This window comes from Prionailurus viverrinus, chromosome D4 (genome assembly GCF_022837055.1).
Source record: "Prionailurus viverrinus isolate Anna chromosome D4, UM_Priviv_1.0, whole genome shotgun sequence".
Lineage (NCBI taxonomy): Eukaryota > Metazoa > Chordata > Mammalia > Carnivora > Felidae > Prionailurus > Prionailurus viverrinus.
Genome location: NC_062573.1, coordinates 56,137,777 through 56,209,865, shown reverse-complemented (window position 1 = coordinate 56,209,865; position 72,089 = coordinate 56,137,777). Strand labels below are relative to the sequence as shown.

Here is a 72,089-nt window from a genome sequence, read left to right as displayed (position 1 = left end):
TTAATATATGTTTTGTAAATTTAGGGCAAAAAGTTCCATATCTCCTTAATCTTTAGGTGATAATTCATTACAATATTTTCAAAGAAGAATTCTAATAAGGGTATTCACATTTATGATCTTTAGTAGATTGAATTAGTGACTTAAATTCTTGATTTTTTTCTGTATCCATGCCTTTGCCACTTAACTTTGCAATTCTTCCCTCTAAAACCGGATTTCTCAACTAAAACACTATTGATATTTTGGGATGAGTAATTCTTTGCTGTGGGGTGATCTTGTGCATTGGAAGATGTTTAGCAGCATCCCTGGCCTCTACCTACAAGATGCCAGTATCACTTCCCACTCCCTGCCATTCTGAAAAACAAATATGCCTCCAGACACTGTCAATATCCTCCCCTAGAGGCAAAATTGCCCCAGTTGAGAGGCATCCCTCTAAAGGTGAATAGCTCTCCCACTGACTTTGGGAGTCAATGTGATTTTCTTTGGTTAAGGAGGAGATTGAAATATATAGGAAGTTCGATCTTTTGTTCATTTTCCATTGCCACAAGAAAAATGTCTCCAGGTTAACTGCTCACTCTCTAACCTAGGCTCTAGAATGAGACACACAAAGAACAACTTCAGCTGATCTGAAGAAGTATGAGAGATGCCCCATCTACCACAGACTCATCCAGCTTCAGCTATTTGGGAAATAAATGCCATGCATATTATATGCCACTGAGATTTTGTGGTTATCAAACAGCAAAAGATGACTGATACAGACTCATTAGCTGAAGTAAAGTGTGTCCAACTCAGTTATAATGACCTGGATTTTCCAGTTACTTACTATGTCTTGAGATGATCCCTCACTCCTTGTTTCCTTTCCTTTTTTTTTTTTTAATGTTTATTTATTTTTAGGAGAGAGAGAGACAGAGTGTGAACAGGGGAGGGGCAGAGAGAGAGACACACACAGAATCTGAAGCAGACTCCAGGTTCTGAGCTGTCAGCACAGAGCCTGATGCGGGGCTTGAACTCATGAACTGTGAGATGATGACCTGAGTTGAAGTCAGATGCTCAACCAACTGAGCCACTCAGGCGCCCCATCCTTTCCTTGATTGTACATCTTCTAGGGAAAGAATGTTTGTGCTTCATACCAAACAAATCCATTCAGCTCTCTTCTAAGAGCTACCTGTAACCACCTGGCCACCTATTTAAAATGAACTTAAGCGATGAAACTGTTTTGTCTTTTTCATGTTAAATTTTATGAGGGGTTCTTTATAAATTTAGGATACAAACCCTTTTTCAGACATATGAATTGCAAATATTTTCTCCAAATTTATGGTTTGTTTTTATTTTCTTAACAGCATCTCTTGATGAGCAAAAAATTTTAATTTTGTAAAATAAACCCTCATTTTGTTCTTTGTATTTGAGTCTTTTATGGTTTGCCCCCCTATCTGTTTTTATGTTATTTTTACTTCTCTTCCCCTATGTTCATCTGTTTGATTTCTTAAATTCCACATGTGAGTGAAATAATATGATATTTATCTTTCTCTGACTGACTTATTTCACTTAGCATAATACACTCTAGCTCTATCCACGTTGTTGCAAATGGTAAGATTTCATTCTTTTTGATCACCGAGTAATATTCCATTGTGTGTGTGTGTGTGTGTGTGTGTGTGTGTGAAGTGATATATATATCCATTCATCAATCGATGCACATGTGGGCTCTTTCCATACTTTGCCTATTGTCGATAGTGCTACTATAAACACTGGGGTGCATGTGCCCCTTTGAATCAGCATTTTTGTATCCTTTGGATAAATAGCAGTGCAATTGCTGGGTAAAGGGTAGTTCTATTTTTAATTTTTTGAGGAACCTCCATAGATTTTTCCAGAGTGGCTGCACCAGTTTGCATTCCCAACAGTCGTGCAGAAGGGTTCCTCTTTCTCTGCATCCTTGCCAACATCTGTTGTTGCTTGAGTTGTTAATTTTAGCCATTCTGACAGGTGTGAGGTGGTATCTCATGTGGTTTTGATTTGTATTTCCCTGATGATGAGTGATGTTGAGCATCTTTGCATGTGTCTGTTAGCCATCTGGATGTCTTCTTTGGAAAAGTGTCTATTCATGTCTTTTGCCCATTTCTTCACTGGATCATTTATTTTTTGGATTTGATAAGTTCTTTGCAGATTTTGGATACTAACCTTTTATCCAATAAGTCATTTGCAAATATCTTCTCCCATTCCATCGGTTGTCTTTTAGTTTTGCTGATTGTTTTCTTTGCTGTGCAGAAGCTTTTTATCTTGATGAGGTCCCAATACTTTATTTTTGTTTCTGTTTCCCTTGCCTCCAGAGACATGTCAAGTGAGAAGTTTCTGTGGCTGAGGTTGAAGATTGTTGCCCATTTTCTCCTCTAGGATTTTGATGGCTTCACATCTTATGTTTAGGTCTTTCTCTTTGATTTTATTTTTGTGTATGTGTAAGAAAGTGATCTAGGTTCCTTCTCCTGCATGTTGCTGTCCAGTTTTCCCAGCACTACTTGCTGAAGAGAATGTATTTTTTTCCATTGGGTATTCTTTCATGCTTTATCAAAGATTAGTTGGCCATACATTTGTGGGTCCATTTCTGGATCCTCTATTTTGTTTCATAGATCTAGGTGTCTGTTTTTGTGGCAGTGCCATACTGTCTTGATGATTACAGCTTTGTCATACAGCTTGACATCCAGAAATGTGATGCCTCCAGCTTTGGTTTTCTTTTTCAAGATTACTTTGGGTTTTGGGGGTCTTTTCTAGTTCCATACAAATTTTAGAATTGTTTGTTCTAGCTCTGTAAAGAATGTTGGTACTGTTTTGATAGGGATTGCTTTAAATACATAGATTGCTTTGGGTAGTATCAACATTTTAACAATTTTTGTTCTTCCAATTGACGAGCATGGAATGTTTTTCCATTTCTTTGTGTCTTCTTCAGTTTCTTTCATAAGCTTTCTATAGTTTTCAGTGATAGATTTTTTACCTCTTTAGTTAGTTTTTTCCTAGGTATTTTATGGTTTTTGGTGCAATTATAAATGGTATCGATTCCTTGATTTCTCTTTTTGCTGATTCATTATTGGTGTATAGAAATGCAACCAATTTCTGTACATTGATTTTATATCCTGCAACTTTGCTGAATTAATGGATCAGTTCTAACAGTTTTTTGGTGGAGTTTTTTGGGTTTTTCACATAGAGAATCATGTCTGTAAAGAGTGAAAGTTTGACTTCCTCCTTACCAATTTGGAAACATTTTATTTTTGTTATCTGATTGGTGAGGCTAGGACTTCCAACACTATGTTGAGTAACAGTGGTAATAATGGACATATGACTTAAGGGGAAAACTCTCAGCTTTTCCCTGTTGAGGATGATATTAGCTGTGGGTCTTTTGTATATGACCTTTATGATCTTGAGGTACGTTCCTTCTATCCCTACTTTCTTGAGGGTTTTTATCAAGAAACAATGCTGTATTTTGTCAAATGCTTTCTCTGCATCTATTGAGAGGATCACGGGGTTCTTATCCTTTCTTTTATTAATGTGATATATCACATTGATTGATTTGCAGATATTGAACCAACCCTGCTTCCAAGGAATAAATCCCACGTGATCGTGATGAATAATACTTTTAATATATTTTTGGACCTGGTTGGCTAGTATCTTATTGAGAACTTTTGCATCTATGTTCATCAGGAAAATTGGTCTGTGGTTCTCCTTTTTAGTGGGGTCTTTTTTTTTTGGTTTGGAATCAAGGTAATACTGACCTCATAGAGTGAGTTTGGAAGTTTTCCTTCCCTTTCTATTTTTTGGAACAATTTCAAAAGGATAGACGTTAACTCTTCTTTAAATGTTTGGTAGAATTCCCCTGGAAAGCCACCCAGCCCTGGAATCTTGTTTGTTGGGAGATTTTTTTTTTTTTTATGATTCAGTTTCTTTACTGGTTATGGGTCTGTTCAAATTTTCTATTTCTTCCTGTTTTAGTCTTGGTAGTTTTTACATTTCTAAGAATTTGTCAATTACTTCCCAATTGCCCAATTTATTGGCATATAATTGTTCATAGTATTCTCTTATTATTGTCTCTTATAATATTTCTGCAGTGATGGTTATGATCTCTTCCCTTTCATTTGTAATTTTATTTATTTGGGTCCATTCTTTTTTCTTTTGAATCAATCTTGAATCAATCTGGCTAAGGGTTTATCAATTTTGTTAATTCTTTGAAAGAAACAACTCTTGGGTTTCATTGGTCTGTTCTACTGTTTGTTTTGTTTGTTCTGTTTTTTTGTATCACTGATTTCTGCTCTTATCTTCATTATAGCTCTTCAGCTTGTTCTGGGCTTTATTTGCTGTTCTTTCCCCAGCTATTTTAGCTTTAGGTTAGGTTGTGTGTTTGAGACCTTTCTTCCTTCTTTAGGATTGCTATTTACTTCCCTCTTATGACCGCCTTTGCTGCACCTCAGAGGTTTTGGACTGTCGTGTTTCATTTTCATTGGCTTCCACGTATTTTTTAATTTCCTCTTTAATGTTTTGATTAACCCATTCATTCTTGAGTAGGATGTTTTTTAATCTTCAAGTATTCATGGTCTCTTGAAAAAAAATTTTTTGTGGTTGATTTTGAATTTCATAGCCTTGTGATCTGAAACGTGCAAGGTATGATCTTGATCTTTTTGCACTTGAGGAATGTTTTGTGTCCCAGTATGTGGTCTATTCTAGAGAATGTTCCATGTGCACTCGAGAAGAATGTGTATTCTGCTGCTTTAGGATGAAATGTTCTGAATGTATCTGTTAAGTCTATCCAGTCCAGTGTGTCATTCAAAGCCATTGCTTCCTTGTTGATTTTCTGCTTACACAATCACATTGCTGTAAGTGGGGTGTTGAAGTACCCTACTATTACAGTATTTTTGTCAATGATTTTCTTTATGTTTGTGATTAATTGATTTATATATTTGGGTGTTCTACTTTGGGGGCATAAATATTTACAATTGTTTGATCTTCTTGGTGGAAAGACCCCTGAATTATGATATAATGTCCTTCTTCATCTCTTCTTATAGTCTTTATTTTGAAATCTAGTTTGTCTGATATAAGAATGGCTGCACCAGCTTTCTTTTGACGACCATTAGCATGATATATTGTTCTCCAACTCCTTACTTTCAATCTGCTGGTGTCATTAGGTCTAAAATGAATCTCTTCCAAACAGCATATAGATTGGTTGTGTTTTCGTATCCATTCTGATACCCTATGTCTTTTGACTGGAGCATTTAGACCATTTACATTTAGAGTGAATACTGAATGATATGAATTTATTGCAATTATGTTGCCTGCAGAGTTGGTGTTTCTGGTGATGTTCTCTGGTCCTTTTTAGTCTTTATTGATTTGGGTCTTTTTTGTTTGGTTTTGTCTTTCCTCCATTCAAAGAGTCTCCCTTAAAATTTCTTGCCAGATGGTTTAGTGGTCATGAGCTCCTTTAGTTTTTGTTTTTCTGGGAAACTCTTTATCTCTCCTTCTATCCTGAATGACAGCTTTGCTGGATAAAGGATTCGTGGCTACACATTTTTCTGATTTAGCATATTGAATATATCCTGCCACTCATGCCTGGCCTGCCAAGTTTCTGTGATTAGGTCTACTGTGAACCTGATATGTCTTCCCTTATAGGTTAAGGACTTTCATAATTCTTTCCTTGTCTGCATATTTTTTGAATTTGACTATGATATGCCTTGGTGATGGTTGGGTTTTTTTAATCTCATGGGAGGTCTCTGTGCTTCTTGGATATTGATGTGTATTTCCTTCCCCAGTTCAGGAAAGTTTTCCACTATAATCTGCTCACATAAGCCTTCTGCCCCCTTTTCTCTCTCTTCATCTTCTAGGACTCTCATGATTCAGATGTTATTCCTTTTTAATAAGTCATTGAGTTCTCTAAATCTTGTATCATGATCTTTTGCCTTTGTTTCCCTCTTTTTTTCTGCTTCATTATTTTCCATAATGTTATCTTCTATATCACTGATTCCCTCCTCTGTTTCATCCATCCTTGCTGTCATAGCATCCATTCGAAATTGCAACTCAGTTATAGCATTTTTAATTTCAGCCTGCCTAGATTTTCTTTTATCTCTGCAAAAAGAGGATTCTCTGGTGTCTTCTATGCTTTTTTCAACCCCAACTAGTATTCTTATTATCATGATTTTAAATTTTAGGTCAGACATCTTACTTATTTCTGTGTTAAGTCCTTGGCTGTTATTTCTTCCTATTTTTTCTTTTGGGATGAATTCCTTCATTTTGCCATTTTGGAGGAAGATAAAAATTAATAGAGTAAAAACTGAAAAACAAAACAAAAAATCAAATAAAGGAAGATGTGTTTCCATTTTTTTGTTGAAAGAAGCTTGATATAATAGAGGGAAAAAAAGGAAGAAAAAGGGGGAAAAAGTAAAAAATTTAAAAATTAAAAAAATTATATAATAGAATAGAATAAAGAAAGTGAAATCGAATAAAAATAAAAATATAACTAAAGTAAAAAAAAAATAAAATTAATTTCCTTCTTTCTTTATCCAAGAAATAGAAAGAAAAGAAAGAAAAACAAAAACAATTTAAGCAAAAGCAGAAGGTAAGAAAATTAACAAATGAATGAACCAGTAAAAAGAATGAAACACAAATGAAGTTACATCCAGTTTCCCCTAGAACTCAAACTATGAAGCACTTAGTCAGTACACTAAGCAGGTGGAGTGACTTTTGATGGTCTTCTGGGGTATGTTCTTGGAGGTCGCAGTTGGGTGGGGCTTATTATAATGACTTGTTCTCCATCAGGTGGTGCTGCTTAGCTCACTGGGGTGGATCAGTAGCTGCACTTGCCTGTGCCTACATGCTATTGTGTAGGAGAGGTGGAAATGACTTCACCCAGCTCCCTAGTGTTGGCACAGGAACTTCAGGCTCTCACTGACCTGCGATCTAACACCCCTCCCTTGTCTCGGTCTTCCATCCATTCCCTATCTCTACTTTGTGTCCAAACTGTCTGCCTACCAAGCAACACTCCCCCCAGAGTTTTATCTAAATGGGGTTGTGTTTCAAAACCCCACACTTCATAAAGCCCCATGGCTTGGATCTGTGCTGACTCTCTGGGAGAGGGTCTCACTGAGCAATGGCTGGGTGCCAGCTTGCCTCAGAAAACATTCATGCAATTGTATAGTGGCAGAGGCTCAGAGGTTATGGTAAATCACAACACACAGCCAGCACCAGCTTTCACTGCACTCTGGCATCTTTGTTCCAATACCATCAAACATGGCTGTTCTCCAAGGTCCACTGGGACCTTTGCCTGTGAGGAAGCCATATGACTTCTACCAAATTCACTCCAAGCAGGAGATCCACTTCTCTCCGTGTGGTACACGAACCCTTCAGACCACACTGCCTGCTCCTGGGGATTTAACCTACTTCATCACCAGAGCACTGCCAGGTACTGAGCTCCAGAACTTCAGATTCTGTGCTCTACTCTTTATAGAATCCTATTCTATGTTATTGAAACCCTTTCCTTTCTCATCATCAATGGTTTTGGGGAACAGATTTCTTGTTCAGTCCCCTATGAGTATTTTCTCTCTTTCCAACTATTTTTGGGGGGAATGCTTTTCCTTCACAATCCCCATGTGCTGCACTCTCCCCATTTCTCTTTCTCTCTCTGTACTCAGTGAAGATGGCTCCCTACCCTCTGAAGTTTTTCTCTCCCCCAGTTCACCTTTATGCACCATTCTGTGCTCAGTTTGTGGCTCAAGTTATGCAGATTGTTTTGTTAATTCTCAGATCAATTTCCTGGGTGTTCAAAATGGTTTGGTGCTGATCTAGCTGTGTTTCAGGGATGAGACAAGCTCAAGGGGTTCCATGCTGCTCCACAATCTTGACACCTCTAGGATAGAAAGTGAATATATTTCTGTCTTATAATTTTTGTAACTGTGGTTGCTCTTAGAAATGTCTGACACATGATAGGTTTTTACTAAATATTTATTGAATGAATGAGAGGTATTTTACCCAAGGTTACAACTCAACATTTTTTTGCCAAATGCTTGGTTAGTATTGCCAAATGCTTGGTTTTGAATCATGCAGGTTTATAATTTTCTTTCTTTTATTCTTATTTGTGTTTATTTTCTCTTTCCCCTTGCTAGAATGTAAAATCCATGATGGCAAGGATCTTCACCTGTTTTAATCACTGATGATATAAAACTTACAGAAAAGAACCAGACATAGGAGGCACTCAATAAATATTTGTTGAATGAATAAACTCCTTTCTCTAGAAATAATATGCAGTAATGTTTTCTTCTCGACTTTATTGAGGTGTTTTACATACAGTGAAACGTATCTATTCTAAGTACAGTTCCATGAGTTTTGACAAATCATTATTCCCCATGTAACTACCACTATAACCAAAATATAGAACAATTTCATCACTTCAAAAGGTTCCCTGTACTCTTTCTCAGTCAACCCAGGCCCAGAAAACCACTAATGTACTATTAGTATAGATTAGATTTGCCTTTTCTAAAGTTTCATATAAGTGAGATCATACAATATGTACTTAATTTTGAGTCTGAGTTTTTTTTGTTTGTTTTTGCTCTACTAATGTTTTAGAGATAATGATTTATAGTAAGTTTCTTGTTTTATGTAAGTTTTTTTGTCTTTATGTCATGGTGTGACTTGTGAGTATTCTCCCCACATTTTAAGCCTGTATTGGGTGTTCCTATGCTCAGTGTTCTGGTTCACAATGTTCCTGTAGTGTTATTGTAGGAACTGGATGGTGGCACCAGCCCACTGCACAGAACCCACTTCAGAGTTCTGAGTTCACATCTCACCATCTTAGGTGGTGTATTGCTGATAGAGGGGCTGAATATGTTTTTTTCACTAAATGGTTAATTGTGGCAGTGTTGTTCCTTGGCAAGTTTTCTTTATTCTTATAACTCTTTATGTAAGAAAAGACATTTGATAACTTTAGATTTAGTACCACACTTTTGAGAAATAAAATGTATGGGTCCTGGAACTAGACTTAAGAATTCAAATTCTGGCTATATCACTAACTGTGTGACCCTGGGCAACTTAATTAGTCTATACAATAGAGATGCTTTCTAGGGTCACCATGAGGATCAGATGTGTTAAGTTGTGTTATGTACTTAGAAAAGTCCCCAGCATATGGTAACCTCTCAGTAAGTTTTTATTGATGTTGTTATGTTGTTGAAGGTATATTTTGCAATATATAAATACAAATATATTTATTCTTCCAAACCTGACTATGTACACTGAAGTCCTCAAAACTTTCTGGCAGAATCATTTCCTTTTGAAACTTCACTTTGATATGTTCTGAGTGCTTTGATTTGTCTATTTTTGAGAAACCTCCATATTTTTATTATGCAATTCAAATCCTGCTCACGTCCCTCTGGGAAAAAAAATATCTCTCCCAAACCTTATGATGAAGGAACAACCCCTTAGGCATTATATTTACTTTCCTTGAGGAAACATTTCCTAATAAGTGAATATATTTTCTCAATAAATGAAGATTTAATTTCCACATGGAAAGATGATAACTGACAAACTGAATTCTTATATCAGTCAGAAGTAACTTTTAAAAAGTATAATTACAAAATATAACTTAAAATTATAAATTATTTATTTAAAAGAAAAGGTATTTCTGGAAAACAGAAGTGGAAAACCCTAACATTTAAGATAATGTGTGTGTGGATTATTAAGCTAATATCACTTAGCATCAAACCCATCCTTCTCTTTCGCCTTTATAATGTTGGGGCTGGGATTCTACAAACCCCATTACTCCTTTGCCAGCCTGTCCCCTGTTAAACCCAGTCAATAGCGAGTGCTGGAGGGAGATTGGAGAACTGGAGGAGCAGAAAAGCCTGGCTCCTTGTCGGATTCTCATTCCTCTCTCATCACACTAGCAAAGACTCTTCACTTTGAGTGTAGCAACTTCCATGAGCCACAGTTGATTCTAGTTTGTAATTATCCCCAAACTCCTTGAACCAGTTCTGTTACATCCTTCCAGGGACATCAGCCCCAGCTAGCTCATGTGCCTTCCTCAGAGGTATGTCTTTCTATCTGGTTCCTTCTCAAAACACCTAGAGCTCCACTAACTGCTGAGCAGCAGCCACTACTCAGGGGTCTGAGTCTTATCCTGAAAAGTCTCCTTTAAGCTTCTTAGATTTAATTTACAAACTCTTCCTTTTTTTCTATAGCCCTAGCAATAGAATAGCTGCTTATGTCAATATCCATTTCCACAATAGCTTCATTGTTCCCTGTTTGCCTTTTCAGTTTTCCAATACCTGTTAATACTTTATATTAACTATCTGACCAGATGTCATGTAAGTCATCATCAGTAAACTTCCCATATCATCTGTTCACTTATTATCCATCTGTATTTCTGTTTATTTAAATATCTTTCTATTTAGCTCATCAATACATTTTTATCAAGAACTTCACATGTTTTGTGGAGACCACTTCTCAGTCTGACTTGGAGTAAACAATTCTCTTCATGGTGTGGCTTGAAATACATCTTCTGGCCCCAGCATATCTCCCTCATTAGCTTGTTGCCTACTAAAATTTCCAGCATCAGGGAATAATCCCTTTGGTGAGTGATGAGTTTTGCATCTCTGGAGATCTTCTTAAAATGCATATACTGCTTAAAGGATAGGGTATGGTGTCATTTATATTACAACATATATTAGTGGATCGTATTGGAACACTGGCCTATGAGACCTGTCCTCTGTGTCCTCTTGTATGCTCTGGACCCTCTTGGTGGCAATGCCCTCAATTAGTATGTGTCACATGCATGGAGAAATTGAGGTGGGGAAGACTTCATATGGGACAGAAAGCAATGTTTAATTGTGGTGACCTCATAGTAGGGAGGCAGCCTGAGAGCAATGGGTGCCTGAAAAAGAAGAAGCAGAGAAATAGCAGGAATGAATGTTGAGGATAAACTTGTTTATTTCAAAAATCTTGTCTTGTGCTAGATTCCTCAGGCAGAGATTGTGCTTAGGAAAAAATAAATTGGTAATAAAATAATCTTTTATGGGAAAAGTAATAAATTATTAATTGCATCATGGTATTACTCTATTCTATCCCATCTAAATTAGTGTAAAATTAGTCATAAAATCAAGCTTACAAAGAATCACTGACCTAGGCAAACTGAAGAGGTAGAATAAACAACAGATCAAAAAATTGAATTTCTTCTACAATCCATTTTATCCCCTCAGGCAAGAACAGTTTTCCTTATGCAGCTGTGGTGGTGGGGAACTGGCAGACTCATTCACTTAGCCTCTGTTATCTCCATCTCATTTCATTCTCATTTACAAGGTTTCTAGCATTGACAATTTTCACCAGCTTTTTTCTCCAAAAATGGTCAGAGAAATGTTTATTTTAATCAATATCTATATCCAAATCTATATTTCTTCTTTTTTCTTAATAGAGTCACGCTTACAGAGGGCAACTTTGTATGTTAAGCTGCACTGTAGAAGTGTTACAAGACCAAATGAGAAGATGGCTGAGAGAAACATCAGCATTATGGTAGAATAATGCTTTCTAAATGCTTTCAAAAACATTCCCTTGTTTTTGTCCCCCCACTCAATGACAATAATTTTGGCATTTATCCACAGACAAAAGTGCCTTTATTAAAACTGTGGGATCAAGCACCATATAACAAGAGACCCAGGAGGAGTCTCACCCACATGTGTATTGAGCAATAGGTATACAAACTTAAATCCTGGCTGTGGACTCTGCAGTGACCCATGGACCTGCTCCAGTCCTTCTTGGCCACAGTCTGGGACTCCGTGAAAAACATTGCCTTAGACAATCACCCACAGATGAGAGAGACTTTGTGGAAGTCCAGGTTTCCAGAGGAGAAGTTCCAGCACACTGCTGAAGAAAAAAAAATGAATTTGGACATACTGAAATGGGTAAGAGAAACAGCTTGATTTTACCAACATCACTTCACCCCAGGCAGCACAGTAAAGGGCCAGGAAAGATCTTCCTCAACCTTTGATTTATCCTGTGGGGGAAAGGAGAGCATGTGAGTGAGCACTGGCTTTCCCAGCTGTGCAGGACACTTAAAAAGAGACTCATTTCTCTCTGGCCCAGCCAGAGTACTGAATCATGAGATATAAAACTTAGGCATGGAAGAGGCAGATATGACTCTAAGAGTGCAGTAAAGGGGCACAGATCTTATTAACTGCATCATTCACCCCATCAAAAAGCCTACTATGGACCACTGGGAATGCCACACCTGTGGATGCCCCCAGCTGGCCCAGAGGCATCCTCAGCATTTCATGAGCCTTGCCCACTCCAGCCCATGACCAGAACCCCATGGTCACTCCTGATAGCAGTGGTGGGAGTGAGCTTTGGCAGAAGCATGTGAGCATGTGGGGAAAGGTGGCCTGAATCTGAGGGCCAGGCAGAGACCATAAATTTAGTGCCATCTTTGGGAAAACAAGGGTGGCTATTAGCACTCAGCCTACTGGAGAGAAGGCATATAAACTAAAAAATTCTGTCACAAGAGAGCAAGAAGCATGGAGAAGGTGTATCTATAGAAGGTTTAAGAAAGCTCCAGAAACACTAACAGGGTTAAAGGAATGTATTTCTCACTTCAAGGCAGTTAGTAAAGATGGAGAAGGTGACTGCTACTTCAAATGCAAAGACAACAATGCAACACTTCAAGTAACATGAAAAATCAAAGAAACATGACGTCACGAAAGGATCACAATAATTTTCCAGGGACATTTCCAAAGACATGAAGGTCTATAATTTAAAGAATTCAAAATAGCTATTTTAAGGAAATTCAAAGAGCTATGAGAAAACACAGAAAGACAATACAATGAAATAAAAAAATACACAAACAAGATGAGAAGTTTAATAAAGAGACAGAAACCCTAAAAATCTGATACTGGGAGAGGCCAATATGGCAGAGAATAGGGAGATCCATACTTCCCGTGTCTCTCAAAGAAGTGTAAAAGCCAAAGGACTTTGAACACCAGAGCCTGGGAGGAAAAGAGACTGAATCTACTAGGAAGAAAATGGGAAAGCTGGAAAAAAGATAGTTGGGTAACTGTGAACTGGGGGAGATAAAAAAAAAAAGGCTGCGTGGGCGTGGAGGGGAGGGACCCCCTGCTATGGAGAGACAAAGTGAAGAGAAAGAGTGTCTAGGGAAGTGTAGGATCACATCTGGACATGAGGAAGACCTCGGACTGACACTGAGAGGGATCCAATCTCTGCAGGGCTTTCTTCAGACTGGAGCCAGCTCCCTTGCACACCAGGGGAAGAGAGGAGCCAGGGGCCTGGGTGTGGTGGTAGGTCAGGGGCTGTCTGCAGTTGGAAAAAGCGGTTCCCTCCCTGGAGGGCTGTGTGAGAGTACAAACCTGCCTGTGTCCACCATCCCCGGGCTCAGTGTCTGGGCTGAGGGCACAGTCTGTAGGAGGAAAAGGCGGCCGTCTCCCTGGAGTGCTGTGGGAAAAGACAAAGCCTGCCTGCGTCTGCCACCCCTGGGGGTCGCGGCGAGGGCAGCGGCTCTCAGTCCACAGTAGGAGAAGGCTGTCCTCCCTGAAGTGTGGCAGCACAAAGCCAGCCAGGACCACATATCGGGCCACACTGAGAGGTGCTTCCCCAGTGCCAGAGCGCACGGAGTAGGACTTTGAATCCTAGCCAAGCACAGGGTCAGGGGAGTTGGCGGAGAGAGAAGGACCGCACCCTCTGTGCCTGCAGCACAGTGAGGACGACTGAAATGGAGTCCACTGGTCCAGCTCCACTCTGTGGAGGAGACTAGGGGACCACCATCCCCCCCCCCCCACACCACCACCACCAAGATGGGGCCTCAGGGATCACTCATGGGGCCCAGAGTGGAGGTGGGTCCAGATTACACCAAACCATGCCCCTTTGCACTGGGTAACTGCATATCCACCTAAGCGTCACAGACCTTGCAGACAGCTACTCCCAACAAGTGATGCAGCATTGCCTGGATTAACTCTAGGTCAATTCTGGATATATAGATATATTCTCCGCCCCCCCCCCCCCCCGCCATTTCTCCTCCTTATCTCTTCCATGCCCTAAGCTGGTTATTTTGGTTATTGATCTGTCTAAACAGACATATTTAATCCATTGTCTTGATACATGTTCTACACGCCTTCTTTACATTCTTTTCTCTCTCTCTGGAATAATCAAGCCATATAGTTTCTCTGTCTGGGTAACTTTATCTTCGTTTCATTTTCCCCACCTCCTACTTTATTTTCCTTTCTCTCTCTCTGGATTAAGCCTTTTAGTCTCTCTAACCAATGTTTATTTTTCCTCGCCACCCCCCAGCCCTCAACTCCTGTCATTTCTTTGTATGTGCTCTTCCATCAGCACCGCCTCCACCCTCTTCTTTACTTGTAGTCAGTGTCTTTGCGTGTTTTGTTTTTAGTCTTTAGTTTTCTGTTTTTGTTTGTTTGTTTGTGTTATTTGTTTGGGTGTTTGTGTGTTTTTGTCTCCTGTTTGTCTGTTTTCCTTTCCAGGGCTATGCCAAGGAACAAGTCAAAGCACACCTGGTGGAGGGACCAAAATGTCACTACAAGTAGGATAATAAAATAACCAAAGTCACAACAGAGAGCAAGCAACAATCTCTGAAAAAACACCTCCTGAAGGGCCAGGCCCTGGACAGTGTACGACCCTCCTTTAGTAGAGCCGTGCTCGCAGGTGCAGAACACACAACAAGCTTGCAGAACACACAGCAAGCTTTTAAAACACACAAGGTACAGAAAACTAACCAAAATGATGAAATGGAAGAATTCTCCTCAGAAGAAATTCCAGTAAGTAGTGACAGCTAATGAATTGATCAAAACTGATTTAAGCAATATAACTGAAAAAGAATTTAGAATAATAGTCATAAAATTAATTGCTGGGCTTGAAAAAAGCATACAGGACGGCAGAGAATCTATTGCTACAGAGATCAAGGGACTAAAAAATAGTCATGATGAATTTAAAATGCTATAAATGAGGTGCATAATAAAATGGAGGCAGCCACAGCGCAGATTGAAGAGGCAGAGGGGAGAATAGGTGAATTAAAAGATAAAATTATGGAAAAAAGAGGAAGCTGAGAAAAAGAGAGATAAAAAATCCAGGAGTAGGAGGGGAGAATTAGAGAACTAAGTGATGCAATCAAATAGAACAATATCCGTATCATAGGAATTCCAGAAGAGGAAGAAAGAGAAAGGGGCTGAAGGTGTACTTGAACAAATCATAGGTGAGAACTTCCCTGATCTGGGGAAGGAAAAAGGCATTGAAATCCAAGAGGCACTTGGAAAAGACTCCCTTCAGACGTAACTTGAATCTATCTTCTGTATGACATATCATAGTGAAACTGGCAAAATATAAGGATAAAGAGAGAATTCTGAAAACAGGTGGGGAGAAACGGGCCCTAACATACAAAGGTAGACACATAAGGGTAGTGGCAGACCTATCTACTGAAACTTGGCAGGTCAGAAAGGAATGGAAGGAAATTGTCAATGTGATGAACAGAAAAAATATGCCAAGAATCCTTTATCCACCAAGTCTGTCATTCAGAATAGAAGGAGAGATGAAGGTTTTCCCAAACAAACAAAAACTGAAGGAATTCATCACCACTAAACCATCCCTACAAGAGATCCTAAGGGGGACTACGTGAGTGAAATGTTGCAAGGACCACAAAGCACCAGAGACACCACTACAAGCATGAAACCTACAGACATAACAATGACTCTAAACCCATATCTTTCAATAATAACACTGAATATAAATGGACTAAATGCTCCAATCAAAATACATAGGGTATCAGCATGAATAAAAAACAAGACCCATCTACTTGCTGACTATAAGAGACTCATCTATTGACTCATCTGAGGACACCTTCAGATTGAAAGTGAGGGGATGGAGAACTATCTATCATGCTACTGGAAGTCAAAAGAAAGATGGAGTAGCCATACTTATATCAAACAAACTAGACTTTAAATTAAAGGCTGTAACAGAGATGAAGAAGGGCATTATATAATAATTACAGGGTCTATCCATCAGGAAAAGCTAACAAATACAAATGTCTATGCACCGAATTTGGAAGCACCCAAATATATAAAACAATTAATCACAGACATAAGCAACCTTATTGATAAGAATGTGGTAATTCCAGGGGACTTTAATACTCCACTTACAGCAATGGATAGATCATCTAGACACAGGATCAATAAAGAAACAAGGGCCCTGAATGATACATTGGATCAGATGGACGTGACAGATATATCCATAACTCTGCATCCTGAAACAACAGAATATACTTTCTTCTCGAGTGCACGTGGAACATTCTCCAAGATAGATCACATACTGAGTCACAAAATAGCCGTTTATAAGTATACAAGAATGGAGATCATACCATGCACACTTTCAGATCACAATGCTATGAAACTTGAAATCAACCACAGGAAAAAGTCTGGAAAACCTCCAAAAGCATGCAGGTTAAAGAACACCCTACTAAAGAATGAGTGGGTCAACCAGATAATTAGAGAAGAAATTAAAAAATGTATGGAAACAAATGAAAATGAAAAGACAACAATCCAAACGCTTTGGGATGCAGCGAAGGCAGTCCTAAGAGGAAAACACATTGCAGTCCAGGCCTATCTCAAGAAACAAGAAAAATCCCAAATACAAAATCTAACAGCATACCTAAAGGAACTAGAAGCAGAACAGCAAAGACTCTCCAAGCCCAGCAGAAAAAGATAAATAATAAAGATCAGGGCAGAAATAAACAATATAGAATCTAAAAAAACAGTACAGCAGATCAATGGAACCAAGGGTTGGTTTTTTAAAAACATGAACAAAATTGAGAGACACCTAGCCAGGTTTCTCAAAAAGAAAAGGGAGAGGGCCAGTCTGCGTGTGCGGGTGTTCGGAAGTCGGAGACGTGTGTGGTCGGTCAGTGACATGTCTGTCCCTCCGGTGGAGGCTTCAGTGTAAGCAGTTTGACTTAAAGGAGAGCCCAGGAGCCCTTGAAAACCACTGCTCAGAGCAGGTTGATTGATTGGGATGGCCTTTTTTTGGTACTTCAGACCTTGACCAGTCAGTTGAGATCAGGGGTCGGCGGCAAGATGGCGGCTTAGGAGGACGCTGGGCTCACCACACGTCCTGCTGATCACTTAGATTCCATCTACATCTGCCTAAATAACCCAGAAAACCGCCAGAGGATTAGCAGAACGGAGTCGCCGGAGCCAAACGCAGACGAGAGGCCCACGGAAGAGGGTAGGAAGGGCGGCGAGGCGGTGCGCGCTCCACGGACTGGCGGGAGGGAGCCGGGGCGGAGGGGCGGCTCGCCGGCCAAGCACAGCCACCGAGTCTGGCTTGCAAAAGCGGAGGGGCCTGACGGACTGTGTTCCCACAACAAGCGCGACTTAGCGTCTGGGAGGTCATAAGTTAACAGCTCTGCTCGGAAAGTGGGAAGGCTGGAGGACAAAGGGAGGGAGAGCTGCTGAGCCCCCTGACAACAGAGCTCAGTTTGGTGGGGAACAAAGGCGCTCGCCAGCGCCATCTCCCCCGCCCATCCCCCAGCCGAAATCCCAAAGAGAACCTGTTCCTGCCGGGGAACTTGCTCGCTCCGCGCAAACACCCAACTCTGCGCTTTGGCGGAGCCAAACCTCCGGCAGCGGATCTGACTCCCTCCCGCTGCCACAGGGGCCCTCCTGAAGTGGATCACCTAAGGAGAAGCGATCTAAGCCTGCCCCTCCTGCCCCCGAGCACCTTGCCTACCCACCCCAGCTAATACGCCAGATCCCCAGCATCACAAGCCTGGCACGGTGCAAGTAGCCCAGACGAGCCACACCACCCCACAGTGAATCCCGCCCCTAGGAGAGGGGAAGAGAAGGCACACACCAGTCTGACCGTGGCCCCAGCGGTGGGCTGGGGACAGACATCAGGTCTGACTGCGGCCCCGCCCACCAACTCCAGTTATACACTACAGCACAGGGGAAGTGCCCTGCAGGTCCGCACCACTCCAGGGACTATCCAAAATGACCAAGCGGAAGAACTCCCCTCAGAAGAATCTCCAGGAAATAACAACAGCTAATGAGCTGATCAAAAAGGATTTAAATAATATAACAGAAAGTGAATTTAGAATAATAGTCATAAAATTAATCGCTGGGCTTGAAAACAGTATACAGGACAGCAGAGAATCTCTTGCTACAGAGATCAAGGGACTAAGGAACAGTCACGAGGAGCTGAAAAACGCTTTAAACGAAATGCATAACAAAATGGAAACCACCACAGCTCGGCTTGAAGAGGCAGAGGAGAGAATAGGTGAACTAGAAGATAAAGTCATGGAAAAAGAGGAAGCTGAGAAAAAGAGAGATAAAAAAATCCAGGAGTATGAGGGGAAAATTAGAGAATTAAGTGATACACTAAAAAGAAATAATATACGCATAATTGGTATCCCAGAGGAGGAAGAGAGAGGGAAAGGTGCTGAAGGGGTACTTGAAGAAATAATAGCTGAGAACTTCCCTGAACTGGGGAAGGAAAAAGGCATTGAAATCCAAGAGGCACAGAGAACTCCCTTCAGACGTAACTTGAATCGATCTTCTGCACGACATATCATAGTGAAACTGGCAAAATACAAGGATAAAGAGAAAATTCTGAAAGCAGCAAGGGGTAAACGTGCCCTCACATATAAAGGGAGACCTATAAGACTCGTGATTGATCTCTCTTTTGAAACTTGGCAGGCCAGAAAGAATTGGCACGAGATTTTCAGGGCGCTAGACAGAAAAAATATGCAGCCGAGAATCCTTTATCCAGCAAGTCTGTCATTTAGAATAGAAGGAGAGATAAAGGTCTTCCCAAACAAACAAAAACTGAAGGAATTTGTCACCACTAAACCAGCCCTACAAGAGATCCTAAGGGGGACCCTGTGAGACAAAGTCCCAGAGACATCACTACAAGCATAAAACATACAGACATCACAATGACTCTAAACCCGTATCTTTCTATAATAACACTGAATGTAAATGGATTAAATGCGCCAACCAAAAGACATAGGGTATCAGAATGGATAAAAAAACAAGACCCATCTATTTGCTGTCTACAAGAGACTCATTTTAGACCTGAGGACACCTTTAGATTGAGAGTGAGGGGATGGAGAACTATTTATCATGCGACTGGAAGCCAAAAGAAAGCTGGAGTAGCCATACTTATATCAGACAAACTAGACTTTAAATTAAAGGCTGTAACAAGAGATGAAGAAGGACATTATATAATAGTTACAGGGTCTATCCATCAGGAAGAGCTAACAATTATAAATGTCTATGCACCGAATACCGGAGCCCCCAAATATATAAAACAATTACTCATAAACATAAGCAACCTTATTGAGAAGAATGTGGTAATTGCAGGGGACTTTAACACCCCACTTACAGAAATGGATAGATCATCTAGACACACGGTCAATAAAGAAACAAGGGCCCTGAATGAGACATTGGATCAGATGGACTTGACAGATATATTTAGAACTCTGCATCCCAAAGCAACAGAATATACTTTCTTCTCGAGTGCACATGGAACATTCTCCAAGATAGATCATATACTGGGTCACAAAACAGCCCTTCATAAGTTTACAAGAATTGAAATTATACCATGCTTACTTTCAGACCACAATGCTATGAAGCTTGAAATCAACCACAGAAAAAAGTCTGGAAAACCTCCAAAAGCATGGAGGTTAAAGAACACCCTACTAACGAATGAGTGGGTCAACCAGGCAATTAGAGAAGAAATTAAAAAATATATGGAAACAAATGAAAAGGAAAATACAACAATCCAAACGCTTTGGGACGCAGCAAAGGCAGTCCTGAGAGGAAAATACATTGCAATCCAGGCCTATCTCAAGAAACAAGAAAAATCCCAAATACAAAATCTAACAGCACACCTAAAGGAACTAGAAGCAGAACAGCAAAGGCAGCCTAAGCCCAGCAGAAGAAGAGAAATAATAAAGATCAGGGCAGAAATAAACAATATAGAATCTAAAAAAACTGTAGAGCAGATCAACGAAACCAAGAGTTGGTTTTTTGAAAAAATAAACAAAATTGACAAACCTCTAGCCAGGCTTCTCAAAAAGAAAAGGGAGATGACCCAAATAGATAAAATCATGAATGAAAATGGAATTATTACAACCAATCCCTCAGAGATACAAACAATTATCAGGGAATACTATGAACAATTATATGCCAACAAACTGGACAACCTGGAAGAAATGGACAAATTCCTGAACAACCACACTCTTCCAAAACTCAATCAGGAGGAAATAGAAAGCTTGAACAGACCCATAACCAGCGAAGAAATTGAATCGGTTATCAAAAATCTCCCAACAAATAAGAGTCCAGGACCAGATGGCTTCCCAGGGGAGTTCTACCAGACGTTTAAAGCAGAGATAATACCTATCCTTCTCAAGCTATTCCAAGAAATAGAAAGGGAAGGAAAACTTCCAGACTCATTCTATGAAGCCAGTATTACTTTGATTCCTAAACCAGACAGAGACCCAGTAAAAAAAGAGAACTACAGGCCAATATCCCTGATGAATATGGATGCAAAAATTCTCAATAAGGTACTAGCAAATCGAATTCAACGGCATATAAAAAGAATTATTCACCATGATCAAGTGGGATTCATTCCTGGGATGCAGGGCTGGTTCAACATTCGCAAATCAATCAACGTGATACATCACATTAACAAAAAAAGAGAGAAGAACCATATGATCCTGTCAATCGATGCAGAAAAGGCCTTCGACAAAATCCAGCACCCTTTCTTAATAAAAACCCTTGAGAAAGTCGGGATAGAAGGAACATACTTAAAGATCATAAAAGCCATTTATGAAAAGCCCACAGCTAACATCATCCTCAACGGGGAAAAACTGAGAGCTTTTTCCCTGAGATCAGGAACACGACAAGGATGCCCACTCTCACCGCTGCTGTTTAACATAGTGCTGGAAGTTCTAGCATCAGCAATCAGACAACAAAAGGAAATCAAAGGCATCAAAATTGGCAAAGATGAAGTCAAGCTTTCGCTTTTTGCAGATGACATGATATTATACATGGAAAATCCGATAGACTCCACCAAAAGTCTGCTAGAACTGATACAGGAATTCAGCAAAGTTGCAGGATACAAAATCAATGTACAGAAATCAGTTGCATTCTTATACACTAACAATGAAGCAACAGAAAGACAAATAAAGAAACTGATCCCATTCACAATTGCACCAAGAAGCATAAAATACCTAGGAATAAATCTAACCAAAGATGTAAAGGATCTGTATGCTGAAAATTATAGAAAGCTTATGAAGGAAATTGAAGAAGATTTAAAGAAATGGAAAGACATTCCCTGCTCATGGATTGGAAAAATAAATATTGTCAAAATGTCAATACTACCCAAAGCTATCTACACATTCAATGCAATCCCAATCAAAATTGCACCAGCATTCTTCTTGAAACTAGAACAAGCAATCCTAAAATTCATATGGAACCACAAAAGGCACCGAATAGCCAAAGGAATTTTGAAGAAGAAGACCAAAGCAGGAGGCATCACAATCCCAGACTTTAGCCTCTACTACAAAGCTGTCATCATCAAGACAGCATGGTATTGGCACCAAAACAGACACATAGACCAATGGAATAGAATAGAAACCCCAGAACTAGACCCACAAACGTATGGCCAACTCATCTTTGACAAAGCAGGAAAGAACATCCAATGGAAAAAAGACAGCCTCTTTAACAAATGGTGCTGGGAGAACTGGACAGCAACATGCAGAAGGTTGAAACTAGACCACTTTCTCACACCATTCACAAAAATAAACTCAAAATGGATAAAGGACCTGAATGTGAGACAGGAAACCATCAAAACCTTAGAGGAGAAAGCAGGAAAAGACCTCTCTGACCTCAGCCGTAGCAATCTCTTACTGGACACATCCCCAAAGGCAAGGGAATTAAAAGCAAAAGTGAATTACTGGGACCTTATGAAGATAAAAAGCTTCTGCACAGCCAAGGAAACAACCAACAAAACTAAAAGGCAACCAACGGAATGGGAAAAGATATTCGCAAATGACATATCGGACAAAGGGCTAGTATCCAAAATCTATAAAGAGCTCACCAAACTCCACACCCGAAAAACAAATAACCCAGTGAAGAAATGGGCAGAAAACATGAATAGACACTTCTCTAAAGAAGACATCCGGATGGCCAACAGGCACATGAAAAGATGTTCAGCGTCGCTCCTTATCAGGGAAATACAAATCAAAACCACACTCAGGTATCACCTCACGCCAGTCAGAGTGGCCAAAATGAACAAATCAGGAGACTATAGATGCTGGAGAGGATGTGGAGAAACGGGAACCCTCTTGCACTGTTGGTGGGAATGCAAATTGGTGCAGCCGCTCTGGAAAGCAGTGTGGAGGTTCCTCAGAAAATTAAAAATAGACCTACCCTATGACCCAGCAATAGCACTGCTAGGAATTTATCCAAGGGATACAGGAGCGCTGATGCATAGGGCCACTTGTACCCCAATGTTCATAGCAGCACTCTCAACAATAGCCAAATTATGGAAAGAGCCTAAATGTCCATCAACTGATGAATGGATAAAGAAATTGTGGTTTATATACACAATGGAATATTACGTGGCAATGAGAAAAAATGAAATATGGCTTTTCGTAGCAACGTGGATGGAACTGGAGAGTGTGATGCTAAGTGAAATAAGCCATACAGAGAAAGACAGATAACCATATGGTTTCACTCTTATGTGGATCCTGAGAAACTTCACAGGAACCCATGGGGGAGGGGAAGGAAAAAAAAAAAAAAAAGAGGTTAGAATGGGAGAGAGCCAAAGCATAAGAGACTTAAAAACTGAGAACAAACTGAGGGTTGATGGGGGGTGGGAGGGAGGAGAGGGTGGGTGATGGGTATTGAGGAGGGCACCTTTTGGGATGAGCACTGGGTGTTGTATGGAAACCAATTTGTCAATAAATTTCATAAAAAAAAAAATAAATAAAAAAATAAAAATAAAAAAAAAAAAAAAAAAAAAAAGAAAAGGGAGATGACCCAAATAGATAAAATCACGAATGAGAATGGAATTATTACAACCAATCCCTCAGATATACAAGCAATTATCAGGGAATACTATGAAAACTTACATGCCAACAAACTGGACAACCTTGAAGAAATGGACAAATTCCTAAGCACCCACACCTTTCCAAAACTCAAACAGAAAGAAATAAAAGCTTGAACAGACCCATAACCAGCAAATAAATTAAATCAGTTATCAAAAATCTCCCAACAAATAAGAGTCCAGGACCACATGGCTTCCCAGGGAATTCCACCAGACATTTAAAGCGGAGATAATACCTATCTTTCTCAAGCTGTTCCAAAAAATAGAAAGGGAAGAAAAACTTCCAGACTCATTCTATGAAGCCAGTATTACTTTGATTCCTAAACCAGATAGAGACCCAGACTTTAGCCTCTACTACAAAGCTGTAATCATCAAGACAGCATGGTATTGGCACAAAAACAAACACATAGACCAATGGAATAGAATAGAAACCCCAGAACTAGACCCACAAACGTATGGCCAACTCATCTTTGACAAATCAGGAAAGAATATCCAATGAAAAAAAGACAGTCTCTTTAACAAATGGTGCTGGGAGAACTGGACAGCAACATGCAGAAGATCGAAACTAGACCACTTTCTTACACCATTCACAATAATTAACTCAAAGTGGATAAAGGACTTGAATGTGAGACAGGAAACCATCAAAACACTAGAGGAGAAAGCAGAAAAAAACTTCTCTGACCTCAGCCGCAGCCATTTCTTACTTGACACATCTCCAAAGGCAAAGGAATTAAAAGCAAAAATGAACTATTGGGACCTCATGAAGATAAAAAGCTTCTGCACTGCAACGGAAACAATCAACAAAACTAAAAGGCAACCAATGGAATGGGAAAAGATATTTGCAAATGACATATTGGACAAAGGACTAGTATCCAAAATCTATAAAGAACTCACCAAACTCCACACCTGAAAAACAAATAATCCAGTGAAGAAATGGGAAGAAGACATGAATAGACACTTCTCTAAAGAAGACATCCAGGTGGCCAAGAGGCACATAAAAAGATGCTCAACGTCTCTCCTCATCAGGGAAATACAAATCAACACCACACTCAGATACCACCTCACGCCAGTGAGAGTCACAAAAATGAACAAATCAGGAGACTATAGATGCTGGAGAGGATGTGGAGAAACGGGAACCCTCTTGTACTGTTGGTGGGAATGTAAACTGGTGCAGCTGCTCTGGAAAACAGTGTGGAGGTTCCTCAAAAAATTAAAAATAGATCTATCCTATGATTCAGCAATAGCACTGCTAGGAATTTACCGAAGGGATATAGGAGTGCTGATGCATAGGGGCACTTGTACCTCAATGTTTATAGCAGCACTCTCAACAATAGCCAAATAATGGAAAGAGCCTAAATGTCCATCAACTGATGAATGGATAAATAAATTGTGGTTTATATACACAATGGAGTACTACATGGCAATGAGAAAGAACGAAATATGGCCTTTTGTAGCAACGTGGATGGAACTGGAGAGTGTTATGTTAAGTGAAATAAGTCATACAGAGAAAGACAGATACCATATGTTTTCACTCTTTAGTGGATTTTGAGAAATATAACAGAAGATTCCATGGGGGAGGGAAAGGGGGAAAAAAAGTTAGAGAGGGTGGGAGCCAAACCATGAGAAACTCTTTAAAAACTGAGAACAATCTGAGGGTTGATGGGGGTGTGAGAGGGAGGGAAGGGTGGGTGATGGGTATTGAGGAGGGCACCTGTTGGAATAAGCACTGGGTGTTATATGGAAACCAATTTGACAATAAATTTCATATTAAAATAAAAAAAAGAATGAATAGGCTAAAGAAGAAATTAAAAAGGAAGCTAAAAGTACATGGAAGCCAATGTAAATAATAACAGCACAGCCCAAAACCTCTGGGAAACAGCAAAGGGAAACCTCTTACTTCATAAGAGGGAAGTATATAGCAATCCTGGCCTTCCTAAACAAGGAAGAAAGGTCTCAGATACACAACCTACTTTACACCTTAAAGAGCTGGGAAAAGTACAGTAAATAAAACCCAAAACCAGCAGAAGACAGGAAATAATAGAGATTAGAGTAGAAATCAATGCTATAGAAATGAAAACAAAAACAAAGCAACAACAAAAAACAGTAGAACAGATTAATGAAACTGGGAGCTGGTTTTTCGAAAGAATTAACAAAATTGATAAACCCCTAGCCAGTTAGGCACAAAATAAAAAGGACCCAAATAAATAAAATCACGAATTAAAGAGGAGAGATCACAACCAACAGTGCAGAAATACAAACAGTATAAGATAATATTATGAGCAATTATATGCCAATAAATTGGGCAATCTGGGAGATATGAACAAATTCCTAGAAACATAGAAAACTATGAAAACTGAAATAAGAAGAAACAGAAAATTTGAACAGGCACAAAACCTGTAAAGAAATTGAATTAGTAATTAAAAAATCTCCCAAATAACAAGAGTCCAGGGCCAGATGGCTTTCCAGGGGCATCCTACGAAACATTTAATGAAGAATTAACGCCTATTCTTTTGAAGCTGTCCCAAAAAATAGAAATGGAAAGAAAATTTCCAAATTCATTCCATGAAGCCAACCGGATCCAACAATACATTAAAAGAATTATTCACCATGATCAAATGAGATTTATACCTAAGATACAGGACTTGATACCTGCAAAACAATCAATGTGATACATCACACCAATAAAAAAAAAAAAAGGACAAGAACCACATGACCCTCTCAATAGATGCAGAGAAAGCATTTGATGACATAGCTTGACAACAAGCAACCTTTCTTGATAAAAACCCTGAAGAAAGTAGGGATAAAAGGATCATACCTCAAGATCATAAAGGCTGTATATGAAAGACCCATCGCTAATATACATCCTGAATGGGGAAAACTGAGAGATTTCCCCCTAAGGTCAGGAACATGACAGGATGTTCACTCTCACCACTGTTTTTCAACACAGTGTTGGAAGTCTTAGCCTCGGCAATCAGACAACACAAAGGAATAAAAGCATCCAGATTGGCAAAGAGGAAGTCAAACTTTCACTCTTTGCAGATGACATGATATTCTATATGGAAAACCCAAAAGATTCCACCAAAGAACTGCTAGAAATGATCCATGAATTCAGTAAAGTCACAGGATATAAAATAAATACACAGAAATTGGTTGCAATTCTATACTCAAATAATGAAGCAACAGAAAGAGAAATCAAGGAATCGATCCCATTTACAATTGCACCAAAAACCATAAAATACCTAGGAATAAACCTAGCCAAAGAGGTGAAAAATCTATACACTGAAAATTATAGAAAGCTTATGAAAGAAATTGAAGAGGACACAAAAAAATGGAAAAACATTCCATGCTCCTGGATTGGAAAACAAAAATTGTTAAAATGTTGATACTACCCAAAGCAATCTACATATTCAAAGCAATCCCTATCAAAATAACATCAGAATTCTTCACAGAACTAGAAGAAACAATCATAAAATTTGTATGGAACCTGAAAATACCCCAATAGCCAAAGCAATCCTGAAAAAGAAGACAAACCTGGAGGTATCACAGTCCTGGACTTCAAGATGTATTACAAAGCTGTAATCAAGATTGTATGGTACTGGCCCCAAAACAGACACTTCGATCAATGAAACAGAGTAGAGAACCCAGAAGTGGACGCACAAATTTATGGCCATCTAATATTTGACAAAGCAGGAAAGAATATCCAATGGAATAAAAACAAGACTCTTCAGCAAATGGTTAAGGGAAAACTGGACAGAGACATGCAGAAAATGACCTTTCTTATACCATACACAAAAATAAACTCAAAATGGATGAAAGAAGTAAACGTAAGACAGGAAGCCATAAAAATTCTAGAGGAGAAAGCAGGCAAAACCTCTTTGACCTCCGCTGCAGCAACTTCTTACTCAACACGTCTCCAGAGGCAAGGGAAACAAAAGCAAAAATGAACCATTGGGATCTCATCAAGATAAGAAGCTGCGCAGTGAAGGAAACAATCAGCAAACCTAAAAGCAACTGATAGAATGAGAGAAGATATTTGCAAATGACATATCAGATAAAGAATTATTAGTATCCAAATCTATAAAGAACTTATAAAACTCAACACCCAAAAAACAAATAATCCAGTGAAGAAATGGGCAAAAGACATGAATAGACACTTCTCCAAAGAAGACATCCAGATGGCTAACAGACATATGAAAAAATGATCTACATCACTCATCATCAGGGAAATACAAATTAAAACCACAATGAGATACCCCCTCACACCAGTCATAATGGCTGAAACTAACAACTCAGGCAACAACAGATGTTGGCAAGGTTGTGGGAAAAGAGTATCTCTTTTGCACTGTTGGTGGGAATGCAAACTGGTACAGCCACTCTGGAAAACAGTATGGAGGTTCCTCAAAAAGTTAAAAATAGAAGTACCCTATGACCCAGAAATTGCACTACTAGGTATATACAGAAGTGATGCAAGTGTGCTGTTTCAAAGGGGCACATGCACCCCAATGTTTTTAGCAGTGCTATGAATACCAAAGTATGGAAACAGCCCAAATACCCATCAACAGATTAATGGATAAAGATGTGGTATATATACACAATATATATGTGGAGTATTACAATCAAAAAGAATGAAATCTTGCCATTTGCAACTATGTGGATGGAACTAAAGAGTATTATGCTAAGCGAAATTGGCCAGTCAGAGAAAGACAAATATCATGTAACTTCACTCACTCATATGAGGACTTTAAGATAGAAAACAGATGAATGTAAGGGAAGGAAAACAAAAAGAATATAAAAACAAGAAGTGGGGCAAAACAGAAGAGACTTAAATGCAGAGAACAAACCGAGGGTTGCTGGAGGGCCTGTGGGTGGGGTGATGGGCAAATTGGGTAAGGAGCATTAAGGAAGACACTTGTTGGGATGAGCACTGAGCATTATAAATAGGGAATGAATCACTGGAATCTACTCCTGAAAACATTATTGCACTGTATGCTAACTAACTTGAATGTAAATTAAAAACAAACAAACAAATACATAAATAAATAAATACATACATTTTTTAAAAAAGCTTCTGGGAAGTCTCACCAACCTCTAGCAAGGCCAAGGGGGTGTGCAAGGGTTTTGTATCCCTGCTTATATTCCCTGAAAGCACTCCTACCCTCTAGATGTGTGGGATACTAAAGCTTGTCCCTCAGGCTGAAGCTCCAGGCTAAGTAAGCCTTTTTCATAGGAAGATTGGGGTTTTTCTGTCTGTGCAGTGCCCAAGGCTAATGGCCTGCCAAGAACTGTCTTTCCAATTGTTACAGTCTTGGCCACCAGGGCCAGGCAATTAAAGTGTGTCCCCTGTGTGGATTGCACATGCCCATTGGTTTGGGCAAGGCAGCTAGAGAGTATAGGGGGTAGGCCACATTCACCAGCTTCAGAAATGCAGCGGGCAAATGTCTTCACTGCATGCCCCTACATACTTTAGGAATATAGTGCAAGAGTGCCTTGTCTGTGCACACACACCAGCTTTAAGCTGAAAGGTGGAATGTGGTAACTACTTGCTCTTGCTCACTCCAGCCAGGAAGTGGGGAATCACTACAACTGCCTGCGCTCTCTGGCCTAAGCAAGTGCTATAACCATTTTCCTCCTCCCTCCCACACAAGTTGGTGAGAGGGTGCTGTATCTGAGCTCACTGGCCTGTGCTTGCAGGCTATGTGGAGAATGCAACAACTGTATCCACCAGCGTCTCCATTTCCAGGAGGCACCTCAATTATCCCATCCCTCCAGCCAATACTTCCAGATCAGCAAATGGATGTCCTCACATAGAGTCTAGGTGCTTTTCAAACTGCTGTGTTTTGTTTTGTTTTGGTTTGGTTTTTTTTACTGAGTCTTGGGGCAAGTAAGGCCACATGTGAGTTCTCCAAGAAGAGAACCTGTTTCTTTTTGCATTTTGGGACTTGTAGATTTCCTGGGGCCTTGTATTTCCCATGTAGATCCCACAGGCTGGAGCACCCAATATTGGATTCTAACCCTTCACTCTTCTGATAACTCCACATTAATCTAGTGATATCCCTTCCTGTTCTGTGTTGCCATGCCAGGGGGTGGGGTTTTTGTGAGACTGTGTCTTTGCCTCTCCTACCCATCTTTATGTGGTCTTTTTATCTTTGCTGTATCCTTTTGTTGCTATTCTTTGTTTTGAAGAGCAGTTCATCTACTTTTCATATCTATTTCAGAAGAAAATGATCCATATATAGCTGTAGATTTGGTGTGTTCATGGGAGAAGAAGGTAAGTTCAGGAACTTATCATCACCTAAAACTTCTTCCAAAAATTTCAGTATGAACAGTGCTGGGGGTGAAGTTCAACTTTGAAGAGAGCCAAGTTGTAATGTGTGGGGGCAGAGGATTGTGAGTTGCAGATGGGAGTGGGGATTGCATGTGAGATAATTCTGATGTGAGTTGGAAATAAAAAACCACAAAACGTAAAATCCATAATTGTTTAATTAAATTTTAAGATGGAGATGAGGAGAAGGCAGAAAGTAGGGAATCTTGAATGTTAACAGGATTGTAATTCTATTGGCTCTTTACATGCAATTAAAACCTGCCAAAATCTCACCCACTCAGATCTCCCTCCTTTGGCGATTTGATTCTCTGCCAAACTTTGAGTAATAAATAGAATCTGCAAGCCCTCTGAACACAGAACTGCTGCTTTTCAGAGGAGAAATCAAAACAAGATTACACGGTAAGAATAAGACTAACATTCTGGTAGATTTTTTTCTCAGGTTTGGCAAAATAAGATCTTGGGAACTATTTTTTATTTCTGTAAAGTAAAGGATTAGGCTGAATTGTTGCTATTTATTGCCAATACTAGTAAAAGTTGATAATAATGATAGTTGCTACTAACTTATAATTCCACTTTGATTTCCTTTGGGTGATTTGGAAAATCATTAATAAATTGATAAAATTGATTATTAATAGTCTTTATAGTAAGTTTTTCTCCCCTACCACAAAACTTCATAAAACAAGTTGATAACTGTACTTCCAAGACAAACCTACTCCCAATTGTTTACCAGTGGTTTCAAAAAAGGAGGACAAATAGAAGAACCGAGAGGGGTCATCCCTTCAAAATCATCTACTCAAAAATAAACAATTTTTTGAAAAAATAAGTAATTTACATCCTAAATGACTAAATGGGTAAATTCAAAAGCTTATTAGTTTTGCTACTATTCTTCATTTAGACAATTTCATTTAAAGATTTTTTTTCTCTTTATTTGTTACTGTCTGCCTTGTGGCAATTTTTTTCTCCTTGCACTTTTCTCTGCCTTATCTTTCCACACATGAATACATACCTCCAGACTATTTTAATAAAGAAAATGACACAAATCCAAAAGTACTGTTGCTTCACAAAGTTGATTCTAGAAGGTCTTTGGAAGTTTGAGAGTTTAGGACTAAGTGTGGTTGGATCTTCCTGACTCTCACTCCCTCCTCAGCCCTGTGCTTCTTCAGCTTGAATCATCCCTGTATACTGTGGTCCTATGCTGTTCCCAATATCCCTACCCATTGCTTCTCACATTTGTCTTTAGAATACTTGATGCCCTTCTTTAAATTTTGCCCCAAAAGGGCATGGCTCTGTGTTCAGAAAACTTCAGAGTCCTCTATTTCCCAAAGTTTAGAGTGCTTGAGAAGAATCACATAATTGAGTAATATGCTTAAATAGTTAACTCTCTGAACAAGCATAACTCTGCAGCTCAAATTTCACATTTTCTCCATTCTTCTCTGAAAGGATCCTAGATTTCCCATGAAACCTTGGCTGGTAGCTACATAAAGCATTTTCTCAGCAATGACCTAGATATTTTTCGATTTCCCATCACTGTTTAGCTTACAATATATACAGCCAGAATGTGCCTCTTTCTTTTTCCCATTTATAGAGAGGGAAGAATTCTTAGGAGAATTTTTACTTAGGGTTTGAAACAGGGCTAAAAGTAAGGCAAGAGACTGAGAAATGGAAACTGCCACTCCTGGTTAGGGTCTGCAGAGGGTTAAAGAAACAGAACTTACAACTAACTTCTGGGAATGTGTGTGAGATTCAGTTGTAAAAGTTTCACTCATGGGGGAATTAAATCATTACAAGCAAATACTGTTGGGTGTGTGTATGTGAAGCACAGAAGGGAGAAAAAATAAACACCAAGGAATATTTATGTGAGTATTTGACAGAACAAGGCCTTTTTTGGAGATACTTATGCAGAATTAAATCTTTACAGGGAAGGGGCGCCTGGGTGGCTCAGTTGGTTAAGTGTCCGACTTCAGCCCAGGTCACGATCTCGTGGTCAGTGAGTTCGAGCCCCGCGTGGGGCTCTGGGCTGATGGCTCAGAGCCTGGAGCCTGCTTCCAATTCTGTGTCTCCCTCCCTCTCTGCCCCTCCCCCGTTCATCCTCTGTCTCTCTCTGTCTCAAAAATAAATAAATGTTAAAAAAAATTAAAAAAAAAATCTTTACAGGGAAGTACTGCAGAAGGGACAGCATTGGGAGGAAGAAAATTCAGGGAATTTTTATGCCAGTAAATCTGATAGCATGAGGTCATTTTTGGAGATGTGAGTGTGACTGTGCCAAAATCTATGTATCTTTCATTCAACAAGTTGAAATTTTGGCAGACATGGTAAGAATCAAGAGCGTCTGTCAGAATCTTTCTTATTTATATCACAGCTTATAGCAGGGACATTTAGAAACAAGACCAAAAATAATCTCCTTGAAGAGCAGAAAGAAATCTTAATTCCTTCAAAAAAAAAAATGATGCTTGGTTCAAGGACTTCAGGAAATCATGGTAAAAACCTCTAATATTTTTTTCAGTTTCCCTCTGGGTTCTCTGGTGTTGACATCTGCATGCAAAAGAAAGCTTGAAGAGGAAACCAGCCTCACAGGGCAGGCAAAGTTCATTATTGTAGGATAGTTATGGGCAAATAAGGAGTTTGGAGCACTTCCTCCCTGTAACAGACTCCTGGCAGATACTCGCATGCTAGCCTTGTTACTATTGGTAGATCATGCTATATCTGTGAACACTTTTGTTTTTGTTTTTGCTTTAAGAGTGCAATATAGCGTAATAGTAAAAATACACATATTTTTTGAGCCAGACAGGCCTTAAATCCATCATCTATCATTGACTACCTGCGTGATTTTGGATCTTAACTTTCGTGACCCTGAATTTTTTTCCTCTGGTGCAAGATATAAAAATAAACAAACCAATAATAATAACAACAAAAAATCCTACCTTAGAGAGGTGTTCTGATACCTATAAAGATAAAGCAAGCCAGAAGTAGTCATTAAAGGTAACTTTATTAATCACTGAACATGTACTAAATGAGTTATTTTCCCCCCATTATCCCATTTAATCCTCAGCACTTGTGTAAGATAATAACATTCTCCATTTATAAAGTTAAACAAGTAAGATTTGGAAAGATTGTACTAACCCAAGATAACGCAGTCAGCAAATTTCAAACCAGAGGTTAAAATCCAGAGTTAAGTCCCATGAAGGAAAAGGACCAAGAAGGAAGATGGATTCCAAACAACTTCATTTAGTATGACCTTAATCTTTTTGTAAAGCGATTTTCAATTCAGTTTCCATGATTTCCAAATACAGAAACATTAGTGAGATGACATTAAAACTTTCCACCTATTTTTTTAGGTCTACATTCATTGCCATCTGAAGAAGTTTCCCTGCCAGCCACCATTTTCTTACGTAACTTTCTTTTGCCATTCCCGTTGGTATTGCCAGAACCCACAAACTTGGCTGATTGCTTTCACTTTTAATTAGCACAACAGTCTACATCTAATTCCTCTTCACTCTGAACACCTCAAAAATTAGATGATTGCCCACAATTTTCCCTCACAATACTAGTGCATCTGAGACATTTAGCAATCATGTTTTGCTCATTACTTCTCTTAAATTTCCTAGCAAAGATTCAATGCTTTCTTAAAGAGTTTGACAGAGGTTCATTGTTTTGCATCTCTGCTGTGTTCAATATCAACCACTCTAACTTCTTAGCCTGTTGCTCTATCAGTGGCAGTAAGAAATGCTATCAAGCAGTTTATATATTTTTTTTTCTTAAAGAGAGTAAGTGATTTTTAAAAGTTTCAAATGTAATGTAATTTGAAAGAAAGAAAGAAAAAAAGAAAGACAGGAAGGCAGGAAGAAAGGAAGAAGGAAGGAAGGAAAGAAGGAAGGAAGGAAGGAAGGAAGAAGGAAGGAAGGGAAAGAAAGGAAAGAAAGCTACCATACTGTTAATTTTTAAATTTCTCTTAATAATCAAATTTAATATCATCCAATATATGATACAGTTTATTACTAGGTGGCTATTTGGTTGTGAAAAATATCTCTTGATTTATCCACGGGTGATGATGTTCATGTATGTTCTGATGTTCTGGTATGGCATAAGCAGAAATAAATAAAAGAACCAGCCACATGGAGCATATTCAGCATGCCCGCTGAATATCAGCATTAGAAGGAACTCTCATTCTGATTTTGGACTATACCAGCTAATCTGAGATAATGTGTCAGTGAGGGTGGTGTGGAATATCTAAAGTTTTACATAAGTATTAATAATTTGGCCAGTATTTCTGTAACTATTTGATAGACATATCCCAAACATAGGAGAAAATTCCTATAAAAGTTATGCAAGCAGTAATTTCAGTCTTTGTACAAGGAAAAACTTTCACATATTATGAGAAAATATTTACAATTCTTACAAATATAGGTATTCTGAAATGATAATTTGAACAGAAAACAGTTTTTAGTGCTTTTCTCTTTTGAGCATCATTATGGACTCATGATTTTTGTTGACGTTGTAAATTTTCAAACTTAACTTGTTTTGATTAGCTATAATTTTTTTATTTTGACTCAAATTGCCACTATTTGGCACTTAGAAGCCTTTTTATGCTGGTTCATTTGCTCTTTTATTAATCACCTTAGAACTCTACAAAATGCATCACTGCTTTCAGGCAACAATTTATTCAGGCTCATCTTGCATGTCTTCTACCTGTAACAGAAACCAGCTATTCTCCAAAGAACTTTGATTTCTTTAGTGGAGAACATTATTAGATTACAAAATATGGGCCCTGGGATATATAGTAGATTATTTCATTTTACTACTGACGTTAAATTAGTTCAGTTACAGAGATGAGGGAGAAAATCTGTATATATAAAATCACGAGTTCATTTTGGCAATTTCAGTGGAGTTCCAACATCACTTTATTATATACCTACTTGAGTTTTTACCTATTTTACTATGTGATGAGCATGGGATGTTGAATATAAGGGATAAATCACAAAATTCTACACTTGAAAAAAATAATAAAATTCAAATATTTTAATTAAAAATATATTTTTTATTTATACTTTGGCCCAATTGTTTCAGTTTTTTTAACTTTGAAAATGTTAATACCTTATTGACTGTTGTTGTTTTTGCCCCTTTGTTAGCTACATTAGTTACTGGAGGATATGAAAACCTGTTTAAAAGTTCACTTTATAAATAGAATGTTAACTTTGTTCAAAGTGTTTACAAGTCATTTCATTTTGTCACTATTTGTCCAAGCACAATAACCAATATGTATATGTATATGTAATTTTCATAATCAATTTTACACACAAATTTAGGCAAATTTATACATGTAGAAGTTTTTGGTAAACAAATCCAATTGATGTTTTGCAAAAATAATAATATAATAGTATATTGGCAATCTATAGAATTAATTGTAAAAATAGTAATAACAGTACTGCTATTGGCCATCTGAATTTATTTTTTAAAAAGCATCTCAGTTACTTATATGTTTTCAAAATCTTGTCCTGATACAAAATATTTTCAGTTTATCTTTTCTATTTCTGACATACCATGCTTTTTCTCTCATATACAATATGTTATTGTTTATAACATATTGATTTATATATCCATATTATTATGCCATAATTTTTTAAATATAACATTATTTAAATATTAAACTGTTTAGCTGATATGGAAAACAGTATGAAGGTTCCTCATAAAATTAAAAATAGAACTACTATATTATCCTGCAATTCCACTTTTGCGTATATATCCAAAAGAATTGAAAGCAAAATTTTGAAGAGATATTTGTACACCCATGTTCATTGCCATATTATTCAAAATAGCCAACAGGTAAAATCAACCCAAATGTCCATTCACCAATAAATGGATAAAGAAAATGTGGTATATACATACAATAGAATATTATTCAATGTTAAAAGAAAGAATCTTGTCAGATGCTACAACATGGATGAACCTTAAGGACATCATTCTAAGTGAAATAAGCCAGACACAAATACTGTATACTATATCAGTCCACTTATGTGAGGAATCTACAGTAGCCAAACATACAGAAACAGAGAGTAGGACAGTTTTGACAGGGGCCTGGGGAAGAAGGAAATGGGGAATTGTTGTGCAATGAATATGGTTTCAGTTTTGCAAGATGAAAAACTTCTAGATACCTGCTGCAGAACAGACCTAGTAACACTACTGAAATGCACACTGAAAAATGGTTAGATGATAAGTTTTATGTTGTATATATTTTTACTACATTAAAAACTAAAGGAAAAAAAGAACTTTGAGCATGGCAGGGTGAGGGCAGGGGAAATGCTTAAACAATCCAGCTGTATTTTTTTTTTTTTAATTTTTTTTTTTTAAATTTTTTTTTTCAACGTTTATTTATTTTTGGGACAGAGAGAGACAGAGCATGAACGGGGGAGGGGCAGAGAGAGAGGGAGTCACAGAATCGGAAACAGGCTCCAGGCTCTGAGCCATCAGCCCAGAGCCCGACGCGGGGCTCGAACTCACGGACCGCGAGATCGTGACCTGGCTGAAGTCGGACGCTTAACCGACTGCGCCACCCAGGCGCCCCAATCCAGCTGTATTTAAAGATATGATTAAGACAATGTCCAGAATACATTAGTTGTTTGCCATTTCATTTTAGGATTTAGAAAAAGCCGATGTAGATTACATTTAGGCAAAAAAACAAAACAAAACAAAACAAAACAAAAACAAGCCAAAGAGAATTTGTATCACTTGATATGCTTTAGCTGCAAAAATATAATAATGAATTAGATATGGCTTAAAATATAAGGACACTTGGTGCTTACTTAACAAGAAGTTCTGAAGTGGGCAATACCAGAGTTGGTGCAAAGAATCAAGGACGTCACCAAGACCCAGGCTCTTCTCATCCTTCTACTCTGCCATCCTCAGACTGTCCATGGTCTCTTCCTTTATGAGATATTGTTGGCCCAGCTCTGAGAATTACATCTTCACAGAGGCAAAGCCAAAAAGTCAAAAAGTTCTTACTCCTAAGGAGAAAAATTGTCCCACAAGTCCCAGATACGCCACCCCTTTGTCTCATTGGCAAGATCTGGGTTACATGCCTAGTCCTAGACGCTGTTGGCAGATAGACAGGATTGCCATGAATGGTTTATGTTTCTGCATATCTAAATTTTGTCTTTGGTGAAAGAAAAGAGATTTGTTAGCTAAGGAACAACATTCATCCTAGGTAACAAATAACTTCCCAGGTTGTTGACATCCTCTGATTTCTGCCGAACTCAAACCATTTTTTGTTTTTAAGAACTTCTGCAAAGGTCAGTCAAACTCTTTTCAAAGTTACCCTGAGGATTCTGCCTTACTCCGAAAAACACCTGAAAAATCTCTTTTAATCTGATTAATTTTCAATTTTTTCAGGTCAGAAAACTAAGTCTTTTTTTTTTTTCAATATATGAAGTTTATTGTCAAATTGGTTTCCATACAACACCCAGTGCTCATCCCAAAAGGTGCCCTCCCCAATACCCATCACCCACCCTCCCCTCCCTCCCACCCCCCATCAACCCTCAGTTTGTTCTCAGTTTTTAAGAGTCTCTTATGCTTTGGCTCTCTTCCACTCTAACCTCCTTTTTTTTTTCCTTCCCCTCCCCCATGGGTTTCTGTTAAGTTTCTCAGGATCCACCTAAGAGTGAAAACATGTGGTATCTGTCTTTCTCTGTATGAAAACTAAGTCTTTAATCAGACATATCAGAACCACTTATTTTGTACAAAGGGAAGAAGAGAATGTGTTCATTTCCTGTCTGACCATTTTCCAGTCAGCTGAATGCATTCTTAAACACAGACACTGACACTGCTTTAATTCTTTTTAACCACAATATAGAGGGCTTATTTAATTCTGTCAGTGTGTCTTTGACTACCACATTTAAGAATATGGAATGTGTACATTTTAGAATTCACTGATAGTCTTCTCTTTCCTTTAACTTAAAAAAAAATTCATTAACATATAACATACACACACAAACACTGCACAAATCTGACTGTATAGCTTAATGGTTTGTTACAAGGTAAACCAACCTCAGTAATTATTTAAAGAAATAGGAGTATAGAACTCAGAGTCTCCTTATGCCCTCTTCTAGTCACTACTCTCTACCTCAAGAATAGTATTTTACTTTCTAACATCAAACACCACATATTCAATTTGTGGGGTTTTTGAACTATTTACAAATGAATTCATACAGTATATGTTTTGTGTCTAGCTTTTCGCTCAACATTATGTTTGTGAGATCCCTCTGTGTAGTTGCACATATGTTTATTCTTATTACTGGTTAGAATTCCTCTAAATAAATGTGTTACAATTTATCTGTTATAATGTAGATGAACATTTTCCATGTTTCCAGTTTGGAGTTATATAACTAAGACTGCTATGAACATTCCCTTACTATGTCTTTTGGCATTTTTATGCCTTTCATATATACCTTCAAGTAGAATTGCTTGGTCAAAAGTATGCACATGCTCAGCTTTAGTGAATGCTACCAAATTATTTCCCAAAGTGGTGGTAGCAATTTATACTCTAATCAGCCATGTATAATTCCATTTGTCCCAAATCCTTGCAAATACTTGATATTTTCTATCTTCTTCATTGTAGCCATTTTGATAGGCAGGCATTATGTCAGTCTGGGGCAGCTAGTAATTTTTCCCCAGACTTGAGTTAGCTAGCAGACACACTTTAGAAAAATATATATCTTCCCTAAGATTGTAATTTTGGGGTTGAGGCATTTGTTTTTTGTGTCCCAGTTGCAAAGCAACATTAATGGGTGGGGGGAGGAAGAACCATTATATTGTATTTGTGATTCAGGGGGGGAAAAAGTCAGGAACCACTTTTTTTTTTTTTAATTTTTTTTTTCAACGTTTTTTATTTTTATTTTTGGGACAGAGAGAGACAGAGCATGAACGGGGGAGGGGCAGAGAGAGAGGGAGACACAGAATCGGAAACAGGCTCCAGGCTCCGAGCCATCAGCCCAGAGCCTGATGCGGGGCTCGAACTCACGGACCGCGAGATCGTGACCTGGCTGAAGTCGGACGCTTAACCGACTGCGCCACCCAGGCGCCCCAGGAACCACTTTTTTTAAGTGTCCTACCTTGGTAGGAAAAAAAAAAAAAAGGATTATTCTCTTAACCCCATGGTCACAAATTTAGTTTCGATAGACTGTGTGGTTGTTTTGTTTTGTTTTATTTTTAACAAACCTACACTTTTATTTATTTGCTTTTCAGTAAATTTAAATCCTTAAGGAGTACAGCATCACAGGGATTCTGTGACTTTAGCAGGAAGGTGACTTTGGAATTTGGCATGACTGTACCACTGTTTCCATGAGTGTGAGTTATTTTTACCAGATTACTAGGATTTTTTAGATTACTAAATTTGTCACCAGGAGTCACTGGGTTGTTCTTTGATTTGTACACATAGATTCATCTCTTGCTTGGTAGAATTCATTTCCATCTCGAGCATAAACACCTTCAATTTTAAGAAGAGCTGTGTGCTCCCTCTGGTTCCAGAGACCCTCCTGATAGCCAGCAAAAATGGCCTTGGACTACAGCCTTCTGTCGTTTTAGTACTGTTCCCAGCAGGTCTCCTCAGGCTCCAAGATGGCAGAAAGAGGTAGTTTTTTTATAGACTTTGAACACAACATACTTTAAGAAAGTTTAAAGTATTGTTAAATCATTATGAGCTAACAATAATCCACCCTGATTATTTTTCTTGATTTAAACATTGTTCAAGTGATGTATAATTTAACAAAGTATCTGCTTTGTGTAATTATTCCAAGCGTTTGATAAACCAGATCATCTTGAGATTCTGCATGTGACATCAAAATAGTAAAGGCTCATTGGCTGACTGGTTTCTTAGCACAAGGACAATTCTTATCTTCTGGCTGGGTGTCAGGAGTCTGAAACTTATCTTTTGCAACTTATCTTTTATATCTATTTTTGAAACTTATCTTTAGTCTTCATAATGTAGCTAGCAAGCACTTGACTAAAAAGTAGTTGATTTCCATTCTTAAAGAGAAAACTTTTTTTAATGTTTTTCTTATTTTTTTAAAGGAGATCTGCTACATTTATCTTCCACCAATGCAAAGTTTTGTTATCTCAGCTGCTGCTTCAGGCTGCCTTCTCTTGCTTCTAAATTTTAGAGACTTGAGTTCCACTTTCCACATTTCCATAAATGTCTGGCTCATCCTTTTAGAAATTCCTCTTGTTATTCCTTAGTTTTCCAAAGCTGCCTTCATATGAAGCCTATTAGTTCCCAGAATTGATTCCAGAAGTATCTAAGTGGCATCCCTGTGCACTGGAAATTGAAGTTAAGTGTACTTTCATTGGCTTTACATATATATATCTGTGGTATCTGGAATAAATGTCTCCTCATCAATGTTTTATGTGTTTTATGTGCCAAGTCGACCTCTTTAGAGCCAAGTTAAAGATACATTACATTTTACTCAGAAGATGTGCTTCAAAATGTAAATCTTTGCCTGTCTAAAACTCATGTATGTTTCTCTTGAATAACAAATGGTAAGTCACTTGATAGAATTTAGGATACTTCCCAAAGACTTGTATCCTTGTTAGGATTTCAGATTTTGAAAATATTAAATTACTTTAGGCTTTGGAATCTGGGGACTATCCCCAGAGTCAAAGCTAATATTAATGGGCAAGTTTTAATCCTTGGTTAAGCAATCTGTTTTGCTTATATTGTTGCCAATTCAGAGATGTTCTTAACACTTGTTGGTACATATTTGCAGAGAATTAGGCAAGACTCAGAAATAAATCTCCCATACATACATATACATAGATGCAATTACTCTTTTCATGAACAGAGATGACATATTTTAAAATATATACAAATGTTATATACATTTGTCTTGGGACACTACCTTTGCAAGTTGTCTTCCTTTGTGGATCTAGGTACAAATAAAAATTTAAAAATAAAACAAGCCAGGTCTAAAGCAGTGAACTGAAGCAAGACAGATTGTATTTCATCTCCAGTTGTGAGAACTAATTCACAACTTAGTGACTCAAGTCAATACACATTCTGTGGCTTGGCATCTGCTTTTTCCATGTGCATGACTTTGAAAAGCATTTGTCCAGGCTGAGATTTTAGATCTATCTGCTCCCACCTTGTTTTTCTGCCACCTTATATGGAATGCTCTGCCAGAACTATTTTCTGTGACTCAGCTTTAATTACATCTTCTAAAACCTTCCTCATTATTTAATGGATTTCTTTAATTTTTTAAACATGCTTGGGATTCTTAGATCTGAGGATTGGAGTCTTTCAATAATTCTGGAAAGTTCTTAATCTTTATTTACCTTCAAATATTTTCCCTTCCCTATTTTATCATCTTCTTCTAAAATTCCAAATAGATACACATTAGATTGTCCAATTCCGTCCTTCAAGTTTCTCACCCTCTTTTTCATATTTTCCATCTCTATGTGTCTTTAAATTGTTTTCCAATGAATATTTTCAGATATATTTTCTAATTCATGATTCTTCATCTAATTCACTATGTGTAATCTGCCATTAATCTGCTATTTAATGAAGCTTTAATTTCAACATTGTATTTTTTATTTCTAGATATTCTATTTGGATCTTTTTCAACTCTAAATTTTCCTTATTCATTTTTTCAATATTTTTAAAACCCTACCTAAAGATATTAAAACCAGTTGTTCAATATGTCATTTCTGATTGTTCTAATACATGAATCAACTTTCAGGTTGGCTTCTGTTGTCTGTTCCTTCTGTGGCTTTCATCATGTTGCCAAGTATTTTTATTTGTTTTATAAATCTTGACTGCAAACTATTCATTTGCCCTGGAAATTTTTCTGTGTGGATGAATATTTTATGGCTTGGGCTGCAGCTGAGTTCATCAAGATAGGATTTGTGTTTGCCTTTCCCATTTGTCTTGGGATACTACCAACCTGAAACCATTTGATATTTAATTCTCTATTTCAGGCTTTTGGAAACACACAGGTAGTGTGATTTCAAACTACAAACCCGTGTGGGGGCTGACTTTTCATGAGGAATCATCCTCAGAAGAATGATTTTCCCTCCATCTAGTGCCAGAGCTTCCTAGCAGTCCCCTTCTGCAGGTGAGGTTTATTTATCTCAACCACCCTTACACTTCAAGTGTAGCCGTTTTGGTGTTCAGATTTAGGCCATGCAGTTTCCTATTAGGATACCCATTTTAGGCATATCCTGGACTTTATCTCCTGGGCCCTGAACTTCATGTAGTTGTCTAACCTGTCTCTAGAATATAGTAGATGACTTTAGGAAAAAGCCAAGGTTTCTTGTCTCCCAGTATTTTGAACACTATACATTCTTTACTTTCATTCCAGTTCAACAAATGAGTTTGAAAGATTTTTTTATTTCTTTCAACATTTTAGTAGTTTTAGTAAGGAGGATTGGTCATAATAACTAATCCACCATCATGCTGAAAAGAGAAGTCTCTGGTTAGTTAACATTATAATGAGCAAATATTAAAAATTTAAACATATGAACAACATTTATATTAGTAAGTTACTGATTTGTCAAATCCTTTTGGGGTTTCTAAGCAATATTTCTTTTTCAGACAAGGTTTATACTCATGAAAAAGTTTTGAAAATTCCCTCTTCCAGCCTTAAAGTATAATGGTTTCTTCTTATGTTGCTAGATCTCCTCACCAACAAGACCACCAATGATGGTATACAAATTGGACTTTAGTCTCACTCTCCCTTTACAGGGTTAAATAATCCAGGTGTTATGGATTTAGGCCATATTCTCACCCCCTTAATTTGTTTTCTTGTAGCAAAATATTCTTGACCAAGTATACTTTAAGCAGAAACCAACTATGGGTAAGGAGTTTCTGCTCTGGTGTGAGGGATCGGGGGGGGGGGGGAAGATGTGAAATCCAAAAGAAACGCCTTTCTAGAGCCCCTCATGAATTCTGAAAACATTTGCTTCAAGTTTTAGCAACTTACTTGACCCTTCTGTGCCCCAGTTTCATCACCTGTAAAATAGGGAAAATAACAGTACACTTTTGACAAGATTGCTATGATAATTGAATTAGTTAACTATATAAAGCATGCAGTACAATACTTAGCACATAGTAAACACTATACAAGGGTAAATTTCTAAAAACACAGAACTTTTAACTCTGCATACTCCTATTGCATTTTTTATGCTCCACTAAATTTTTACAAAATTCATAATTTGTATATTATTTGTCCAGCTTTACTTAAAATTTTTTAAGTAAACAAAAAAAGATCTCAACTTTAAACCTCAGAATTAACTAAAACCAAAGACGTATTTGTTCCATGTTGTTTCTTTCCCATACATTGCTTTCCTCTACACTTAAAAGCTTCCTGAATCCATAAAAAAGAAAATATATACTACAGACTCTATAGACTTCCTCTTTCCCTATAATTTTGGCCTAAGACACAATGTACCCAAATCAATGGCTTAACTGTATTTCAGATCTGCCTTTGCCAGGACATGACCCCAGGTTAGTTAATTGCCCCCTTGTCTAACCCCATTATGCTATTTGCTGTAAGGTAGTGGAAGGAGAAGAGGAGGGTACAGGGCTGAAGCAGAACTTGTGCAGTTTTCTGAGGCTGACATCTTTTGGGTGGGCAATGGGCTGGTGCAGCTGCTGGTATTGAAGAAGCAGGCCCAGGGAAAGGAGAAGGAAGAGGCTGAAGTGGAATCCTGTATAGGAACACAGGAAGGAGTCAAAGGGATAGGAAGACACTGGCTTTCATGCACCCTCTTCATTTTTGAGAAGAGGAAACTAAGACCAAGAGAGCTGAAGAGCCCTGCAGAGAGGGAGCAAATCTTGAATGTAAGCTTAGGAATGGAGGTCATTCTTCTTCTGTTTCTTCAAAAATTGTTAAAGATTTGGTTCAACACGTAGCTAGATCTCCAAAGTATGTGAGACATGGGGAGGGTCACTGGAGGGGAATAAAAACAATACATTGAACTGAACAATTCGAAATGTTTGGCCACACTAAAACCACAGGGCCATAGACCAAACAAAAAGTCAGCTTCTTTGAATGCTTTAGAAAGAGCATTGACCCAAGAACAAGAAGACCTGGGTTTCATTAGACTGAGTCATGTAAAACTGTCATCTTTGTAGGTCAAAATGTAGTAGTGCCAATTCTATCCTGTTCAACTCACAGTTCCAGCTCTACCACTCAGTAGATGTTTGGGATTTGGACAAGATTTCCACATCTCTTCAGTGGGTAATACCTGCCTTACCTATTTTTTCGGGTTTTTGCAAGGACAGATCCAAAGTACACAAAATTTACTGAGTGCCTGCTATCAATAACTGCTTGGGAAACAAAGATGACTAAGGTACAACCCTTATTTCTAAGGAGCTAGCATTCCAGCAGAGGATATAGGAAAGCTAATTTAGTTGGATATGATAAGCAAGTAAGAAAAGGAAGCAATAAATTCTGTTTGATTGTGGGTGGTTAGGGAAATGAAGGCATTTGAACTGGGCTCTAAGGGTTAAATAGAAGCTTCCCAGGCAAAGAGGAAGAGGCATCTCTAGCAAGAGGAACAGCTTGTACAAAGGCATGGAGGTATACAAGTGTGTGGTGAATTGAAGAATAGTAAGCAGTCCAATGGGTATAAAATGTACAGTGTGTATGTGTGGGAGTAGGGGGGTTACTGTTGTGTGAGGCTACAAAGGTTGAAGGGGTAGGTAGTGTCAGTGAATAAAAATGACTGGGTAAGAATGCATCCAGGAATACTGTGGGAAAGCATAGAAGTGCTTTACAAATGCTAAATAAAGAACAAAAGAAAGTTTTCCTAAAATCTCAACATCCCTCCCCTCTTGTCACAAGGAGTTCTACTTGAATCATATACTGATTTGCCAAATTTCTTTGTAGTGTTTCCTCTTCTTGGGAGAAATGTTCTCTCCTGGGTCCAGGTAAGAGGCGTGTAGAAACTTTCAGAGTGCCAGGGACTCAGGGACAGGAAGTGATTCAGTTTGAACAAGGACAATGCTATCTCATTGTTCCCCAAATTTCAACCTCCCCTTCTGCGACATCACTTTTTCTGACCTCCCCCAAGAAAGAAGTGAAACCACTATACCCAAGGGAACAGAGGATAATGTGATCACCCTCCCATCTCACCCTCTCCCTCCTGCTCCCCTGTGAAATCTCCCAGAATGAAATCATATAGCGTTGTCAAACTTAATCATTCTCCCCATTTCCTGTCCCTCCTACCAGCCAAGACAAGTTGTGGGGCACTGTCTTCTTCCAGTAATTTTCTAGTACCCAACAAGAGTTTTGATGACCCCTCTATACCTTCATAAATCTTCTGCTCATGCAAAAGTATGTAAGCTTTACAAGGTGGTGAATGGAATTTAAAACACCAAAATTTAATTTCACCTCATTTTACCAACGGTTCCCATGGAATAAGAGAAAGAACCAGATGGACTTAAGTTCAGATCCTAGCTTTGCTACTTATTAGCTATGTGGTCTTTTGCAACACACAATCTCTTTGAGTCTCTATTTCCTAAATTTTAAAATGGCACTCAAATACCAGGGTCATGGTAACAATTAGAGATAACATATGTAAAGCATCTGGCCCACAGAAGATGCCCAAGACACTGTAAGTGCCATCACCATTATCATCACCACCACCATTATTAAGAGCTTGAACTAATGCAGACTCCTTGCTGATTTCATTTCTTTCCTCTTCCTACCCTCCATCTATTCCTTATATGACAGCCAAAGCAGTCTTTAAAAAATGAAAACCAAGTCACATCCCATATTACTTAAAAACCCTTCATTGGCTTCCCACTGAATTTTGAATAAAATCCAAGCTCCTCCTTCTGGTCTCCAGGGCCCAGCCCTACCTGGCTTCTGTCCTCTTCTACTGCCAACACCATTACATTATACTCTCCTCATTGTCCACTGTGCTCCAACCATACTAGCCCTCTCATTTCCAAATACGACGAATTCTGTAAGACCCTTTGACCCTGGGGTTTTCTCTGCCCAGAAAGCACTCTCTGTCCCCTCCCTTCCATATATTCTTCACACCCTTGGAGTGCAACATAAATGCCACTTTCTGTGACCACACTACTTTAATACTACTGTTTATCTTCTTTACCAGCCTAGTTCTTATTTATTTATCACTGTTTATAAATGATTTATTTGTGGGGTCATGATACCACCATTCATGAGTTCGAGCCCCACTGACAGTACAGAGCCTGCTTGGAATTCTATATCTCCTTCTATCTACCCCTCCCCCGCTTGTACACACACTCTCTTTTTCTCTCTCTTTCTCTCTCTCGGTCTCTCAAAATAAAAATAAACTTTAAAAAATAAAATAAAATAAATGATTTATTTGCATGATTATTTGTTCAACATCTATTTCTCCAAAAGAGAGTGAACTGCAGGAGGCAGGAAAAACTTTGTTTTGTTCACTGCTATACCCCAGCACCTAACGCAGCACTAGACAAGTGTTTGAGTTATTACTGTTGTTATGATTACTCGGCAGCACTCTGTGGTATAGTATAGACATGTACAAATCCAACATAATTTGGGACTTTTCTTGGGATATTAGGAGGGCAGAATTTCTTTACAATGATTACTAGGCATGTTTCTTTTCTTTCTTTCTTTAAAAAAATTTAATATTTATTTTTGAGAGAAAGAGACAGAGTGAGAGCAGGGGAGGGGCAGAGAGAATAGGAGACACAGAATCCAAAGCAGGGTCCAGGCTCTGAGCTGTTAGCACAGAGCCTGATGTGGGGCTCAAACTCAAGAACCAAGAGATCATGACCTGAGCCTAAGTTGGACACTTAACCCACTGAGCCACCCAGATGTCCCAAGACTTTTTTTTTTCCCCAAAGCATTTAGCTCCTTCTAGGGCATCAAATGTTGAACTTTATATTTTGTATTCCAAAATTTCCATAATTAACATGTATTTTTAATAAAAATTTCTTATAAACTCTACATGTTAATGACAAGCCTCTTCACAAGAAATCAATCTAATCAAATGAATTTATTTTACAAGTAAAATTCACAATCAGGAAAGAAAAGCCAACAGCCAACTTAACATTATAAAGAGTATTGGTATTTTAAAAAAAGGAAATTGCTTATCAAAGGGCATTGCCTGACATATGAGAAGTGGTTGGTAATTCAATAAATGATTTTCCAGTTGATCAGATGTAGATAAGAATACACAGTGAAATGAAAATTTTCATGCAGTGTCCCATGGGTTAATGGGGTTGGAATACATAGTCCTTGGCAAGTAATGGGCACTTGATATTTGTTGAATGTGTAAGTTTCTGGAAGACTTTGCCAGGCAAAGAACAAACAACACTGCAGTTTGGGAAATGACTACACTTCATACATTTTTGTTGTTGTTGCTCAGATGTGAATCACCAACTAATGAATTTCCATGCAAGATATTATTTCTTGATAGATTAAAATATTCTTTCAGGTTGTTTGGGTTTTTTTTTTCTTTCATAATTTAAATGTGTGTCATTTCCTCTGGAATATCATCTCCCTCCTTTTTTTCCTTAAAAAGGTCCTTCTATTTTCCTTTATTAACTAAAATGCAGCTTCCCTTGGTGACACCACTATTCTCAAAACCCACACCCTTTCTTTGTGTGCCCATCTCCCAGGAACAATAGAGAAGTGACACATTTCTTATTTTTTACTGCTCTTGCTAACCCTCACCATGGGTCCAACTACCTAACTACTTATGTTAATTCCTTTCCATTCAGGTTGATAGAGACCCTAACGTCCTTTTCTGTTTGATGGCGCCTCTATTGAGGTCACCTTTGGTGACTCCAGTGCCTGTTTTGATAAGTCTTTAATATTCTTCTACAGTTCACCTGCAAAAGCTAATCTTGACTACCATTATCATCAGAACTTTGCAATCTCCAAGATAGAGAACATTCTTCGGAATTCCCCCAAATTCCTCAGTTTACAAACAACCTCCAGTCTTTCTACTTCTCCCACTCCAATTTTTAAATTCTTTGTAAAATCACTTTTTAAATTGTGGTAAACTTTACCATTTTAACCATTCTATGTATACAGTGCAGTAGCATGAAGTACATTCATACTGCTGAGTAACCATTACCACAATCCATCTCCAAAACATTTTTCATCTTCTAAAACTGAAACTCGATATCCATGAACAGTGGTTCCCCATTTCTTAGTAAATTCTTTTTTACATTCTCTAAGGAACTGTTTCAGACTTTTCCTACTCATCCTCGGAAATTAAAACACATGCTTACTTCTCTTAATTTCTGTAACTCTCCTCACAACTTACTTTCTGAAGATTCAAGCCATTTTTACAAGACTGTCAAGTTCTTGTCCCTTAAAACTTTACATCTCTACCATTCTTTTGCTTTTCCTCCTCTACTACAGAAAGAAGAATGCCTCCTCCTTTTCAAAGCCAACCCCTCCACTACTGCTCTCTCCTTTCACTCTGTTTCTTCTGGGACTTTATTATATGAGTTTTCTCCTTTTCATTTCTCTCTTTCATTTTCATTTTCTCTTTGCATTGTAACATGCCCAAGAGTCCCATATTCCAATAAAAAACATCAATAATAATAATAATAACAAGTATTAAGTTACCACTATGTGCCAGGTACTGTCCCAACTGCTTAAAATATACCTTCTCATATAATTCTCACAATGACCCACTGAGTTCAAATTATTATGAAGAAAATAATTATGATGAAGAAATTGAGAGTTTAGAAATATTGAGCAACTTGCCCAAGATTGTCTAACTGGTAAGCAGTATTTTCCCTTCTCCATGCTACTCTGGCAAGATTCCATTGTCTCTTTGTTTCCCTTTCATTACTGTATTTCTTGAAAAAGTCTCAGTTCCTCCTCTACACTATGCAATCCACTGCAGTTTCTTGGAGAGTCCCACGCTTAATGGTCTCTCTAAAAGGTCTCTAATCCCCAGCTGGGTCACTGTAGTTCTCATCACCAAATGTTGCTTTTTGAGATGGTCTTCTCTCTTAGTCTTCATAATATATGACCTCTTTTTTTCTGGTTCTCTTCCTAGTCTTTTCTAACTCCTTATCTTCTCTTACTCTTTAAATGTAAGATTTCCTATAGTTCCATCTAGACATAGCCTGCTTCCTGTTCCACATTCAGCTGAGACATTCTCATTTGCTCCTACATCATCAACTCTCATGCTGTAACGAAGAACAAATCCACACAGCTAATTCTGGCCTCCCCTACCCACCCACAACCTAATTCCAGCTCAGTGCTGAAATTTCCATGTAAGTGCTCCTCAAGTATCTCAATCTCCATCTGCCCCACATTATACTCATTACCTGTGCTTGACAATGGACTCCCCACCTGAGTTTCCTACCATGAACCACGGGCACCCCCTTCAATTCCCTTTGCCTCCCCGCTACCCCAGTCCAGAGCTGATACAAACACATCCAAAAAGAGTTATGGAGGCTCTGTAGTGGACACAACCCTGAACTGAGAGTGAAACTGGGTTTTAATCCTGACTCAGTCACTAAGAAGCTAAGTGACTTAGTGGAGCTAGAACAGGGATCTCTGGGGCCTTTTATCACTCTAATATTTAAGGACTTATGACCTTCATCCCCTCCTTACTAGCCTCACTAACATTGCCCTGACCCTGCCCTCACTGCTTTTTGCCTGGGCTATTTTAATTGGCCTCCTGATTGACCTTGTTTCCTGTCTTTTCTTCTTTCATTCCTCCAGACACAACCATAAAATTACAGTTTTTATAATATAATCATAAAACACAGTTTTTGTAACACTTCTCACTTATTTAAAAAACTTTTAGAAGATTCCTGTTGGCTATGGGATAAAATTCAAACTCCTTATTTCTGCATTCATAGACTTTTGCATGTTAGTTCCAACATAACACATGAAACATCACTTTGTCTAAATTGGATTACATGTGAGGTTGGAGATAAGCACTGTAGGAAAAAAAATACCTTATTCTTCATAGTAAAAGTAATAGTGTATCAAAGATTTAGGTGTTAAGTAGTAAACGATATAATTTTAGGAAATGGTATAATAAATTTATTTATAAGTTTAGAAGACGGGAGGTATTTTGAAGCAGGATGCAAAATCCAGGAATTCTAAAACAGTGATTAAATTTGACCACATAAGATTTGAAAATTTATGTACAGCAAAAAATGGAAAAAATTTCAACTCACACAGAGATAAGGCTTTCATTTCTTAATTTACAAAGGATTCATATAAATCAATAATTGACAGAAATTGAGGACAAATAGATTTTTAAATATTTATTTTTGAGAGAGAGAGAGAGAGAGAAAGAGAGAGAGAGTACACATGGGTGTGAGTGGGGGAGGAGCAGAGTGAGAGGCAGACAGAGGATCTAAAGTGGGCTCTGTGCTGACAGCGGACTCAGACTCACAGGGTTCAAATTCACTAACCATGAGATCATGACCTGAGTTAAAGTCTATGCTTAAATGATTGAGACACCCAGGCACCCCAATAACAAATACATTTTGTTAAGTTGCTTAATTTCACTAAATAAAATTCAAAACCATGAAATATTTTCCTTCTTTAGACAAGCAAATATTTTTTTTTTATTTAAAGTCCAGTTAGTTAACATGCAGTGTAATATTAGTTTCAGGTGTACAATATAGTGATTCAACGCTTCCATATAGCACTGGAAATGATCTCAAGTGCACTCCTTAATCCCTATCACATATTTCACCCATTCCCTCTCCCTCCTCCCCTCTAGTAACCATCAGTTTGTTTTCTATAGTTAAGGGTCTATTTCTTGGTTTGCCTCTCTCTCTTTTTTTCCCCTTTGCTCGTTTGTTTTGTTTCTTAAATTCCACTAGAAAAGCAAATATCTTGCAGGTGATGACACCATTGCTGCTAAGACAATGGTGAAAAGGCATTTACTTGGATTGTTGAAAAAATTTGGAATTCAATGGGAAAATATCTATCAACATGTAAGATGCAAGAACCCTTTGATTCAGCAATCCCAGTACGAGGAATTTGTGCTACCAATGAACGTACAAAGGTTTACCAAGAATCACAACACACACACACACACACACACACACAAACACACACACACAGATGTCAGCTGCAACATTGGTGATATTAGAAAAGAAGAAAAGAAAGGGGGAAAAAATAGAAACAACCAAAGTGTTAATAAAAGATTGGTTATGGGATATTTATATAATTGAATGCTAATTATAATGCTTCCTGTAAAAGAATATTTCTGACATGTATTCATGATGTAGTATTATTGAAAAATCAAAAAAGCAGCTTATAAAATAAAATTTGTGGAAGATTCTATTTTTTTTGGAAGATTCTATTTTTATGAAAAAATTGATATGCATAGTATTTCTACATTGGAAAAAGAATGTCATGAAATACAACATATATGCTTTCCTGTCATTTACTTATCTTCTGAGAGCATGTACATCATTTTTATAATCAGAAAAAAAATTACCTAAAGTTTTCAACTTCCCAAAAGAAAAGAGAAAGGCAATGAAACAATCTGTGCCCTTGTATGATCTACATTGAGCAATAAACAGTACCTAGAGTCCATGTCATAGAGGTTTCATAAAAATTAATGATTAACTGAGTATAACTCATTGAAATTGCTGCAGTTAAAATAATCTAAAAGTCTGTTTAGGATTTGGCTGTGGGAATAAAATATACTCCCACTCATTCTAACCCATTCAACTAGCACTATTTACACTGCCTCATTCATCAAAAGCTGTCACCCAATGTTGCTTAATCCAAGTGTGTATATATAAGTGGAGTTGAAATATAACTGCATCAACTACTACCAAATGTTGATGACAAGAAACTTCATCATTTGAGAGCAGCCCTTCACGTTTATAACTAAGGTGAGTTATCATAACCGGTGTATAAGAATATTTGCCTATGTTTTTGGGAAAAGCAGCATGAAAGAACCAATGATGTTTACATTGCTATATTTTCTGAAATATTTCTGATTTTAAAATAGGAAGATAAAGAGTAAATTTTAAGTCTGAAAAAAAGGTGAAAAGAATGCTTGTATTTTTTAGAGTAAAGATATGTAGGTTGTTTAAGAAATGCTTTTTTTCTTTTTGAATAGGATTTGAAAATATTTCCTGACTATGCTTTTGACTTACCATTTGATTCTTAAAAAGCAGCTAACTTTCTCTGTGTCAACGACTGCATTGTAAATTTGGTATTTCAGTTGCTTATCTATGTTGCTTAAATTAGAAAGCTAATTTTGGTTTAAAGCTGAATTCCTCCAAGTATGCTATCTCAAATTAGCCCATGCTTTAGATAGTCCATGTTAACAGGGTTGTTAATAGAGGTGGTGGGGGAAGTTACAAGATCAAATAATTACCCAAAATAATTAAACTAAAGTACCTATGAATCTTCAATGAAAGACTGCTTACCTCTTCACTCTGGTAATGTGGTTCTGACTTCACAAGAGGTGGAATATAAATAGGGACATTTCCTACATTTATTTGAAACAGTTTGTTTTGGGTTTTATTTTTTTTATGTCCATCCAGGAGTAGTTTTTTTTCCTGGAATGTAAGGATGCTTGGATAAAAAAGGAAACAAACTTAAAAACGAGTGTTATAATTTTCATTTTATCAGTATTGTCTGCACACCTACTGTGTGCAAGGTATTATTTGAACTATTTTCTATAAATTTAAAATTTAACTACAATAATACCAAACTATTCCACATGTTATGATTACAAATTAACTACCATATTTAGAAATTTATTATTTTCAAAGAAGTTGGACAACTGGCTAAGCATTTGAAACTAAATTCCCAGTTTTGATTATTTTCTTCTTACATTTGGAAGAGGAAGAGAGGAGATAGGGTGGGAAACTCTGGCATAAAGAAGGAAATCAGGAAACTAGATTCTGGTCCCAGTTTTTCTTTTGTGATCCTGTGCAAGCCACTTAATCTTTCAGTCTTAGCCTACTCATCCATTGTTTTAGGGGCTCAGGAAAATGATATCAAAGATTCTCTGCTTCTAAGTGTTCTTACCATTGAAGAATTTTGCTCATGAAACCCAGTGTAAATAAGATGGTTGCATGTAATGTTATCCATCTAAACAATAACAACAACAACAAAAACAATGGAATTTCAACCTATGTGAAGTCCAGAGACAAAAACAAAGTTGTATGAAGTTTATCTTCCAAGGAGTCCTCTAATTCAGAAACCCAATGCTCATTCCTTACCCCGCTAGAAGAACAGATTCATATAAAATTTCTAAGGGATTTAAATAATAACCACTCCTGGAATAAACTGATTTTTTTTTTGTAATCTAGGAAAAAGAGGGCAATGCTTAATACAAGTAGAAATAACTATTAGCAGAGTTTCAGGCAATATAAGGGAGAATTTAAAGCTGGAGAAATGCTGCTCTCTCCACAAATCACAGCACCACTGCCTTACCTTGATAATGAAGCCAGTCTGTGGTACCTTACTGAAAGAATTTGAGTTTTTCTGCAATTTATAATAGAGAACACAATATTCTTTCAGTAAGATATTGCCACCCAGTTTGATAGTCAAGGCGCAGCAACCATTGATGATCCTTGCCTGAATCAAGTATTAAATTGGGGGCTACAAGACTGTTGTTTTTCTAATTCTACCATTCTTTCTATAATGAATAAATCCCTCATTCATTCATTCTTGAGAAATGCAAGACTGGTGGGTTTCTTTTCACATTAAATGCTTTATAGTAAATTGCCTTCATTTTTCTTTTTGATGCTCAGATTATGCCAAATTTGGCCAGTGGGAAACCCTTTAAGGAGACTCCTGTGTCCTTTTGACACAGCCTCACAAATTTTTGAATGACACATGGCTTTTTGGCATTACTGAATATTCCATATTCACTTCTACATTCCCAACCCATATCTAGAGTCCTGGTTCCTTTTAGTGTAAAAACTGTTTAGAAACTAAGATGGGCATACTGATACTGCTGATTCAGATTTAACACAACAGAGATTTCCCTTTGGCTTCTTATATTTTATATTTGTATCTCCTTTCCCCTGCGGTAAAAATCCTGTAACATTAACATATCTACTTATTTGTTCTATACTCTAGTATATAAAAAACTGTTTCAGAATTCCAAAATCAGTAATACCACCAACAAAAAGCCCAGTAAGTAAAGTTTAAGATTTCTTTGCAGTTCTTTTTGACCTCTGACTATATTTCAATATAGATATATTTTCAGAAAACTATGTTCAAATATTATTGAAATAATTACTTTCCTTATGTGGCTGTTATTAATATTGAGTTTGCCACAGTTGTTTCTGTTTATTTTCAAGTTGAGACAATTGAACTAATATTACATTTTAACCTACAGGAGCCTGAAAAATGAAGACTAAAATGGAGTATTCAACCACCAAAATCTCCCCAGCAAAGATGAACAGCTCAGCAGGCAAGGCTTTGGTAAAATCTCCCAAGTTGGGAAGTAAGAACTTAAGCATTTCTGATTGTTTTACACACTATATTCATCTGTTATCAAATCTTTATGATTCTGATGTTCATACATGATATCTTGCCAAAAGCTACTAAGAATACAAGAGCTGAAATTAGGAAGGATGGCTCATAAGTTTGTAATACAACAGTCTTTGGTTTTAGACAAACTATATATAGCCAACTTTTGCTTATTTGATACATACCAGGACAAGAATGGTTTAGGTAATTGAAACCTGCTAATAGTGATAAACATGAATAACCCTTAATATCAATCCCTTCTTTCTACCCACACCTCTTTCTACCTAACCCAAAATCTTTTTCCCAGATCAATAAAATTTTAAACTGATTTTCTTTCATTCAACAAACATTTATTATGTATAAAACACCTTTGGTGTACTGTGGTCTTGACTTGCAACTTCTGATAAGGGAGAGAATAATAAGTGAAGATATTTGAATAATACATGCCCCAAATAAAGCGGAGTTGATCAAATGATGCTCAAGTCTATCCAGTTGAAAACTCAAAGGAATTGGCATAAATTGAAGGGTAAATAAAGGCAGGTAGTAGCCATAGTTTTAAGATGAAAGAGCTAATATCTTTGATCCTGAAAATCATCCTAGGAAAGAATTATGCAAATTTACACTCATGTTTTTCATACAAAAGAGGTAACACCAAAGAAAGTTAATAGAAGTCTGGCAAGACTGGGGAGAAAATAGAGGATGAGGAATGATAGTGGGGACTGGCATATCTTTGTTCTTTGTTCTCTTCATCTCTTTGAACATCGTTAAGGCTAGAAGAGAGCAGTGGTAAAGAATATCGTTTTCTGTCTTCCCTAAAGCTGTGGCCCACCCATGCTGTTTTTAGTAACCAAGGAAAACATTAATTTAATTGTAGTTTCTGAATGGCCAGAAAATCGCAGTTAAGTTAATCCTTTTATTTGTGTCTGAATCAAAACTGTGTAGAAACAGTGTCTCAGTGGAACTGACTCTATGTCCTCTTAATAATGTGTTTTCTTTGTACACCAGGAGATGTGGCCACTTTATAGATACTGGAGTGGAGGAGCAGGCTGGAGTTTATGCCAGAGTTGCTGGCATTGATGCAAAAATTAAAATGTAGCCTCTCCTTTAAGGGTGCAGTGGCCCTAACAGCTTACTTATACCATTTAGAGAGACATGATAAAGATAATCCCCAAATCATGTATATGGCTTTGGAATACAGCACATTATTCTTATTGTCCCTTAACAGATCTTCTTTTCCAATAATATTGCTCAGTTTAACACTAAGATTTTCATTATTTAGACACTGCTGCATAAAATTTCAACAGATATCTATAAAGTGTGTGGCAGGCGCACTTCTCAAAACTCAAGGTGCAAGTAATATTGTATCTTATTTTTCTAAATTAACTGCTTTGAGCCTCCAAGCAACAAAGCAAGAAAGCTCATTTTTGTTCCTTCTCCTTTGGACTAGCAGGATCTGATACAATCACAAAGCCAGAAAACTCAATATCTATCGGCTAGAGGTATACATACAATCAGGTTCCATATGAGTTTGGTCACCACTAAAGTATTTCATCCTTAGTGCCAATAAGATACAGTACTTAATGAGCTAGAGAAAAGCCCCTCCCAAAACTCATTTCCTTCTTAGTTTCAAGGAAACTACTTGTAGAGTCAGGCCATTTTTCTCTGCTACTTCTTCTCCCCTACATTCATCAACACTTTCTCTGTCCTGACAATCCAGATTCCTAGTGAATCTAGCCACCAGTCACAGTATGAGAGCCATGGGACAGATCCATCCAGCAGAAGTATTTTATCTGGCCTGAACAGTATATTGTTGTTTTTTAATTGAGGAAACATTTAAAAATTAGAAGATTGTGCATAAAAATCTCCATATCTTGAAAAATCTGAAAATCTAGCAACACTGGGTCCATATCCCTACATGGCAATAATTGGCAATAGAAGCGAGTAGAGGTCACACCCTTTAATTTGAGTTATGTCCATGGAATATCTTCTGTTACAGTGATGGAGCTCAACTTTATCCTATGGACAGTAAGAAACCACTGAAAACATTTAATTGGGGAATAGCAAGATTTTTTTAAGGTAGAGAGAGTGCATGAGCAGAGGAGGGAGGCAGAAGAAGGGTGCATGAGCAGAGGAGGGAGAGAGAGAGAGAGAGAGAGAGAGAGAGAGAGAATCTCAAGCAGGCTCCATGCTCAATGTGGAGCATGATGCTCCCACAACCCTGGGATCATAACCTGAGCTGAAATCAAGAGTCAGATGCTCAACCAACTGAGCCACCCAGGCACTGGATATTTTTATTTTAGAGAGATCAATCACATTGATGGTGGCATATAGAGTGAAGGGGCAAGAATAGAAACAAAAATAGGTTAGAAGTCCACTGCATTCATCTAGGGGACTGATGATGAGGGCCTAACCTAAAACAACAGAATAGGAAGGAAGAACTAAATTTCAGATACATTCAGAAAGTGAAATCAATAAGATTTAATGACAGACCAACCACATAAATTGAGGCATGGACAGAGATGGAAAAATAGATGATTCTCAGCTTTCAGGATGATTTAAGAATGAGCAGACAATGGTAGAAAGTGGTACTGTTTTTCAAGATAGGATTTCAAGAGGAATATATTTTGGGTAGAAAAAGATAACGAAGGGTTGATTTTTTTATGAGTATATTTGAATTTGGAGTAGGTGTTGGTCATCCAGGTAGAGATGTCTAGAATTCTGGTGGCTCTACATAGACACAGAGATGCTGTAGGATAACTTAAGTCAAAATACCCTGTGAAGAAAGAGCCACAGATAGGAAACTCAGGAGACAGAACTAAGGGACAGTTACAGTTTGGGGAGTCATCAGTGTATAAAAAGATGTCATTGGAGCAGGCTTGCCCAGAAAGAAAGTCTAGAGTGAGAGGAAAGGCAAAGGACAAATTTTGAGGAACACCAATATTTTAGAAGCAGTCAGACAAGGAGAAAACCAACAAAGAAGCAGAGATGGATGATCAGAGAGAAAAAAGGAGAACATAAGAAGACTGGTGACATGACAAGAAAAGAAAGAGTTTCAGAGAAGGATGTGGTTGCCAAAGTCAAATGCCACAGATAAATCAAGGGTAGTAAGCAGTGAGGAGAGACTTTGGTGAAATAGGTGTTTCGGGAAGAAATGAAAGATGAGTGATTCACTTATGTAGTTCCTGTCAGCCATAGTCTGGCTCTCTTAGTGACAGAAGTACAGAAAGATTTCCAAGCCCCTTCCCATTTACTCACCAGAAATGCGTGAAGGATTTCATCATGTTGCTATGATGAAATTACTTATGAGAATTTCTTTAAAAACCATCTGAGACACTGCCCTCATACATCAGGCAGGATAGAGACATAGGAAGTGGCAACAGCCCTTACATAAGCTTGAGTTGGCCTTTTGACCCCAGCAGAGAACTCTCTCCCACAGAGTCCCCAAGGCCATGCCAGCTTTGTGCTTCCTGTCTGAGAACACAACCCTCACAACCATACTTTCAGCTGCCCTGAACACGAAAGTATACCTTCTTACAAATTCTCCCAATGTAAATTATCTTCAATACTTCAAAGAATTTTTTAAGTTTATTTATTTTGTGAGAGAGAGAGAGAGAGAAGGAGAGGGAGAGAGAGAGACAGAGACAGCATGAGCAGGGGAGGGGCAGAGAGAGAAAGAAACACAATCTGAAGCAGGCTCTGAGCTCTCAGCACAGAGCCGGATGCGGGGCTCAAACCCACGAATGGTGAGATCATGACCTGAGCTGAAGTCAGATGCTTAACAGACTGAGCCACCCAGGTGCTCCATCTTCAATATTTCAAATGTAGTCACCCCTCAATAAATTATACTAGTGTTCGTCCCACTAGATGATAGCCTCTACATCAATATCTTTAGCTCCTCTCTTCTACACCCATAATACTTCCTCAATATCATGACTGTTACTTCTAACTACCCAAGACCCACATCCTGCTCCCTACAGGGTCCACTCTCAATGTTAGACATGCCTGTCAGTTATGTCCAATGGGATTCTGAATATAACATAAAGATAAGCATGTAAAGAATGAGCATGCCTTCAGTATCATCTTATGCCTTTTAGTTCTGGAGAGACAATGTGAAACATTTAATAAAGTATTTTATTAAATTAGTCGTCAGGAAACTAAGTTCAATGCTGGCATTGGCATAGGTTTATAAATTATCCTTGCAATTGTAAAAGCATTATGTAAATGTGATACTACAGTTGATATTTATAAATTTGATGCAATATTAGGGAGTTCCAATGTAGATGTTAGTATAATTAAGTGGTCTTGCCCCATTCAGAGTGTTGAAGATACCTAAAGGCAGATGCCCATCTGAATTGGAGGTAAGATATAGATAATTCAAAATAGTAAGTTACAAAAGTTTACTTAACTTTCAAAGTATATCAGGAAGACAAATCTTCTAGAGAATTAAAAGGAGGAGGGGTGCCTGGGTGGCTCAGTCTGTTAAGTGTCTGACTCTTGATTTTAGCTCAATAATGATCTCATGTTTCATGAGATCAAGCCCCACATTGGGCACCAAGCTGAGTATGGAGACTACTTGGGATTCTCCCTCTCCCTCTCTCTTTCTGCCCCTCTCCCACTCTCTCTCTCTCTCAAAATAAATAAGCAAACATTAAAAAATATATATCATAGAATGGATCCTAAAATCATAATTTTCATTTTCTGAATCACTGAATAATTGAAATTTGGCTGTATTGATACAAATTGCTTGATAATTCATTTACCAAAACACTAAAAGTTGAGATGCCATGACTCAAGTGTTACAACTTTCTTTTCCATTTGACTCTGAAAAACCTTTTATGAATTTGCAAGTAGAAAATTTAATTTTTTATTTGAGACTTTTTCTTTGACTAAATGAAAGAATTACTAAATAGGTGATTAAATTTTTTACTTTGACTTAATTTGGATTTGTATTATGTTAGTTCCTAAAATTGCAGTGTAGCATTTTCTTAGATGGAAGTGGATGGAAAGAGTAGCTTTGATGCTAGACATATTTGAGTTACAACTTCTCACCAGATCTGTAACCTTGGGCAAGTGTGTTTGAAAATCCATGATGGGCCAGGAACTGGGCTTTACTTAGTCATTTCACCTAAACCTCTTAGCAATTTTCTGAGACAGATTTGGCACATGACCCAAGGACCAATGAGGTTAAGATGCTTGGCCAAGATCACACTAATCTAGTGTTGAGATGTGGATATAAATAGCAGCTGAGTTGCTCTTTGGTTTTGTTTTCATTTGGAATGGGTGAATGAAACCAACAACTGTCTTCTAATCCAAATAGAGTATCTCCTTAGAGAGACCCAGAGTCCACCAGCTTGTCTTTCCCAGACTCCTCATAAAGGTAACTTGATGCCTTCCAAAGGTTCACAACATGCACTCTTGGAAACACAGTTTGGCCTCTGGGAAAACCAATAGCTATTCTTTCATTGCAACAAATCAGACAAGAATCTGCCCCTAATTCTAAGATAAAATAAAAGAAAGAGAAATACCAGGAAAGTGAAGAGCTGTGCCCTGGAGCTGTGTGTGTGTGTGTGTGTGTGTGTGTGTGTGTGTGTTGTGGGGGGATTCCCTTTACTGCTTAAAAAATAACCAGCAAAAGCCAAATTTGTCATTCATATTTTTTCATGACTCACTAATTCCTCCTGCTGATAAGTATCAGGGTCCTCTTAAGAGTTTTCAGAGCCTCTGATCATCATTTGGAAAATGAGGAGAATAACTTCCTTGTAATATTATTGTAAAGGATTAAATGAAACAGTAAGTAAAATTACTAGCACAGTGCTTGGCCCACTGTAGACATGCTAACATTTGAGAAGGGAGCAAAAAAATACTCAAAGGAGAAAAGATGGTCTCTTCAATAAATGGTGTTGGGAAAACTGGATATCCGCATGTAAAAGAACTCACAAAAACTGACCTGAAATGGATTAAAGACTTAAATGTTAGACATGAAACTCTTAGAAGAAAATAAAGGAAAAAAGCTTGAAGACATGGGTCACTTATTTTTAATATCAATAACCTCTAGAGACTATAGCCATTCTTCTAAAATTATTAAAAGTGTATTCTAGATAAGTAAAAGAAGATTATAGATTTCATGTGATCACAAAAGTTAGGCAAAGATTGATATATGCTTGATGTAGATCCACACTCCCTTATATGGAATTCTGAAAACCAAATTTTTTTTCTAAGGACCTAAAATTTTTCATAACTCATTTGGTAATAAAATACAATCTGAACTCATGTGACAAATCCTGACCTGAACCAACATGAAGTCTTTATTTATTTCACTTTATATGCATTTTCCTATATTTCACTTTAAATCATGAATTAATATTTGGTTATGAGTGCTGCCCTAGTCCCTGCTGGGAGTACTACATATATACAGCATATACTCTACCTGACAACTCTAAAATCTAAAAAAAACTCTGAATTTGGGGGCACCTAGGTGGTTCAGTCGGTTAAGCGTCTGACTTCGGCTCAGGTCATAATCTCATGGTTTGTGAGTTTGAGCCCCATGTCAGGTCTTGGGCTGACAGCTCAGAGCCTGGAGCCTGCTTCAGAATCTGTGTCTCCTTTTCTCTCTGCTCTTCCCCTGCTCATGCTCTGCCTCTCTATCCTTCAAAAATAAACATTAAAATTTTTTTTAAATAAAAAACTCTGAATTTTGAAACACAATTGGCCCCAAGCTTTCTGATAAGATACTGTGGATCTTTAGTTGCTTTCGTGGACTGCTATGCTCAGGGTTTGTAAAAATATAAATATGGATGGAATGAAACAGTATCAAAATTTTTCAATTGTTTAGAATCCCAGCAGAAGGCTGAAGAAGTTTGCCAAATGTACTTTATGCAGCTACGTTCTGGCCTTATAAAAAAGACAGCCTGTTATTTTAAGAAAGAAACCACCAAAAGACATTCAACAAGAAGAGGTAAGGGGAAACTACATTTCCTGGTAATTTTTCAATATAGTAATGAGCATCTATTAGCCTTCATTTACCACATCTTAGATATATAATTTTTTCCCTCGACCAAATTTTCCTTCTGAAAAATAGTAAGGATGCTGAACTATTTTCTAGCCATTTTCAAAAGGACATATAAAGAGTTTTATAGCATGGTAGAAATAGTCATGTCATAATAAGTGAAAACAGAGGATATTAAATTATAAATATATTTATAGTATTTTACATTTTTTTTTCATTTAAAGGTATTAAACTAAAATGTTAATAGCAGTTGTTTTTTTGGGGGTGTTGAGACCATGGGTCACTAGTTTTCTCCCATCTGGACTCCAATGAGTGTACCCTACTGTGGTATAAGTGTGCCAGGAAATATTGATCCCTTCAGACTGTGGGGTGGCTAAAGCCCTGGGGTCAGTCATCACTGTCAGCAAGCAGCTTTGACTCAGAATCCTCAAAGTGGGGGTAAGGGGTTTGGGCCGACTGGGTACTGACAATCCACTCCTTATCCTACAGCTGGAAAGTATAAAGAACATCTAGTATTCACTGCCCGTCATCAGCAGCTGGAACGGCCTGTGGAGGGCTTAGCCTTTGGTGTGCCTATGGTCCAGAAATGCTTTGGAACAACTGATGTTCCAAGTATCCAAGGTATGCCTGGTGATGGGCATGGTGTGGGTGTGAGGAGGGAGATAAGACACAGGACCATGGCAAGTGCCACTTCAGGAAACGGCTTCAAGTCCATGCCTACTTGTGTAACAGAAACTTCTGTCCATTTGCTGTCATTGTACCCATTTAGTGGTATCCAAACTAGTCACAGTGTAGCTGCTCTAACAATATATGTGCATTCTATAGTTAGCCCTCCATCATTATTTTGAAATGCTTGTCATGGGTTGGAATCCCATATACATTATTCCTGGGGAAAATACTTAATCCTTCAGGGAAAAAAAACCACACATTTCCTCCCCAAATGTCAACATTTTGACAATGAAAGAAAATGAAGAACTATTATATTTTTAAAATATAATTTCAGCTCATAAACATTTTAAATAGTTGTTAAATTGGTTTTAGGTTGTATCACCTACTTGTGCAAGTAAACCCCAAGTTGATGGTAACTATCAAGAAATGAGGAGATCATTAAGAAAACTTGACCAGGAATGGCATATTGCCATTTCAAGCATAACTCCTGATATAAATATCTTAAGTTTCCAGAAACATACTGAAGTTTCTCATTAAGAATTTATGGTAAGCAAAATAAGTCAATAAAAGAAAGACAAAACCATATGACTTTACTCATATGTGGAATTTAAGAAATAAAACAGATGAACATAGGGGGTAAGAGAAGAAAGGGAAACAAACCACAAGAAACTCTTAATAATAGACAACAAACTGTGGGTTGATGGAGAGAGGTGGGTGTGAAATGGTCTAGATGACTGATGGGTACTAAGGAGGGCACTTGTTGTGAAGAGCATTGGGTATTGTATGTAAGTGATGAATCACTGAATTCTACTCCTGAACCCAATATTGCATTGTATGTTAACTAACTAAAACTTAAATAAAGACTTTTAAATAATTTTACTTCAGAAATTCATATACACATTCAATATTTAACATTCTTCTATTTTGTATATTATTTCTCTTTGCACAATTCTATAATATAAAGAAAATGTAATGATTTTTTTTCTTCAAGGACCAACATAGGTCCTAATTCTACACCAGTTTACCCCAGCGTGCCATAGAAATACTATCATTTTCTATGTGTGCTGGGACATTGTTTTAAAAGTTGAGAGTGCTGCTGTAAATGTCTCTGTTATTTAGCCAGAAGACAGAATGGGTCTCCACACCTTACAGATGGGTATTCATTTAACCATGTCTCTCAAAATACAGTCCCTTCTTGTCCACAGTCCCCTTGACCATAAGAAACAAGGAAGCCGGCAAAGTCTGTCACTTTTCCAGCTTACTTCTCACCATCAAATCCTCCCATAAGCACACTAACATGACCTCCTATAGTCCTCATGAAGGAGACCAGCATCTTTAATCCCATTCAAGCGACATACCTCCGCCTTTGAGCTATGTTAAGCTTGCACCAAAGGCTTTTATCTATCCAACAATGGTGGACAAAGTACAGCTCAAATTGGAAAAACAAAAACAAAAACCTTAAACAAAGTGGTTTTTTTTTAATTGCTGAGGATTGTTCATGGGAACAAGATATTTTGAATTTTTAATGGCAAGCTTTTCACTTGTTACAGAACATTCTGCTTCCCTGAGCACATACAATGATCAATCTATTACTTTCGTTTTTGAGGATGGAAGTTATGAGATCTATGTAGAAGACTTGGGAAAAGACCAAGAGAAAGGTAGAATATTTCCTTTTGTCTATAACGATATAATGATGACTAGTAAAGTAAAAAATAAATTTACCAAGCCATAAATAATGTATTACTTCAGACATGACACATAGATTTCATACTGTGTGCTAACTCCAATACATTGGCGGACATGCCTAAATATCACTAAGTTGAAGAGAATTCAGAAGCTTAGTGAGGATTTAATAGGAAAGGATGCTGATATTGAGAAGCGGTATCTGTTGTGAAAGATGGAAGAGGGATTCCTGGGTGGCTCAGTCAGTTAAGCAACCAACTCTTGGTTTCGGCTTAGGTCATGATCTCAGCGTTCATGGGATTGAGCCCCATGTCAGGCTCTACACTGACAGCACAGGTCAGCTTGGGATTCTCTCTCTTTCTCTCTCTCTCTCTTTCTGCCCTTCCCCAACATGTGCTCTCTCTCTCTCAAAATAAATAAACTTTAAAAAAATGGATGAACAGACCACATATATTTGCTACTGCTAATTACCTGCTATATCTTTCCAGTCCTATCAATATCACCAAAGTACAATCTCAAATAAGAGAATATACCAGTGTTATGGACAATTTGTTAAATATTTTAATAATAACTGTGTTAGAGAATTCATCAGAGCATATTCATACATTTTTGAGACCTTCCTTAAAATCACAAAATTTCTTTAATTGATGTATAATAAAAGAGGATATTGTCTGACGTTATGTATTTGTTAAAACTGAAACATTTTGATAAAATTGTATCTCACTGAAGGGATTTTATGCATTCTCTTTCAGATAAGGTGTTATTCCGTTATTATGATTTCCAACCTCCCTCACGCGAAACAGGTAATTTGGAAGACTAGGTAACTGTAGTACTTGAATTCTTGAGTTTGGGGCAAGGACAAATCCAAAAATGCCCCATAAAAAAGGAAGGCAGTCTCAGAAGATTCTCTCCAGCCCACATTCATGGTTATCTCTTAGATTCTTAGAGGATTTATTCCATCCCATCCATTTGCAGTTTAATAACTAGGATGAAGGTTAACATTTTAAAAAGATCCAGAATAATAGTGGTTTAAGCTACACAAAACTTCATTTCTATCTTAGCCAGGACGAGAATGGCAGTGCTGCTCAACACGTTGTCCGGGGACCAGGATCCTTCTCTCTTTGTCACTCTGCCAACATCTACATGGTTCAAGATTACTTGCTACCTCAGCAATGCCCAATCAGCAGGACAGTGGAAGACAGATGCATGAATTGTCTTTCCCTTTAAGGACAAAACCTTGAAGTTGCGCGTGACACTTCCATTCACCTCACATTGGTCAAAACTTAGCCACATTGCTACACTTAGTTACAAGAAAACAGACTGGGAAATGTTCTGTTACACAAGGAGAGTAGTTGGGATATTGAAGGAAAACTATCAGTGGCTTTACATGGAGACAGGGAAGCTGACACCCAGACAAATAACCAATAGAGTCATAATTCTACAATTAGAAACCAAATAAGAAAACTAAGGAGCTTAAAAATACCCCCAAATTGTCCAATGACTCTTTAGGAGCTTAACATTACCCCCAAATTATGCGGTGACTTTTTAGTTTCATTTGGGTACAAATACTTCTATAAGACATGTTGGTTAATGAAGCAATTATTTTACATCACATCTTGGATTCTTTCCTAGGTGTTAAATTCATTTCATTAAATTGAACTTACTTGTTCAATTCTTAGCTTTATAATTTAGATTTTTAAATTAATTTATTATTTTTAATTTACATATTTTTTTAATTGCAAGGTGATGCTGATGATGGCCATACGTTACTGGTAAATCTGAGTCCTACAAAAGACAAAGACTTCCTGCTGCATGCCAATAACAAAGAACACTCTGTGGAGGTAATAGAAATATGCACTTAACTGTCATAATTGACTCCACTCTTTTGTGCAGATTTGGGTGTTTGGCACAGTTCAAGGAAAAAGTTTTGTTTCTGCTATTGTACATAAAACACAGTTACTACTAATAACTTGCTTCTGGAATAGGGAAGGGAGGGAAATGGCATGTATAGCCTTGCTACTGAAAGTCTGGGCTCTGCCAGTAGTGCAGAATCAGCTGCGAATTTGTTAGAAATGCAGAATTTCAGGCTTCCTCAGAACTGAATGCGAATCAGTGTTTTAACAAATCTCCAGGAGACTCATATGTGCGTTAAAGTTTGAAAAGTGCTACTATGTAGAATGATCTGAAATTCTATCTACTCAGCTTTAGGAACTACTTTGTTTTTCCAGGAAGCATTTCTTAATAAAATAGTTTTCTTAGGCAAATGCAAAAGTAATTTTATACTCCAAGCCTGCTAAAGGGAAAGTCATAAATATTTCCATCTGCCAAGATTTACAATTATCATTATAAATAATAATCTACATTCTAATCATAGGATTCACTACTCAGTCTTTTTCAGTTAGTAAATGTTAGTATAATATTGGTCATGATGAAGAGTTATAAACATTTTGAGGAACAAACAAGCCAAAGATGGAGACCAGGAAGAAAACATAAGAGTATAATATAGATGACAAATTACATAAATACAAAATTATAAATCTAACTAATACAGCCATGTAAGGTATTAACATAAACACTGGATGGTACCCCACATCTTCCTTAACAAATGCTCCTCAATGTATATAACAGTGTTTGGCATATATAATTACTCAGTAGTAAGAGCTAACCCATACAGAACTCTATTATATGCCAAATACCATGCTAAATGTTTTACAAGCAGTCTCCTTTAATTCTTGTAGTAATTCTATGATGGAATTATTGTTTTTGTCAGATATTACTGTATAACAAACCATTCCCAACACTTACTGGCCTGAAATAATAATCATTTATATCACTCACATGTAGAAAATAGATTAGGCTAAAAAATTGAGGCTTGAGAGGTAAAGCAATGTGCACAGGACTCAGAGATAGTACATGGCAAAAGTGGGGCACAAATCCTGAGCTGCTGTATCCAAATCCAGTCATTCTAAGCTACAAAGTATCTCAAAGTATGTAGACCATCAGTAAATTAAATTAAATCCGCCCCACTTCAGCCCTCTACTAGCTTCTTCCTACCCCATTCCCATCCCCTACTTAGTAAGTAGCCTTGCTAGAAATACCAAGTTATAATTATTTCTTAGTTTCTAACACAGGGAGGTGAGGTTGACTATGGATTTCCCACTCACGTGCTGATTGCTTTCTTTCTTGTTTCCTCAGCTACAAAAATGTGAAAACCCATTGCCAGACCAGGCCTTCTTCCGCCTTCATAGGAAGTCTTCCAAATGTGTTTCATTTGAATGTAAGAATGACCCTGGAGTGTTTATAGGAGTAAAGGATAACCACCTTACTCTAATTAAATTAGAGGATCAAACTGAGTATTTTAGTACAGAGAATATCATATTTAAACTCTCTTAAACTTAATGTTATGGAAAGCTGTGGATCTTGTGTTGGATAACTCAAATAGCTACCACTGGAGAAATGATCGAGAAATAAAGAAAGAGGTAACATTCAAGGGAAATGGAGAGTACTTAGTATGCTATGGAATGTTTTTCTCATTATGTGTAAATACTTTTTTATGGTCTTTCATTTCTGCATTTTATTTCCTTCTGTATCATTACATATTCAGTAGGGTATTGCTAAAGAGACCTCAGAAGAGGTACAACCTGAACTTTAATTTTTTCTACTTTCAGTACAGAAAGAACTTCATATTTAGAGCTGAGACCTCTGGGGAGAAGCAAGGGCCTTAATCCAAGTCTCATTTTAGACAGGGATCCATTTTAAAGAGCTACATAAAGACATAATTTTCCCTGGTTCCAAACAATGAGTTCAAACACTAAAGCTATTGGTGAAAAGACAACCAAATCTATTTGGATTTACCATTTCACAACTGGAATAAAACACCAAATTTGTTTGAAATGCCCAAAACTTCAGATACCTACCTACATAGGTAGGCAGATAATATAAATATATGAAATGACAAAGACAGTCAAAACATTAAGAAAAATAAATCCATTATTTGGAAAGTAAATAATTTTACCTCTAATTGTTTGTAAACTGCTGATTTTTTATAGACTTAGTTAAGTTTAAGCAAAACATTCTTATATTAGGAAATGAAATAAATTTTAGTTCAGACATATAATTGAAATCATTAGGAATATCCAACAAATTAAAACGTTTTTTTAAAAGCACTGAGACACAACTTATTTTAGGACATCGAAGTACCATGGGATCCAAGTACCACAGTGAATTCAGAAATCCTCTAATCTACTAGAGCCTAGATAGGACACAGGATTAACATCACAATTTCAATAACTGACTCTTCCTGATGTTTGTAGTATACAATGTCCTTCTGACCCTATTCTCCAGGGATCTATGACTTTTGATATACATATCACCCTGGACAAAATTTCTTCTAATACTTTCTTCCCATGTATACAAATGTTTTTCTTGTCCAGCTTTCCGATTACCCTACTTATTATGGCATATTTGTTTGACTTTTATTACTTCTTTATTCTTTTGACCAAATGTGTTCTTGATATACCTTTTGTGACTCCTGAGCTTCATTACAAATCACCTGATATCTGGATGCCATCTTTATTTTACTTCATCTATCTGATGTTGTAGAATTTCATATAAGCCTATTAAAGAGCAATATTTTTTATTAAACATCTTTGCATTTTACATTACTAAGGTAATAAAATTCATACTCAACCATATAATAAGATTTTTCAACTACTAAAGGAATACTTTTGCTTATTTTAAGGCCTTAATTCTACTATAATTTTTCCTAGGCTTAACACTGACAGTAAATGATAAAACTAATGACAATACTTATAAAATGCAACTTTTTCTGAAAGTGTAGGCTTTTTAATTTTTAATTGTTGAGATCTATTAGATTATAATGCTGGTGGAACATAAGATTAAAAAGGCTTAGAATTACTGTGTGAGGGTAAGCAATTATAAACAATAATAAATCTTTCATTACATTGCCAATTTTATTATTTTTTTTGTATATTGTTTCAAGTTTCTTTTTTTTTCAATGTATGAAGTTTATTGTCAAATTGGTTTCCATACAACACCCAGTGCTCATCCCAAAAGGTGCCCTCCTCAATACCCACCACCCACCCTCCCTCCCTCCCACCCCCCATCAACCCTCCGTTTGTTCTCAGTTAAGAGTCTCTTATGCTTTCATTGCCAATTTTATTATGGAGACAAAAACAAACGCAGAATCTATATCATCCGCTCTGAAAAACACTAAATGTTAATCATATGCATCTCTATGATATATTTAAAATTATTGTTTTTAAGTAACCAGATATATCTATTACATTGTTTAAGTTCTTGAATAAATTGTATTTTTCAAAAGTCTGTGAGGCCACGTTTTTATCATAAAATGACTCAATATTCTGAAGTTTTTAAGTGAAAGTAAGTACACTTTACTCCACCAATGTTGGTATATGAAGTAGGTCATTTGATGTTCTTGGTCATTCAAAATTAAATAAGATATTCCAGAAAAGGGATTGTGTCTTTTACACCTTTATATTCCCAGTGCCCATCATACTGGCCAGCACAGATGAGCTATTTGGTGACTTTTACCGCAAATCAAACAGCCAACATACACCTGCCAAAGGAAATTTAACCTGACCTCTGATCATTTAGGTATCTTTCAACCTGGTTATCTTACTTTTCATGTTCAATTCTCCTTTTCTAAAAAAGACTTTACCATTACTATACTGAGTATTATTTAAAATATTTAAATGTGTGATGGTCTTTTGTCACTTACTTTCATGTGGTTTGATGGTCGATAACACAGACATAACTGGAAGGAATTTTTCCATTTCATTGTATCAGAATAACAATTATGCCAAAACTTACTTTTCCCTCATTTTATTTATATTCATTGGATTTTTATGTATTTATTGGATACCTTGAAATACTGTCAAGAAAACTTTATTTGAATAAGTAATATGACTTAGAATTGGAAAAAAAATGAAGAGTTAAGATTCAGGGAATTTGAAAAAATAATTGCTAATTTAATTAGAATGCAACAGCTTGACGGGGTGCCTGGGTGGCTCAGTCAGTTAAGCATCCAGCTTCAGTTCAGGTCATGATCTCGCTGTCATGGGTTCAAGTCCTATATTGGACTATGTGCTGACAGCTCAGAGCCTGGAGCCTACTTCAGATTCTGTGTCTCCCTCTCTGCCCCTTAACCACTTGTGGCATCTTTCTCTCTCTCTCTCTCTCTTTCTTTCAAAAATGAATAAACATTTTTTAAAAAAAGAATGCAACAGCTTGATTAAAATCTTAAAAAATTGAATTATAACCACCACATCTGCAAAAAAAAAGGCCAAAAAATAAAAACAATTTCAACCTTTATGCCTCATGCTGAGAAATTGCATGATGGATGGAAAAATATTAAACAAGGGTACTCAAAATTCCTCCCCCATCCCCATCATACAATGACCTATACAGCCCAGAAGTCTTGTCCTCTAGCAGTTGCTCCCTTAATACATGTCATGCATATTGGACTTTGCTAGGTAGTGTGAAAGCACCTCCCCCCGCCCAAAAAAAACCTAAACTATGCTCCTTGTCCACATGGAACTTAAAACATGTACAATTTATGTATTAACCTCCAACTCTGCAGTACACATTTGCACAAAGGTAAGATATATCAGTGTGAGTTTCACATTAGAGAAAGAAATGAGTGAATTCTCTACCCTACTACCCACCCTGATCTATTCATGTATCCATCCTCAAGGTTGTGTTATATAGGTTCCTTCTACAGGTCCCAGTCAGGGTTGGGATTAGGGGGCTTAGGACTCTGAGAAATGGATGCAAGAGATAAAAGTTAAAGCCAAATTGGTAGAGATAGAATCAATGAGGTAATTCCTGTTGAGGTGCCAAGATTATGAAACACTTGTCCAAGTCCAATTATAGTCCCTAGCCCATATGGTATTCCCATAAGAAGAATGCATGAATCACTACCCAGCATAGTAAGAACATAGATTTGGGAGCACTTGGTTGGCTCAGTTGGAAGAGTCTGCAACTCTTGATCTCAGCGTCATGAGTTCAATCCTCGCATTGGGTGTAGATGTTGCATACATACATACATACAGAAACAAGGAAACAAAACAATTTTTTTTTTAAAAAGACCATAGGTTTGGTTTACTGCTTACAGGCTGTGCAACTTCAGCAAATTATGTGAACTCTCTCAATCTCTGTTTATTCTCTGTAAGGTAAGAAGGTACCAAATATTGTAGTTGTTTACCTAATATCCAACACCACTATCCCCACTTTCTTAACAGGATTACGCCTTCCCAGACTCCCATGTAGTAGATATGGTAACCACTTGACACTGTTCTGAACAATAAAATATAGGCAGGATAAAGGTTTGAGAAAAACTTTTATTTATTTATTTATTTATTTATTTATTCTAGAGAGAGAGCCAGCTCGAGTGTGGGAGAGTGACAGAGGGAGAGACAGAATCTTAAGCAGATTCCATGCTTAGCACAGAACTTGACATGGGGCTCGATCTCACAACCTTGGGATCATGACCTGAGCCAGAAATAAAGTCAGACACTTAACCGACTGAGCCACCTGGAGCCCCAAGAAAAACTTTTTTAAAGGGACATATTCAACTAAAATGCACTTTTTGTCTTTCACCCTCTCTGCCTTCCTCTTACCTAGACCTAGACCTAGACCTCTTACCTATATGAGGCTGAATGTAGAACAGCCAACTTCTGACCATGGGGCATTGAACATGGGGATAAAGGTCAATACATTAAAAATGGTAGGAAGGAAATATGGAAGAACTCTGGTGTTGTGAACAATAATGGTGTTCTACCCAAATCCCCTTGGATCCCTTTATATTGAATTATTTTATTACATTTCTGTGTGTACCATACACCCATAGAAACACCACCACCACCACCACCACCATCTTCTGTGCACTTTCAATATCCATCACTTACAGTTTTTCTTACAAGAATTGCTTTTATGGTACTGATGTTGCTTTGCCCTCTTGCACAGAGAGTTGAAAATTTCTGCTAGTTTGCATTCCTCCCATCAGCCTCACGAGACTTTTGGAAGTTTTTGCTTGGGTCAAAGAACTCTATCTTAAATTTCACTCAAAAATTCTCTTAGAGGCTTCATGCTGAAGCTACCCTCTGCTGGACTTAAGCATGAGATCACATTCTTACTTAGATTCCTGCCCATCCCTGTTCTGCCCAACTCCCTTAGCAATCTTTCTTGGGAACATTTCCTTAGTAAATTGCATACTCATGAATCCCTAACTCAGGTCCACATCGAGGGAGCCTAATGTAAGACAGTGGGACATGTGTGCCATTGTTTTCTGCTGTGCCAGTCTTGTAGTATTAACTGCAAACTTTCTTTTTTTTCTGTTTATATATATATTTTTAATATGAAATTTATTGTCAAATTGGTTTCCATACAACACCCAGTGCTCATCCCAACAGGTGCCCTCCTCAATAGTCATCACTCACCCTTATCCTCCCTCCCACCCCCCATCAACCCTCAGTTCGCAGTTTTTAAGAGTCTCTTATGTTTTGGCTCCCTCCTCTCAAACTTTATTATTGAGAGAGAAAAATAAATCCATGTGTGCTTAAGCTAGAGTTCGGTTTTCTTTTTAATGTGGCTTCAAGCAAACTTCAACCACTAGGAGATGATGGGAACACCTGCTTCTTAGGACACTGATAAGAATTGCCTTGCACATTGCAAGCTCTCAGTGAATGTTAGCTTTAAAAGGCAGGAAAACCTGACTGATATTAACTGAGAACAATGTTTCTTAGGTACAATTAGCACATAGAGAAACATGCTCAAATTTCTCTACAACTTT

The 72,089-nt window shown here is 37.6% G+C and overlaps 1 protein-coding gene across 2 annotated transcripts; it reads left to right on the top strand.

The window, feature by feature from the left end:
• Window positions 1-29,789: 29,789 nt before the first annotated feature.
• On the top strand, window positions 29,790-68,557 carry IL33 (interleukin 33). Of its 2 annotated transcripts, XM_047830291.1 has the most exons (9): window positions 29,828-29,851; window positions 41,411-41,547; window positions 53,765-53,872; window positions 60,731-60,853; window positions 61,394-61,525; window positions 63,124-63,231; window positions 64,009-64,059; window positions 65,000-65,097; window positions 66,452-68,557. In XM_047830291.1, exons 3-9 carry the CDS (start codon window positions 53,776-53,778, stop codon window positions 66,647-66,649), a joined length of 807 nt encoding a protein of 268 aa, XP_047686247.1. In that variant the 5' UTR covers window positions 29,828-29,851; window positions 41,411-41,547; window positions 53,765-53,775; the 3' UTR covers window positions 66,650-68,557. The 2 variants fall into 2 exon arrangements, with proteins under 2 accessions (XP_047686246.1, XP_047686247.1); XM_047830290.1 differs by lacking the exon at window positions 41,411-41,547 and having other exon boundaries at window positions 29,790-29,851.
• The last annotated feature ends 3,532 nt before the right edge of the window (window positions 68,558-72,089 follow it).

Excerpts from the sequence above, each read along its gene's own strand:
- IL33 (XM_047830290.1), top strand. The coding sequence starts at position 53,776 with ATGAAGACTAAAATGGAGTATTCAACCACCAAAATCTCCCCAGCAAAG. Across the intron at positions 53,873-60,730 it reads AAAATCTCCCAAGTTGGGAA|AATCCCAGCAGAAGGCTGAA; the intron begins GTAAGAACTTAA and ends TCAATTGTTTAG. Across the intron at positions 60,854-61,393 it reads AAGACATTCAACAAGAAGAG|CTGGAAAGTATAAAGAACAT; the intron begins GTAAGGGGAAAC and ends CTTATCCTACAG.